Raw genomic sequence first — 72,089 nt, forward strand, 5'->3', positions numbered from 1 at the left:
TTTATATAGCTAAATTGATTTTTAAAACTTATAAGACAAAAATTATTAAAATTAATAAAATTTATCTTAATAACTAAAAATACACTTAATTATTTTAAAATTATTAAAATGTATGTGTTTTGATGAGCATATTTGATTCCAATCCAAATAGTCTGAACTTTAAATAAGGAAGTTTCTATTTATTCTATAAAACACAGGAACATTAATAGAAAAAATATTTGACTAGTAACATATGAGTGTTGACAGGAGTCCTAGGATATCAAGTCAATGGATATTAGGTTGAAAACAAAGCCGAATCTAAACCAAAACTTCTCAAAATTAAATTCAGTGGTTTATTAAAACCTATTCATAGTCATTCAGTGAAAAGAAAGTAAGTTGTTGAAAAGAATCAGAATATAAAGGCAGAAAAAGAGGAAGCAATGAAAATTAAAATCCTTGCTTTATGTTAACATTCATATGTTATATCAGTATAAACAGAAAGTGAAAACAAATAAATGTAAAAATGAAAACATATGCAAGCTTCTGATTAGGGTTTCATTGTTGAAAATAAAAATTAAAGTACGTTTTAACAGTTTTCGAGTTTTGGTATCCTCTTTTATGAAGACGTCTTTTATGAAAAAAACTCATAAGCTTAACTGTTGAAAATGTACAGCCCTACATAGTTTTCAACATGTTTGGAATACATAAAGCTTAATTTATTTTAACTTTTTATTTTGATATAATCCTAATAGAAAAGATACAGGAATAATGTAGGAAACCCCCAGGTACCGCTTATTAGAGTCACAATTTGTTGTCACATTTTGACCCATTTGCATATATATGCATTTGTATTTAGAGAGAGACAGATGATTTTTTCCTGAACATGTGAGAAAAGTTTGGAGATATTGTATCTTTTTGCTACTAAATATTTCAGTGTGTACTATTTTATGGAAAATGGCATGATATTTTCTTACATGTCCATGGCATAATAATCAAAATCAGAAAATTTTAGCATTATATATTTCCATAGTATACCCACATATCATAATCAAATTTATCAAGTGTCTCGATTACATATTTTATAGTAACTTTATTTTTCCTGGTCCAAGAACCAATCTAGGACTGCACTTGATTGTTATATTTGTTTAGCCTTCTTTAATCTGAAATAGTGTTTTAGCCTTTCCTAAGTTTCTTGGCCTTGCAATTTTTGAAGTGTAGAAACCAGGCATTTAAAAAAATATGTTTACTAAATTGGGCCTTTGTCCTATAATTAGATTCAAGTCAAGCATTTTTGGAAGGAGTGCCATTAAGTTAACGGCAGATCCTTCTCAGTATATTATATCTGAGGCACATGATGTTGAAATGTTTCAACATTGGTTAACTTTGATAACTTTGCTTAAGATTGTGTCTCTCAGGTTTTTTCAAAGTAAAGATACAGTTTTCTACTTTGTAATTAATCATAATAGTTGAGGTAATGTTTTGAGACTGTGAAACTATCCTGTTTCTCATTACATTTTTCCTCAGTTTTAGCTTCCATTGATGATTTCCTATTGTCATCATTCTTCCTATATTCATCAGGTGTCATTCAACTTCCATTATAATTTATCTCAAATTTCTTTATTCATGAAGTTTATTATAACCAATGAGTTAAGATCCTTTACTATATCATTAAGTGTTTTAGTGTGATCAAGTATTCTCATATTTGGTCAGTGTGAACCCCTTTAATCTATCTCATCATGTGTTCTTTTGATATTTCCCTTTGGTTACTTTCTGAACCATCTTGTACTTTCCATTTATTTTGAAAATTAGACTTTTCTCCAAGGAGCATACTTTCTGGAATGTATTTCTGGTTCCTTGTTCCAGGGACAAGAAAGACCAGGTGCCTTGCTGGAAAAACCTAGATCCTACTGACCATAGCATTATTTGGGTGAGCGAGTTGGCTATAGGATCTTTGTTATTTTGTTATGCATGTATCCCAAAACCCCTCTTCATCAGGGAAAAGATAAAAGGAAAAAAAAAAAAAAAAGGAAAAATGGAAATCCTGTCACGCCACTCTATCCTTTTATTGAAATTCCTTAGCTTTTACAAAGAAAAAAAATTCTCATTTTCTCTTAGAGAGGGAAAGAACTACGCTACCTTAAACACCACGAACCACACATGGGCTTACAGAGTTCAAACCAGTCTGTAAATGTACTGGAGCTTGCTCCTCAGTTTAATCTAAAATGGGGTGAACTTGTTCCTGTATGTCTTTGTCAAATACTCTAAAACAGAGGCCAAAGAGAAAATCATGCTCCCTCACAAACATAGAAATGGAAAGAAAACCAAGAACATTTTTTCTGCTTTATGCATGCAGCTTTATGTTTAACCTGTATGTTGCCTCTTACATTCTGGTCAGAGATATCTCAGCATATTGAATGAAGTTCAAATACCTTGGGCTGAGATAACAAGAATTCCTAGATTTTTAAATTTTTTTCATTATTTCCCACAGCAGTATACTCTCAAAATCTCTTCCTTGCTCAGAGTTGGAGCTAGGGGGTGGCAGTCATTTCTCTCACAGTATCTTTTTTAGCATTCAGGGCCCAAATAGGACGTGCCAGAGAGAAACAAGTAAAACGTTTCCTACAAAAACTAAAATAGTTTCATAAGCCGTCCAGAATTGAACTTGATGCACAAAAATAACATTATTTTTGGGGGTCTCAATCCGTTCTAAATAGGCTTTCGATGGTCAATGATTTCACTAAACAAAATTGAAACTGCATCACATTTTGTAATACCTGTTCCCTCTGCAAGTTTTGTGTCATCAGACATTGGTATCTAGTTTTATTTTTGAGGTTGTATTAATTTCATTCACAATCAATTAACTGTTCATGTTTTTCCTTCACTAGAGAATTTCTCACTTAACCCTGGAGCTCTGCCTTTTCCTTCACTACTGACTGTAGCTCTGAATTTTCCCACTAAACTCTATATCAATCTTCATTGGCCATTTGTTTCCACCATGCTGGATTCCTTCTGAGATGGTATTTCTAACTCCAGGATGGCCCTACTGGTTTTACTCACTCTGTGGACCATTTTTCCTGTAGTTTAGGGAACATGGTGTTATGTTCTTGACCTGGTATGGTTTGTCATGATTCATGCAAGGTCAGACATCACATCACATATTGACAAAATTTTCCTCACATTTAACTCTTAATATATGTTCTTGTACTGTCTAGCAAATGCACAGAAATAGATATTATTAGATGACTGTAAACTCACAATGAGTTAGAAGGGTACTGCAAAAATATTCCCTTAATGTCCCCACTGATTATCTATCTTACTACACTGAGGCCAGGCCAGATAGCGTGTCAAAATATTTTCTTTTAGATTCTAACCTCTTCCTTTGCCACTTCTTTTAACCATTCCGTTTATCTTTTGCTCTCTCTGCACCCCTCTTCAGGGTCCCAGCTGCAGCCTAGATGTTTTCATATTCTGGGCCTCCTCTTTAACTCTAGAATTAGCAGCAGTGGCTTCTCCATATTGAAGAATATATTAGATCTTCAGTTTGTTTTAATTATCCTCCAATAGGTTATTGAGGTACAGGTGGTATTTGGTTACATGAGTAAGTTCTTTAGTGGTGATTTGTGAGATTTTGGTGCACCCATCACTTGAGCAGTATTTGCTGCACTCTATTTGTAGTCTTTTATCCCTTGCCCCTTTCCCATCCTTCCCCCTAAGTCCCCAAAGTCCACTGCATCATTGCATCATTCTTATGCTTTTGTGTCCTCATAGTTTAGCTCCCAGATATCAGTGAGAACATACAATGTTTCATTTTCCATTCCTGAGTTGCTTCACTTAGAATAATAGTCTCCAATCTCATCCAGGTTGCTGCAAATGCCATTAATTCATCCATTTTTATAGTTGAGTAGTATTCCATTATATATATAAGATAAATATATGTAGATATATACGGTATGATATGGTATGTGTGTGTATACATATACACACCACAATTTCTTTATATACTTGTTGACCGATGGGCATGTGGATTGGTTCCACAATTTTGCAATTGCAAATTGTGCTGCAATAAATATGTATGTGCAAGTATCTTTCTTGTATAATGACTTCTTTTCCTCTGAGTGGATACCCAGTAGTGGGATTGCTGGATCAATTTTTCAGACTAAAAAAACCACGAGAAAAACAAAATTGACTGACCCTAACAAAATAATTTTGTGCTAGAATGAAAACCAAAGCCCATTCCATGATCTATAATGCTCTATGAAATCTGGACCCAACTTGACCCTCCTTCCTACCTTTTCTCTTTTTTATGCTGTCTGACCTTACTATTTCTCAAATGCACCAAAAATATCTTTGTCTCAGGAACTTTGTTTTTTTCCCTCCCTGATATGTACTTTCTTTTGGCTTTCTCTCTTGGTTCATTCATACCTCTGTTAAATATTATTTCAGCTCAAAGTCCTTCCCTGATTAATATATACAAAAGCTGCTGCCCCCAACCAGCTCCATTTTTAATACTGTACATGTGTTCTTTCTTTGAATGAATAAACATATATGCCATAATTTTTTTCTTTTCATTGTGTCATACTAAAGAATTGTTCCTTGCCTAGAAGAGAATAAAAGTAAGGAAGAACCAAATTCTCCTTTACATGCATATAAGAATATACCTCAGTAAGCAATAGCAAGATAAATAACAAGGTGTTTTGAGAGGAAGTTGGGGGGGTATGATGCGAGTTGGGTTGCTAGCAAAGGCTTTTAGAAGAAATTTAAAGTGAGACTTAAAAGTTGAGAAGAAGCCAATTATGTGAGGAACTGAATAATAAAGATTTTCAGGCAGAAGGAATAGCATGTATAAAAATGTCTTAGCCAAACACAAAATTGCTAGAAGAGAAAATACATATCAAAGCAGAAATAAATGAATTTGAAATGATGAAAGTAATACAAAAGATGAACTGAACAAAGAGGTATTTTTTTCAAAACATAAACAAAATTGACAAACCTTTAGCTAGACTAACTAAAAAACAAAGGAAGAATGCCCAAATAAATAAAATCAGAGATGAAAAAGGAAACATTAAAACTGATGCCACAGAAGTTCAGAAGGTCATTAGTTGCTAATATGAGCAATTATATGCCAATAAATTGGAAAATCTAGAAAACATGCATAAATTCCTAGACACAAACAAACTATCTACAAGACTGAGCCATGAATAAATCCATAACCTGAACAGGTCAATAACAAGTAATGAGATTGAAGTTATAATAAAAAGTCTCCCAACAAAGAAAAGACTGGGACCCAATGCCTTCACTGCTGAATTCTACCAAACAACTAAAGAAGAATAAATACCAATCCTACTCAAACTATCCCAAAAAATAGAATAGGAGGGAATACTTTCAAATTCATTCTTCAAGGCCAGTATTATCCTCATACCAAAATCAGATACATCAAAAAATAAAAGAAAACAATAGGCCAATATCACTTAGAAAACTGAAAATCCACATGCAAATCAAAAAAATGAAAGCAGACCCTGTCTCTTGTCATATAAAATATTAAATCAAAATGGGTTAAAGATTTAAATCCAAGATCTCAAGCTATTAAACTACTGCAAGAAAACATTGGGGAAACACTCCAGGATATTGGACTGGGCAAAGATTTCTTGAGTGATACCCCACAAGTACAAGCAACAAAAGGAAAAAAAATGGACAAATGGGATCACATCAAGTTAAAAGCTTCTGCATAGCAAAGAAAATAATCAACAATGTGAAAAGACAACCCATAGAATATAAGAAAATATTTGCAAACTACCCATCTGACAAGGGTTTAGCAACCAGAATATATAAGGAACTCAAACAACTGTGTAAAAAAAAAATAATCTAAAAATTTGATTTAAAAAAATGGGCAAAAGACCTAAATAGATATTTCTGAAAAGAAGACATACAAATGGCAAACAGGTATATGAGAAGGTGCTCAATATAATTGATCTTCAGAGACATGCAAATGAAAACTATAATCAGACATAATCTCACCCCAGTTAAAATGACTTTTATCCAAAAGACAAGCAATAACAAATGCTGAAGAGACTGTGGAAAAAAATGAAAACTCTTGTACAATGTTGGTGGGAATGTAAACTAGTAGAACCACTACGGAGAACAGTTTGGAGGTTCCTCAAAAATGCTAAACATAGAGCTACCATATGATCCAGGAGTCCCACCACTAGGTATATATCCAAAAGAAAGGAAATCTATATATTGAAGAGATACCTGCACGCCTGTGTTTGTTGTAGCACTGTTCACAGTAGCCAAGGTTTGGAAGCAACCTGTGGCCATCAACAGATGGATGGATAAAGAAAACGTTGTACACACAATGAAGTACTATTCAGTCATGAAATACAAGATCAAAAATCATTTGACAAAATTCAACATTTATAACAACATAGATGGAACTGAAGGTCATTATGTTAAGTGAAATAAGCCAGGAACAGAAAACAAATTTTACATGTTTTCACTTATTTATGGGAGCTAAAAATTAAAATAATTGCACTCATGGAGACAGAGAGTAGAGGGATGGTTACCAAAGGCTGGGAAGGGTAGTCAGAGAAGGTGGGGCAGGGGGAGTGGGGATTGTTAATGGGTACAAAACAATAGTTAGAAAGAATGAATAAGACCTAATATTTGCTACCACACAGGGTAACTCTAGTCAAAAATAATTTAATTGTACATTTAAAAATAACTAAAAGGGTATAATTGGTTTGTTTGGATTAATGTGTGGGGTAATGATTACCCCATGTGCTCTGATGTGATTATCATACATTGCACGCCTGTATAAATACATTTTATATAACCCATAAATATATACACTTACTATGTACCCACAAAAAATTAAAAAGAAAAAAATTTAAAGACCCAAGATCCTCTTGTGAATGATACACAATCAATATGGGGAGAGTGGCATAGGAAGATTTGGGAGAGGTAGGTTGGGTCTCAAACACAAGGTGTCTGGTGGGCCATGTGTGGAAGCATGGCTATTATTTTTAAGTGGAAAGGGAAGCCATTTGATGGTTTTAAGCAAGAGGGCAACAAAACATTTCGTGCTTTAAAATTATCATATTGGTTGCTGTGTGGAAAATGAAATTGATAGTGGTAAGATAGAGATGAAACCAGTTAAGAGGGTATTGCAGTACTCCAGATGAAAAGCGTTGGTAATATCCATCAGAAGCGAAAGACAGAAGTATATGGCACATGTTTTTGTGAAATAGAATAAAGACAACTGAGATTGGAGAGATTAGAGGTGGGGGTAAGGGAAAGAGTCACAGGTTCCTCAGGACAGACATGTGACTGAGTGCATGCTGGTGCTATTAAATAATTTAGAAATGTCTGTGGGGAAAAAAGGCTACTATGAAAGGGAATTGGGAAGGAGTGAAATTAGTAGCTCAGCATAGTGGTATTAGGTATGAAATATCTTAGAGATAGCCAAGTGAAGATTTGGAAAAGACAATTGATACACAAATATAGAGCTTGAAAGAGAGGTTTAAGCTTAATGAGAGAAAATTGGGAGTGTTTTTCCTGTTATACCTTTTCATCAAAACAATATGTCTTCTAAACATAATATAATAAAGCATAATATAAACATATATATTATTCTGTCTCTTTCCAATAAGGTGCCATACTTTGATTATAGTATAGAAGAAAAAGGCAAATAGTTATAGACCATTTTTAAAACACCATGACACATTATTTACTTTTTCTTTTTTTTTCTTTTGTCAACTATGTAATACATTTAATTATTTACATTTAACCCAGGGGAACTGAGGTTTAAAGAGGTTAATTAAATTGCCCCAAGATCAATCAGCTTATAAGAGAAAGAGCCAGGATTCAACCTTAGTTTTTGTTGTTAAGCCCATACTTTTTCTACACCAACTGTAACATAAGCACATATTTATTAGTTTTTTTACTTAAAGAGATCTAAAAAATGAAATCGGATAACTTGAGATCAGGAGTTTGAGACCAGCCTGGGCAACATTGTGAAACTCCGTCTCTACTAAAAATAGAAAAATTAACTGGGTGTGGTGGTGCACTTGTAATCTCAGCTACTCACGAGGCTGAGGCAGGAGAATTACTTAAGCCCAGGAGGCAGAGCTTGCAGTGAGCTGAGATAGCATCACTGCACTCCAGCCTGGGTGATAGAATAAGACTCTAACTCAAAAAAAAAAAAAAAAAAAAAAAAAAAAGAAATTGTGGTATGAGTTAAGCAGCATTTCTATTTACTTCAAATCATGACTATTTCTTAAAAGTTCTGGTTTACCTATAATTTCAAGTAGTCTGTTAATTCAGTCTCATTATCATGGGGAAAAACACAATGAAAGCTATATCTTGGTGGCCATCAGTTATTTCCAACAAAGAAACTTGGTATTTGGAGGGGGCTTAAGTTATTCCTTAAGGTAAGAATTATGCACTTGATAAAAATTCTGGCACGGTTTAGCCAGAATTACCTGGAGGGGCAGGGTCAGAGAGAAACTTTGGGTCCTAAGAGGATTTTTCCAAAAGGTGATTATGCATTTTTTACAACATGAGAAGTTTTATTTCATTAGCTTATATAATTATATAATGTTTGGAAATTAAAGCAATTTTCCTTCATTATCTTTTTCTGAGGATTTTGGATGAAACAGGATTATGGTATGGGCATACTAGAGATATTTGTCTTCTTGCTGACACATGGAAATATTTTTATTATCTTTCTGAAAATATTACAACAAAATCTAAACGTTCTCTTTGATATATTTTCTAATTTGTGTAACATAAAAAAGTTCTATTACATCTGAGTGTGTAATTCTGCCCTTTCATATGTCAATCAACATCCAGGTTAATAACAATCATAATGTTGGAGGCATTTTAAATACTGAAATTCTTTTTGAAATAAAATGAAATTATTTTATTCTTTCTCATTGCTCTATTCAGATATCAGTTTAGAATATTAAAATTTTAGAATTAAAATTATATAAAATGTAGTGGCTTCTACATTTTAAAAAAGGAGGAGGAAGATAAAAAAGAAGAGGGAGGAAAAGGAGAGAGAGGACAATAAAAAGAGCAGGTATTACTGAGAAATTAAGATAGTCCTTTAAGAGATTTTATGTGTGGTTTTCAACACACTGTAATTTAGGACTTTTTTTTCTATTTTAAAGATGATTAAAGTAAGACTCAGAAATATGAAATAATTAGTCCAAGCTAACACAATCAGAGTTGTGCAAGTTTCGCACTTTAATTTGGAATAAAACAATTGTCTAAACTTCCTGAATCACTGAGAAGGACTTGATATACAATTTGCTTTTACCAATTGCTCTTAGAGATCTGTGGAAATTCCCAAATTTGTAAGTGGAAGTGAAGAATATAATATCTGTGAAATAAAATAATTAGCATCAATGACATTTGAAAAACATAGGATCAACTATTATTAACCTGATTCTTCATTCAGAGACACTTCAACTTGACTAGTATTTTATTGCTCAATGAACCTCGTATAAACATAACACTATTCATTTATTTGTTCCTATCTATTGCCTTTTTACTTGGGCTTAAAATTGTTACAAAAGCATCTTTTTTGTTCATATTTGCTTGTTATATCTTTGTGCATTACTTCATTTCCAACCACTCTGTATCCATTTATTAAAATATTTCTTTACTACACAAAGTATTATTATTTATTTGTTAAGTCTGAGAGATGCAGTCTTTTGAGGAGTGGATGTCCTGGGCCAAGTTCTCTTGAAGCAGAGCTTGACATGAAATTCTGGTGAAAGTGATTACTGAAGGAAGGCTCTTAGGAGAAATCTATAAAAAAAACTTTGGAAAGCAGGTTAGAACTGGGGCAAAGACCTATTCAACTATGTACTTCTATTGATGTCCTACCTGTAGACAAATTAAGAGAGAAACTCAGAATCAGAGTTGTCCAAACTCCAGACCGAGTTAGCTTTTTGTACTATGTATCAGTAAGTTACTGTCTGCAAGCCACCTCTGGGTAAAGGGCATACGTTTTCATGCCTTTTCTGGTGAATTGATTCCCTTTGATAAGAGCACTTTTCCAGACTGAAGCTGTAAGTCATCAGAAGCTTACATTCACCGTAGCTGGGGATCCAGATACACTGGCAATGGATGGGATGTGGATATGACACCACAGCATCTACTATAGTCTAGTGCTTGCACTGCTGAACCCATCTTACTTCTCACATTAGTTCATTCAATCTGGGCACATTTTCTCTAGGATTCTTCAGACACACTACCTGGGGGAAGTTTCAAGAGGAGGGTTTTTGGAATATACGGTATTCTTGGTTCTTGATCTCAAGGCTGTTGTTAATGCTCAACCTCACCCTATTTTACCACCAATTCTAAATTCCTGTTCCTTCCAGGAAAACTTCTATTGGTGTGGGTGCCTTGTCTGGCGGGATAAAGCAGGCCATCATACCTAAGGTGATTGAATTCCCAATTATTATGTCTGTATCAAGCCATTGTTTTTATCCTGAACCATTTAAAGGTAAAACTGTTAAAGTGAGTATATAATTTATCATTTAAATATTCTATATTTTTGTTGCTGCCCCCATTATGTAATAAGAGACATACTTCTCATGATGATGAAAGTCAATAAACACTGGCAGTGTGTTAACTCTTTTCCTTGCCTGCTAATTAACAGTCACAGGAGCCCAAAGTGAAAAGGATGTTTTAAATTTAGTGGGGATGGTGCTGAGTCCCCCACTGGAAGTAGTGGCATTCTGAGAACCAAATCCTTTAGAAGCACAAAGTTTAACATTAAATGGAAAGAAAACAAAAACACCCCAAGTACCTTGCCAGGAGTGTCAGACATATGTAGTCTACACTTTGGGAAATAGAGCTGCATAATGAATATTGGTATGAAGTATTTATTGTACACAAATGGGTAGTATACCATAACCTCAGGTTCTCACGCTGAAGCTGATGTTCAGGTGCACTTTAAAAACACGGTTTCATTGCTATCAGACCAGAGGTGCTATCACACTGTCACTTTGATTTGCATTTTTTAATGACTAATGCTATTAGGAATCTTTGTCCATGCTTATTTTTCATCTGTTTTTCTCCTTTTGAGAAATTTCTATTCAAATTCATTACTGATTTGGGAATTTGGTTTACATGCCTTTTTATTATTGAGTTAAGGATATTCTTTTTGTAGGCTGGATATCCGTCTCTTATCAGATATGCAATTTATAAATATTTTCTCCTATTCTGTGGATTGTTTATCCATTTTATTATAGTATCATGCAATATAAAGGTTTTAATATTGAGGAAGTCCAATTTATCTATTATTTCTCTAGCCTCTTATGCTTTCAATATCATATCAAAGAAACAGCTGCCTAAGGCAAGTTCACAAAGATTCACTCTTATCTTTTTTTCTAAGAGTTTTACAGTTTTAGGTCTTACATTTAGTCTTTAATTCATTTCCCAGCACTGTATGTCGAAACAATTGTTCTTTTCTTACTCAGTTATCAAGGTATCTTTATTTAAAATCATAATAATTTTAAATACATAAGTTCACCAGAAATATGAGTTTAATTTTGTATGTTAAACTTTGTTCCATTGATCTATATTTATATTTGTGTCAGTACCACAATGCATTTATTACTGCAGCTATGTACTAAATTTTGAAATCCACAAATATGAGTCAGTCCTCCAACTGTGTTTTTTTTCAAGATTTGTTAGCCTATTTTAGTTTTCTTGCATTTTATATGCGTTTTAAGATCAGTTGTCAATTTCTGTTAAAAGGTAGACTGGTATTTACATAATAATCATATTGAATGTAGATAAATTTCAGGATCTTTACCATCTCAACAATATTAACTTATCAAAAAATATAAGACCAGAAGAGAGATCCCAGAAATAAAAGCAAACATGTATGGTCAGATGATCTTTGACAAGGGTGCTGAGAACACAAAGAAAAGAAAAGATAATCTGATCAATAAATAATGTTGGGAAAATTGTCTATCCCTATGCTGAAAAATAAATTAGACCTTTATCTCATACCACATGCAAAAATCAACTAAAAATGGATTAAAGGCTTAAACATAAAAATTGAAGCTATTTAAAGCTACTAGAAGAAAAGACGGGAAAAGCTCCTCGACATTGGTCTGGGCAATAATTTTTTTGGTAATCACATCAAAAACACAGGCAACAATAGCAAAAAAACAGATAAGTAATATCACATCAAACTAAAAAGTTTCTGCACAGCAAAGGAAACAATCAGAATAAAAGGGAAACTTACAGAATGGAAGAAAACATGTGTAAACCATATATCTAATGTGGAATTAGTGTTCAAAATATATAATCAACTTATATAACTCAACAACAAAAAATTCAAATAACCCAGCTTAAAAATGAGCAAAGAAGATCCTAAAGATATTTCACTAAGGAAAGCATACAAATGGCCAATAGGTATATGAAAAGGTGCTGAACATCACTAATCATTAGGGAAATGCAAATTGGAACCACAATGGTATATTGCTTCATACCTCTGTAATTCTCTATTATCAAAAAGACAAAAGATAAGTTGATGAAGATGTAGAGAAAAGGGAACACTTGCACACTGTTGGTGGGAATGTATTATAAATTAGTGCAACTATTACAAAAAACAGTATAGAAATTCCTCAACAAAATAAAAGCTAGAACATAGAATGGAAGTACAGAAAGATGGCCAAATAGAAGCAACTTACCAGTATTGAATCATGAGGAAATTCAAAACCTGAACCATAATAAAAAATATTCCAGCAAAGAAAAACCTGGAACCTGAAGCCTTTTCTATCAAACAATTAAAGAAGAACTAATACCAATACTACTCAGACTGTTCTGCAAAATAGAGGAGGAAATAATATCTCTACACTCATTCTACAAAGCCAATATTACCTTGATACCACACCCAGACAAACACACATCAAAAAAGAAAACTACGAACCAATATCCATGATGAATATGGATGCAACATCACTGACAAAATATTAGCAAACTGAATTCAATATCACATTAAAAAGATTACTAATGACTAAACTGGATCTATCCCAGGATGCAGGGATGGTTCAATGTATGCAAATCAATCAATGTGATACATCATATCAAAATAATGAAGGATTAAAAACCATACGATTATTTCAACTGATATTGAAAGAGGATTTGATAAAACTCAACATTTTTTCATAATAAAAAAGCACTAAAAAAACTGGGTATAGAAGGAATGTATATCAGGATAATAAAAGCCATATATGACACAACCATAGCTAATATCATATTGACTGGGGAAATACTGAAAGCCTTTCCTCCAGGATCTAGAATATAACAAGGATGTTCATTTTCACCACTGTTATTCAGAATAGTGCTGGAAGTCTTAGATTAACAATCAGACCAAAAAAAAAAAAAAAAGTAAAGCATATTCAAGTTGAAAAGAAAGAAGTCAAATTATCCTTGTTTGCAAATGATATAATCTTATATTTGGAAAATCCTTAAAACTCCAGCAAAAATATTTTAGAATTAATAAACAATTTCAGTAAAGCTGCAGGACACAAAATCAGCATAATAAAATAGTGACATTTCTATATGCCAACAGCAAAGAATCTGAAAATGAAATCAAGAAAGTAATCCTATTTACCAAAGTTACAAATAAAATTAAATACCTAGGAATTAACTTAAATAAACAAGTGAAAGTTCCCTACAATAAAACTATGAAATATTGATGAAAGAAACTAAAGAAAATACCAGAAATGGCAAGATATTCCATGTCCACGGATGGGAAGAATCAATATTGTTAAAATGTCCATACTACCTCTATTATTCCATTCTTGCACTGCTATAAGGAGAAACCTGAGATGTAATAATTTATAAAGAAAAGAGATTTAATTGTCTAATGATTCTGCAGGCTATATAGGAAGCATGACACTGGCATCTGCTTGGTTTTTGGAGAAGCCTCAGGAAAGTTACAATTATGGTGTAAGGTGAAGGGGAAGCAACCATGTCACCTGGCAAGAGCAGGAGCAAGAGAGAGCAACTGGGCAGGTGCTAACACTTTTAACTGACAAAATCTCATGAGAATTATTGTGAGAAGTGTACCAAGAGGTATGATTGTAATTATTCACGAGAAATCCATCCCCATGTTTCAATCACCTCCCACCAGGCCCTACCTCCAACACTGGGGATTATATTTCAATATGAGATTTAGGCAGGAACACACATCCAAACTATATCACTACCCAAAGCAATCTACAAATTCAATGCAATCCTTATCAAAATGCCAAGGACATTCTTCACAGAAATAGAAGAAATAATCCTAAAATTTGTATGGAACCACAAAAGACCCAGAATAGCCAAAGCTATCCTAAGCAAAAAGAACAAAACTGGGGGAATCACATTATGTGATTTCAAATTATACTACAGAGCCATAGTAATCAAAACAACATGGTACTGGCATAAAAATAGACACATAGAAAAGTAGAACAAGATTGAAAAAAACCCAGAAACACATCTTTACATCTATAATGAACTCATTTTTGCCAAAGTTGTCAAGAACATGCACTGGGGAAAGATAGTCTCTTCAATAGATGGTGCTGGAAAAACTAGATATCCATATGTAGAAGAAAGAAACTAGATCCCTCTCTCCATAGACAAAAATCATATCAAAGTGGGTTAAAGATTTAAATGTAACACCTCAAATTATGAAGCAACTGCAAAAAAACACATGGAGGAAAATCTCCAGGACATTGGACTGGGTGAATATTTCTTGGGTAATACCCCACAAGCACAGTCAATCAAAGCAAAAATGGACAAATGGGATCACATCAAGTTAAAAAGCTTCTGCACAACAAAGAAAATAATCAACAAAGTGAGGAGACAATCCACACAATGGGAGAAAATATTTACAAACTACCCGTCAGACAAGAGATTAATAATCAGAATATATAAGAAGCTCAAACAACTTTATAAGAAAAAAAAAAGGAATAACCCAATTACAAAATTGGCAAAAAACTTGAATAAGCATTTCTCAAAAGAAGACATACAAATTGCCAATAAGTGTATGAAAAGGTGCTCAACATCATGTTTGTCAGAGAAATGCAAACCAAAACTATAATGAGATATCATTTTACACTAGCTAGAATGGCTTTTATCCACAGGGCATGGTGGCTCATGCCTGTAATCCCAGCACTTTAGGAGGCTGAGGCGGGCAGATCATGAGGTCAGGAGTTTGAGACCAGCTTGACAAACATGGTGAAACCCCATCTCTACTAAAAGCACAAAAATTAGCCAGGCATGGTGGCACCCACCTGTAACCCCAGCTACTCAGGAGGGTGAGGCAGGAGAATCAACCACTGGGAGGCAGAGGTTGCAGTGAGCCAAGATCGCCCCACTGCACTCCAGCCTGGGCGACAGAGTGAAACTCCATCTCAAAAAAAAAGAATGGCTTTTATCTAAAAGACATGTGATTTAAAAAATGGTGGAGATGTGGAGAAAAGAGACCCCTCATACACTGTTGGGGGGAATGTAAATTAGTGCAACTACTATGGAGAACAGTATGAAGGTTCATCAAATAACTGAAGATAGAACTACTGTATGATCCAGCAATCCCACTACTGGATATTGATCCAAAGGAAATAAATTTAGTAGAGATATCTGCACTCCCATGATTATTGCAGCACTATTCACAATAGCCAAGATTTGGAGGCAACCTAAATGTTAAATGATAGATGAATGGATGAAGAAAATGTGGTACATATACATTATGGAGTGCATATTAGGTCTTTATATGTTATGAACTCAATAATACATTGTTATAGTTATTGCTTTATATAATCTTATGTCTCTTAAAAAACTTGAAAAAAGAAAGGAGAGTATGTGTTTGCAGAATTGTTACATGCACCTCTTATTTACTATTTTTTATTCTTTGTATTTCGTCCATTGAATCAGAGTTGCCATCTGTGTTATTTCTTACTCTATACAACTTTTCTCCAACCCATCTTCTCTGTGCTGTTATTGTCAAATACATTATTGTCTAATGTTTTAAACCCAACAGTCCAATTATATACATATATTTTATGCAATTATTCCTTAAATGAGTTAAGAAAAGGAATAGTAATAATTATACAATTATACTGTCTTTTATAAATACATAATTACCATTATTGGAAATATTTTATTTTTTAATTTTTTTATTACTACCTAATTTCATTAGTTTTAAGCCTGAAGAATACTTTTTAATATTTTCTTGTGAGTCTGCTAGCAATAAATTCCTCAAATTTTGTTTATCTGAGAATTTCTTTATTTTATCTTCATTTATTAAAACTTTAAATATATTATATATTTGCCTTTTGGCTACCATTGCTTCTCAGGAGAATTCAGTAGTTAAACTTCTTGGGATTCCCTTATATATCGTGAGTCATTTTTCTCTCTGACTGCCTTTAAGACTTTGTCTTTGGCATCAACATTTGATTATGTCTAAGTATGGATTTCTTTGTGCTTAAAATATTTAGAGTTCATCACAATTCTTAAATTATCTGATCAGTGTTTTTCAACAAATGTAGAAAGCTTTCAGACATCCTTGGAATATTTTTCTGCCCTTTTCTTTCTCCTTTATGGTTTTTCCATTATACCTTTGTTGGGGTACTTATTGGTGTCTTTTCTCTTTGGCTCACTTCATTTATTCTTATTCTTTTCTCTCTCTCTTCTTCAGATTACGTAACCTGTATTGCTCTATCTTCAAGTTTGCTGATTCTTTCCTTTGCCAACTCAAATCTTCTGTTGAGCCAATCTAGTGAATGTTTCATTTTGATTTTTGCATTTTCAACTATAAAATTTTCATGTGGTTCTCCAAAAAACAATTTATCTCTCTTTCTATTCATGGAACATTATTGCCATATTTTCTTTAAAATTTTTTTTAGACAGGGTGTCTTAGTTCTTTGAATATATTTATAGTGGCTGATTTAAAGTCTGATAACTGCAGCATGTAGACCATTTCCAAATAAGTTTCTATTATCTGCTTTCTTTTTCTATATGTGGTTATGATTTTCTCTGTTTCTGTGCATCTCAAAAGTTTTTGTTGCAAATGCAGCCTTTCAGATAATGTACGGTAGCACCCCATGTTGCTGATCCCATTCACCCCAGGTTATGTTGTAGTTTTTTGATTGGCCATGTATTTATTTGCTTAATAATATTCAGTTGCCATTAAACATTTAAATAATGTTTTATTTGTTTAATGGCTAGACTTCCGCAGAGTCATTTCTCAGTACAACCATGTGACTTTTGATGTACTCGCTCAGAATTTTTCTTATTTTAATATTTCAGCCTGGTTATGTAAGTGTTATCCCTGGATTAGCATAGATCATTTATTACTCAGGAGTTGTGCTTAATACTCCTTTACCTGTTAGATTTTTAATCTTTACCATTGAACATGCTTGTGGTGTGGAGGCTGCTGTTAGAGTCAAAGGAGTTTGTTTTTGCCACATCTTCACCCAAGTATGAGTATCTAGATTTTACTTTTCCATTCACTCCTGGAGGGCAACACCTTGGCCATATACACAATCTTCCAGGTTGCCATGGATACATGTAATTTCATTTTTAAGCTTAGTTTTCCAGGAGTTGCCCCTATGTCAAAATAGTTTATTGTTTAGCTATCAGAGGTTGTGCTTAAGCTCTTGTGCCACTGAGACTTCTGCCCTTTGTTGATGCCCATTGTTGTGGTTAAGGAATGCTTTCAAATATTCTCTACATTTGGCCCTGATTACTCCTGACAAGGTACAGCTTAGAGCATATAGACAGCCCTTCCAACCCTGTTAGCTGTCATCACAGGATAGACCTTCTTGGCTCACTCATTCTCCGGTTCTCTATGATAAAAGTCTGATGCTCAGCAGTTTTGCTTATTAATACTTGTATCATGGAGTTATAGATAAGTCTTCTTAGTTGCCCTTCACCAAAAACTCCATTGCTTTTAGCAGAATCCCTAGGCATGAAATCCTCCACAATTTGTTCCAAATAAAATTAGTTTCCTCATGTAGAGCTGTGGAGCTCTTCATCCTTAAGGACGACCTCTCCAGCCTGCCTCTCCCCATAGATAGAACCTCTGCACTACTACACAAGACCTGGGCACAGGGACAGTAGCCTACATTTCCTGGAGTGACAACTCTGCTTCAAGAGTGTAGGTTGTGCTGAATGGTATGCCTATGTCCTGAATGGTTGCAAGGACTTCATGTCTAAAACACCAAAAGCAGCGACAACAAAAGCCAAAATTGACAAATAGGATCTAATTAAACTAAAGAGCTTCTGCACAGCAAAAGAAACTACCATCAGCATGAACAGGCAACCTACAGAATGAGAGAAAATTTTTGCAATCTACTCATCTGACGAAGGGCTAATATCCAGAACCTACAAAGAACTCAAACAAATTTACAAGAAAAAAACAAACAACCCCATCAAAAAGTGGGCAAAGGATATGAACAGACATTTCTCAAAAGAAGACATTCATACAGCCAACAGACATATGAAAAAAATGCTTATCGTCACTGGCCATCAGAGAAATGCAAATCAAAACCACAATGAGATACCATCTCACACCAGTTAGAATGGCCATCATTAAAAAGTCAGGAAACAACAGGTGCTGGAGAGGATGTGGAGAAATAGGAACACTTTTACACTGTTGGTGGGATTGTAATTTGGTTCAACTATTGTGGAAAACAGTATGGCGATTCCTCAAGGATCTAGAACTAGAAATACCATATGACCCAGCCATCCCATTACTGGATATATACCCAAAGGATTATAAATCATGCTGCTATAAAGACACATGCATACGTGTGTTTATTGCAGCACTATTCACAATAGCAAAGACTTGGAATCAACTCAGATGTCCATCAGTGACAGACTGGATTAAGAAAATGTGGCACATATATACCATGGAATACTATGCAGCCATAAAAAAGGATGAGTTTGTGTCCTTTGTAGGGACATGGATGCAGCTGGAAACCATCATTCTCAGCAAACTATCGCAAGAATAGAAAACCAAACACCGCGTGTTCACACTCAGGTGGGAATTGAACAATGAGATCACTTGGACACGGGAAGGGGAACATCACACACTGGGGCCTATTGTGGGGAGTAGGGAGGGGGGAGGGATGGCATTGGGAGTTATACCTGATGTAAATGACGAGTTGATGGGTGTTGACCAGTTGACGGGTGGAGCACACCACCATGGCACATGTATACGTGTGTAATAAACCTGCATGTTATGCACATGTACCCTAGAACTTAAAGTATAATAATAATTTAAAAAAAAAAAGAGTGTAAGTTGGAAGGGGCTCTGGTCTTCTTGCCTTGCCTCTCCTGGTATGTAACCTATGCCCTGTGAGTGAGCTTGTAGCTATCGTATAAGAGAACAGGATACGGTATTCTTGGTCTGTTGCATCTATGATAAAGCTTCACCCTTGTGCGTAAAGGCTAGGTGAAGCAAGGGTCCTCTCAACCACACCTGCCTGAAATACAACTTACATGGACTTAACATGGCTGAAGGTAGAATGAGAAATTCTTAGTCTGTTCGCTCCACCTGCAAGTTGAGACCAAAGCCCCACCTGGAATCTGAAGGAGAGAGAGCACCCCATCTTCTTGGCTTCACCTTCCTATATTAGAGCTCCTGGAGTACTTTTTTTTTTTTTTTTTTCCATAAGAGGGAGCCTATGAGGGATGGGTGAGAGGCGGAGGTGGGAGTGAAGGTAGTTTGTGGTTCAAATGCCACAAATCCTTACTATTGTCGACAAATTTAGGAGATTTTCTTGAATAAATGTTACTCGTTTGTTCTCCATATGCCCATAAACAAAATTTTCAGCTACCTCAGAGTAGCTTCTCCAGAAATACAGAGTTAACACAAGGCAAAGGCAACATGAGACACCTCAATTTGAGGAAAGCTTGTCCAAAATATTCCCCATCCCCAGCTCTGAGCAAGTTGAATCTTTTCCCTGCAGCCTACTTGCTTCTCAAAATGTCCCTGATTTGGCCAGTGGTTGCTTGCTTGAGCTGGCTCCTGTATCTTTTTGATGTGTCTCTCCCATTGTTTGAATGTCTCTTTATTTTCAGGCACAAAAAAAAAAAAAAAAAAAAAAACCCACAATGTTTTCTGTTCACGTGAATCAGGCATTTCTCCAAGGAGTTCTAATTCCTTTCTAAAGCAGTTTTAAGAGTATTAAATATAATCTCTAAATGTTGGGAGCGCTAATGGGAATCTCTTTCCATTCTTTCTTATTAAAATATTTTGGTAAAGAAATTTCCTACCGCCCACTCCAAATTTATCTGAGCCCCTTTTGGCTCAGATAAATTTATCTTGAGTCTGACTACATATTATTTTCCCATTTAGCTTAGACTTGTCATCATGCATTTTAACCAAGTCCTCACTAAAATAACTCATTAGCTAGTACTTTTTCTGTGACGCAAGTTTCCAAACCTGTACAATATAATCTACTTATTTCAAAAAGTTATCAAACTTAAAAGAAAGAAAACTGAATCTAAAGTTTAAAAAATATAAGCTGTATTTACTTCAGGGAAAAAAATATCGAACTGTGTCTTGCAACTGCAGAAATTCCACCCATAATCCTATTTCATTTTCTATATTTTTCAGCTTTCTGAAAGTTGATCCATAAGTATAGTTACTTAAGTCATAACATCAGAAATAGACTTGGAATGAAAAAGAAATATGTCAATATGGTGTCTAAATTTTTTCTTAAGAATGAAAAAATAAAAGTCAAATTATTGAAATGGTAAGTAACATATAACATTTTTATAGTTTGTATAATGTAGGACTTTAAAAGTCATTTATTAAAAGAAATGAAATTACATGTTTATTGTTCTTCAAGCCTCTTCAAGGCCATTCTTTCAAACTAACTTTAGATATTCATTTATTCTACACTTGATTCATTACTGAATTTTATTCCAGCTCTTTGCCCTTGTGTTTGAGATCGTCATCTCAGATGGTCAGCTTTTTTTCCTCATGAAACATTTTTCTTTATGTTGTAATGACTTCATATTTTCTATTGTAAATTCTTTGGAAGTTAGCCCTAGTAAATAAAATTAAATATGATTTTCTAAAATATTTTTATAATTTCTACTCAGTTACACTTAATGGTAAGCAGTATTTACTGAACACAAAATTCTAAAGAAAATTGTCAGTTATCTGTTCTCTGAAATTCTCTCTGGTAAAATTCTGATCTATCAAGTTTTAATAAATTGATATCTCTCATTTACTACCACATTGCTGAAGATTTAGTCATTGTTTTTTTCCCCACAAATATAAAAACTAAAACGAACTTTATTTATTTATTTATTTCTATTTATTTATTTGTTTGTTTATTTTTGAGATGGAGTCTCACTCTGTCACCCAGGCTGGAGTGCAATGGCATGCTGTCTGGGCCACTGCAACCTCTGCTTCCCGGGTTCAAGCAATTCTCCTGCCTCAGCCTTCCGAGTAGCTGAGACTACAGGCTCGTGCCACCACATCCAGCTAAATTTGTATTTTTAGCAGAAATGGGGTTTCACTATGTTGGCCAGGCTGGTCTCCAACTCCTGACCTCTGCCTCCTGATCTGCCCACCTCAGCCTCCCAAAGTAATGGGATTACAGGCGTGAGCCACTGCACCCAGCCAAAAGAACATTTTTTTAAAATCACCTTTCTAGATGCAGCAGAGGATAGACATATGACTATTTTAAAACAAGTATTTAATATTAGTATTTTAGCTAAAATTTTTCTACCACTTTATATTACTTGATTTGTTCATAATTTAAAAGGTTGAAATTACAAGAACGTGGCTTTAGAATGTCCAAGACATGAACTCAGTATTTACATACTATGTGTGTGATGCTGGGAAATCCTTTAGCATGATGGATCCTTTTGTCACTAAAAAATAGGATAGGCCAGCACGGTGACTCACACCTGTAATCCCAGCACTTTGGGATGCAGAGGAGGGAGAATTACGAGGTCAAGAGAGTGAGACCATCCTGAACAATATGGTGAAACCCTATCTGTACTAAAAATACAAAATCAGCTGGGAGTGGGGTCACGCACCTGTGGTCCCATCTACCCGGGAGGCTGAGGCAGGGGAATCGCTTGAACCCAGGAGGCAGAGGTTGCAGTGAGCCGAGACTGCACCGCTGCACTCCAGCCTGGCAATAGAGCGAGACTCCATCTCAAAAAAAAAAAAAAAAAAAAAAAAAAAAGAAAAGAAAGAAAGAAAAAAAAAGGATAATGACATCTACTTTCTAGAGTTGTGTTAATTATGTCTTTATGATAACATAATGTGTGTGAAGCACACTACCAATATATGATTATATATGTAGGTTATTTATTATTTTTTGAAACAAGGTCTCGCTCTGTTGCCCCGGCTGGAGTTCAGTGACGCGATCTCGGGTCACTGCAACCTCTGACTACCAGATTCAAGGGATTCTCCCACTTCAGCATCCTCAGTAATTGGGACTACAGGCTAGCGCCACCATGCCCAGCAAATTTCTGTATTTTTTGGTAGAGAGGTGGTTTCACCACGTTGGCCAGGCTGATCTCTAACTCCTGATCTCATGTCATTCACCCACCTTGGCCTCCCAAAATGCTGGGATTACAGGAGTGAGCCCCCGCGCCTGGCCATTTAGATTATTGTCAATGAGTGCCCGTAATACACTGTTTCCTTATACAAGCATTTGTCTTCCTTCTAATATTTACTTATGTAACAAAATTAACCTGTAATTTTAATTAAAATGGTTCTACATCTTGTTTCAGCTCTAACTTTCAAACGCTATAAGGTAACACTAGCTTAAAATAAGTCATATTAAAAAATTCATAACCTTAACTGTATTTTTAAAGCTTAGCATTTTCAATTGCTTTCCACTTTTTATATCTTTTTTAAGATTCTCTGGGTTATATGTGCTTTCTAAAACAGTGCACACATAGCTGTCAGAACTAAACTATGCAAAGGAAAGGTCAGACTTCAACAGATAATTCCTGTTGCTGTGGAAACAAAGTCGGTTTAGGAAAAAGCTGCAAGTTCTAAATAATCACAGATTCAAAAACTTCATGGTCTTCCTTTGACAGGTGTAGTAATGTAAGTATTACCTTAAAAAGGGCCAATTCATAGGTCAGTCCTATCTAAGAATTTTGAATATTGGTACTAATTTATCTGTCTTTAAGAGGCACCTACACATCCTATTTGGGGTCACATTCTTCCAGATAAAAAGCCGCAAATAAAATGAATCAGATATTGTCACTGAGACAAATTACTTGCTTATTACACATTCTTTTTCATCAATTATCATAAACTTCAGTAAACTTCATTGCTTCTGCTTCATGGAAGAGTGAGCAAGATACTGAATGGCTTTAGCCTTATACCTTTTGGATATTTCTTTGTTTTGTTGGGAGAATTTACGTTATATATGCTAGTCCTTTATGCATTTGAAACAAGGGCATAGGAAAATAGGATTTACACTGATGCCATGTAGAGCCAAGAGGGGCCCCTTGAAAGAGATCAATAATGAATTAGAAAATATTTGGGGTTATACTTTTTTTTGGAGATCCATGCACTTCATAAAAAAAAAAGTGATTATTAGCAACCAAGGTTGAATTGTATTTGGACCACTTTCCACATGAACTGCATAAGATCTGGAATCAATTATTTATGTCTCAATTTGCCTATTTACATAGTGTATTTTTTAATTAGACCTACACTGATAATAAACATCTTGGAAAAAGTTGTGGGTAGAAATTCTAGTTACTTGATTACTACTTTTTCCCTCTCACTTTTTGAATTTTTTTCCTTATTTCTCATCTTATTTTCTTTCTTTCCTCCTTAAATTTGTCAAACTATTTTAATAATTCCACATCAATAAATACAATTAATGGGTGAAGTTCATGAGAATATCATTTAAAAATTCAGAAATTTTCAAGTACATATAATTTTGCTTTAATGGCATCACAAGTAATTTTATTTGATCTTTTTTCCCCAAACACCCATGAAAATACTTTTGAACTAAACTTAAAGCAAAGAACTTCAAAAATAAAAAATTTGTATCAATCATTTCTAAAAGACTAGGAGGAACATGTACTAAAAATAGTTGAGTTTGAAGCACGAATGAGAATCATAATTAGTTGTTTTACTACTGGAAAGTAGTTTAGAACAAACTACAATGTAGGTGACAATGTAGGTGATTGATGGTCACATAAGAGATGTAACCTGTTATAACAATTACTCCTCTCTGATAACTGCACATTGTCAACCCTCCAGCAGAACAGATACTAAAGTTGAAATTCACAAAACCAAGGCATGAGTTAAGATTTGTAATAGTGTAGCAGTATTCTAAATGATGAGCACTTTAACTAAGGGAGAAAATGTGGATTAAAAAATGTATGAGAGATGTTAGGGTAGAATTCTGTGACTCAATTCTCTTACTTACATGACCAAACACCAATTTATCCTTTTAGATGAACCTCAAAGTGAACACTTACCGAATTTGAAAAAAAATGTCTACTCTTTTTCATGCTTCCAGACACTATTCAAATTGCCAATATCCATATCTTATCAGAAGGTAGAGTTCTCAGAATGTAGAATACAGACTTTAAGCCTACCAAATTCAACTATATAGCCCTAATGTTTGCTGTTGTACCTGTCAAAAAGTCATCATTCAATACATATTTGCCAAATTCAACTGTACCTCTGTTACCTTCTCAATTGTTTTTTGTTTTTCTTTTTTTTTTTAATCAGCTTCAATGTTTTTTCCTTTTAAGTCCAGTATTTGGAGTATGCAAACAAAATCTATAAAGATGAAAGGAATTGAGGTTAGTCACGGTCTGACTTTACAATGGTCTTTCAAATAGATAGGATTCAGTATTAGAGAAGTGCATACCTCTTCTTTATATTTATAAGAGTCACAATAAAATAGGGTTAAGCTGTAAATAATAGCTTCAGACATTGAGGATGTGTCTTTGAAAAAGACTGTTGAGCCATATTTTGAGGGGTTTTCTTTAAAAATAAGTTAATTCTCATCTATGGGCACTATAGATAATCTTTATTCATTGTTATATACTATTTTAATACTATGCAATAACTAAGATATTAGGTTCAGCAGTAAAGTTTGTAAAGTAGTCTATAATAATGAATCTGTCTTGGCATCTATAATAAGTATTGGAGACATATTCAGTCTTAATGAAACATAAAATTTAGATTTACTAGCAATTACAGAATCCATAGAAATTATTTATTTTAATATTATAAGCAAAAACATCTGTGTTTCTTTTGCTATTTTAAGCATAAAATACAAAATCAAACAAATTTGATCTTTATAAAATAATTATGTTATGTCAATAGTATTCCAACTTGTTCTAGAAATTCCAAGTTAGTGAGATATACGGATGCATTCCATCATATTCCTATACCTATAAATTGGGCTACCTCTTTGTTATTTCATTTACAGAGAGAGCATATAATCAATTTAGGACCATCTATCAAACATTTTATCATTGCACTGTAGTTCAAGGTGATCATACACAGGAGCAACAATTTCTGTGATTCCCTGCCAGGATATCACACACACAATATAAATGGAGAGACCCAAACAGGAGACTTTTTCAGTAACTCCTTAGTAGGTATAGAGAACCTCATACCAGCATCCTAAAGTGAAATTGTTAATTACTAGGGGATAGGATGAAAGAAAGAAAAAGATAAACTGGGAAATATTCACATGAGAAGAAAATAGTATTTGGAACATTAAAAAAATTACCCAATTTTCTATTTTTATTTTTTTAGGAAGAAATACATTGGTACTAAAAACCTAACAATTAAATATATATGCATATTTATAAAATATATTTTTTTATATATAATTTTATTTATATTTATATATTTTTATATATAAATAAAATATATTTATAAAATATATATATATTTATAAACATATATATGTGTGTGTTTGTGTGTGTGTGTATGCACCAAATGAAAATATCTCTTCTACCCCTGTATATTATGTATGCAGAGCTCAATGTCCCATCTCCTCAACGTCTAATCAGTTTTGTATTTATTAATTTATTATGTAGGGAGAAACAAATATAACTCTCCAGAGAGAGAGAGTGCAAAAATAGGTTGGTGCAAAACTAATGTGTTTTTTGCTATTAAAAATAAGGGCCATTAAAAGATATATATGAGAGAGAGATATATATATGGAGAGGGAGAGAGAGAGAGAATTATATTTGACAAAAGTAACCTCTTTTATAGATAAAGTAACAAACTACTCACATGATTCCACACCTTACTTTTTTATTAAAGATATCGTTTGGGACACATTTTACATATCAGCTTCAATATATAAGGACCATGAAGTCATCACCCCAGTCCATCTACATAAAAATACACCTAGACTCAGACCTTACTATTACAATTGGAAAGGGATAATAGATATAAATATAAAATGAAATACTGTAACACTTCTACAAGAAAACATGGAAGAAGATCTATGTGGTAGATCTTTTGGTAATGAGTGTTTAGATAGAACACCAGGGCATGATCCTTGCAAGAAAAACGTTGACAACTTGGACTTTACTAAAATTAAAAACCTCTGTTCTCTGAAAGACATTGTGGAGAGAACAAAAAGACATGCCATAGACTTCAAGAAAATATATTTAAGCACATACCTTATCACATATACCCCCATTATATAAAAATCTCTTAAAATCAACAATAAGAAAAAAAGACACGAATGCACAAATGATGTGAACAGACACCCCACCAAACAAGATATACGAATGGCAGATAAGTATATGAAAAGATACTCACCACCACTGATAGTAAAGAATTGCAAATTAAAACAAGATGATACCACTATAAACCATTAGAATGATGAATTTATAAAACCTGATAAGACCAATTGCTGGGAGGATGCAAAGCATTAGGAGCTCTCCTTCACTACAAGTGCAAACAGAAATGGGTGCAACTACTTTAAAACATTTTCTTACAAAGCTAAACATAGTCTTACCACGCAATTCAACACTCACTGTCTTAGTATTTACCCAATATATTTAAAAACTTATGTCCATACAACACCTGAAAACAAACGTTTATAACAGCTTTATTGATCATCACTGACTTTGGAATCAACCAAATATTCTTCAATGAAAGAAAAGCTAAATTTTGGTACATCTGAACATTGGCATATTATTTATTAATGAAAATAAGTAAGCTATGAAGGCACAATAAAACAGGGAGATAATCTAAATGCATATTGTTATGTGAAAGAAGTCATTCTGAACAGGCTATATACTGCAGGTTTCCAATAATATAACATAATGAGATTGTCAAAATCAGAGAGATGATAAAAAGATGAGCCGTTGCCAGGGCATCAGAGGACTACAAGAGGATTGAATATTGACGTACAGGAGATTGTTTAGGAAAGTGGAACTATTCTGCATGATGTAATGGTAGACTCATGACACTAGGCATATGTCAAAGCACATAGAACTATAAGACAGGAAGAATTAATTTAATATATGTAAATTTAAAGAAATTATTTCATATGTCTGGTATTCCAGGATGGAATTCAGAATGTGATAAAATAATTTAACTGTGTAATAAATTTATGAAAGTACCTCACTGAAGGGAATGAGGAAAAGGCATAGTACTAAGTCACTTTGAATTAAGTAGGTAGGAAAACTAAAGGTAAAAGAAACTACATAATTACTGTACTCTGTGGGCTAAGCACTCTGATACTGCTCTACATGTAAACTGGGATTGAACAATTAAGCAAATGGATAAAAGATGGAATAAGCCAACTCCCTATTGAAGGAAGAAGTTACAGATAAGCAAGGGAGGAGGCTATAATAATAAATGTGGTAATAGATTACAGTTGAAGATGCCATATCAATTCACAATTATCTTAATATAGACACAGGTGGTTTCATAAAAATATTTATAGGTATCTGTATGGACACAGGTTAGCATACACACATATATTCTCCTGATCTGTCAACTGAGAGGTCCTAGAAGCCATGGCACAGCAATAGAAATGAGCACAACGAGCACACCTAGTACTGAAATCTTGGTTTCTAATGCTATTTTCTGATCAACGAAACCAAGGGAATATAGGTGAATCTTGAAATATCTTTACTGCCAGATAGTAACAGTGTTTAAAAACAAGGAGATAAAAGAAATAACCCACAACAAATGGTGGCGTTCATATCAAAGAGATATAGAATCTAACAGAAAGATCTCTCAACAATATGGAAGGCTAAGACAATTTGAGCAGGGTATTAAAAAATTAGTCCTGGGTCAGGCATGGGGACTCGCGCCTGTAATCACAGCACTTTGGGAGTCCGAGGCAGGCAGATCACGAGGTCAAGAGATCGAGACCATGCTGGCCAATATGGTGAAACCCCATCTCTACTAAAAGTACAAAAATTGGCTGGGTGCAGTGTTAAATGCCTGTAGTCCCAGCTACTTGGGAGGCTGAAGCAGGGGAATCACTTGAACCCAGGAAGCAGATGTTGCAGCGAGCAGAGATCACGCCACTGCACTCCAACCTGGTGACAGGGAGAGACTCCATCTCAAAAAAAAAAAAAAAAAAGGCCTGAATTACAATCTGCAGCATAAAGTAAGTACTGAATAAATACATAAAATGGCAAGAATATGAAAATCTGTGTGCAGAAGAAATCCAAATAATTTATATAAATTATTATTTCTCAATGACATGGAGCATAACTCCCCACTCTTTAATTGTGGCAGTTCATTATGAATTCTTTCCAAAGAGTACAGTGTGGAAAGGGAGAAAAGGGTAACTTTACAGTAAGATTAAGCTGGAAATCACAACCGTAGTCATGTGACCAAGGTCAATATTATTAAGTCAGGTTGGCAGTATGTGCCTTTGATATGATAAGATGAAAATGGCACTTTTGCTCTGTGGTCTTGCAACTCACAATGCACAACCTCAATCTAATTATGAAAAGAAGCATCATTAAAACCACATTTTAGAGATAATTTACAAAATACCTGACCAGTACACCTCAAAACCATGTAAGACATCAAAAGTGAGGAAATTCTAAAAAACCTCTCACAGCCAAGAGGAGCCTAAGGAGACATGGACACTAAATGTAATATCATGTTCTGGAATGGATCCTGGAACATTAGGTAAATAAAGGGGCATTAGGAAAAACTAAGAAAGTCTGAATGAAGTATGGAATTCATTAGCTAACAATGTATTAAAATTGGTGCGCTCATTGTAACAAACATACCATGCTAACAGTAGACATTAATAATAAAGAAAACTGTGTGGGGTAAGTAAGAAATATCTGTACTACCTTGGCAAGAAGGGACAGCTGGTGTGGGGAATAAGAGCCTGAGCTGGGTCAGGAAGGCTTCCCTCTTGGTGTGGCGTGGCCTGGTGTTGGGTGCTACACACGGTGAGGTGACAGAAAAGGGAGGGATGATTATTTTTAAAAAGTAAATAATTAAGGTGATGAGAGGTAGTTTCTCCCTGTCAAAAAGGAAGTTACACATATGGAAAGGAACAAAACTCAAATGAACCTTGAAGAGCCTCTCTGTCCTTCAATCTGTCTATGCAGCTCTCTGTATATGTGCTTGCGTGTGTAAACATACATGTATTCCCTAGCTCTGCCTACTGTGAGGACCTCAGAGTATGCACACATCTGGCACCTAGATACTGGATCCTTGGGGAAGTGGTTGATTCTAGGTCTGGGGCAGGGATATTATAATAAAAGGCTAGAATGCATTGTTGTGTCAGAAATAAAGGAGGCTCTCAAAGAAAGTTGGAAACACGAGAAAAAGACACAGAAGTCAGCTTGAACAGGGTCCCACTAGGAAATTACGACAATTTGAGCATCAAAATATGTAATAACAGTAATGAATTATAACCAATTGGATAAAATAGGAATCCACGAGACCATACTAATATAAAAATTTTCATGAACATATCGAAAGTTGCATAAGAAACAGTGTAAGTAAATAGTTTGAAAGTACCTCCCAACAAAATATTTATTAATTTAAAAGGGAAAAAAAGAGGAAACTGTTAGACACCAACTTGTTCAAGTGATCAAGCTAAATATAATCAGAAATGAAACAAATTGGCTGCTCTGTCTATGGAGTAGCCATTCTTTGTTCCTTTACTTTCACAATAAATTTGCTTTCACTTTAAAAAAACTAATGAAACAAATAAAAATTGTTCTTTATCTGATAGATGCAATGAGAACATAACATCTTTTCTGTGTTATTTCTGCCAAGGTATATAACCTGAATCTAACAATAAGGAAACATGAGGTAAGCTTTCCAAACTAAAGAAGGCTGAATACCTGACAACTAAAACAACCTGAATGCTAATATGTAATTTTTAACTGGATTATTTTGGTATAAAAGACATTTGCAAACAATTGGCAAAAATTTAATAGCCTCTAAGGATTATAAGTCAGTAACTGAAAAATGCTACATTTCTTATTGGGGTGGGTGTTTTATGATCACATTGAAAGATATCCTTCTTATAGAAATACACAGTAGAGAATTTGGGAGTGATGATCCATCAGAGTGACCACTTATTCTCAAAACAATTATTTGTACTGTACACTCAAAGACATGGTTCAATCTCACAAACACAACATTGTTTTAAGAACCACGAAAGAGCCCACAAAGCCAAAGCAAGACTAAGCAAAAAGGACAAATCTGGAGGCATCATATTACCTGATTTCAAACTATACTGTAAGTCCATAGTCACCAAAACAGCATGGCACTGGTATAGAAATAGGCACATAACAGAATAGAGAACCCAGAAATAAATCCAAATACTTACAGCAAACTGATCATCGACAAAGCAAACAAAAACATAAGTTGGGGAAAGGCACTCTATTCATCAAATGGTGCTGGATAATTGGCAAGCCACATGTAGGAGAATGAAACTGGATCCTCATCTCTCACCTTATACAAAAATCAACTCAAGATGGATCAAGGACTTAAATCTAAGACCTGAAACTATAAAAATTCTAGAAGATAACATCAGGAAAACCCTTCTAGACATTGTCTTAGGTAGGATTTCATGACCAAGAACCCAAAAGCAAATGCAATAAAAACGAAGATAAATAGTTGGGACTTAATTAAACTGAAGAGCTTTCGCATGGCAAAAGGAGCAATCAGCAGAGTAAACAGACAACCCACAGAATGAGAGAAAATCTTCACAATTTATACATCTGACAAAGGACTAATATCCAAAATATACAATGAACTCAAACAAATTAGCAAGAAGAAAATGAACAATCCCATCCAAAAGTGGGCTAAGGACATGAATAGACAATTCTCAAAAGAAGATATACAAATGACCAACAAACGTATGAATAAATGTTCAACATCACTAATTACCAGGGAAATGCAAATCAAAACCATGATGTGATACCATCTTACTCCTGTAAGAATGGCCATAAACAAAAAGTCAAAAAAAAATTAGATGTTGGCATGGATGCAGTGAACAGAGAACACTTCTACACTGCTGGTGGGAATATAAACTAATACAATCACTATGGAAAACGGTGTGGAGATTCCTTAAATAACTAAAAGTAGAACTCCCGTTTGATCCAGCAACCTCACTACTGGGTATTTACCCAAAGGAAAAGAAGTCATTATGCGAAAAAGAATCTTGCACACGCATGTTTAGAGAAGCACAATTTGTAATTGCAAAAACATGGAACTAACCCAAATGTCCATCAATCAATGAGTGGATAAAGAAACTATGGTTTATATATGTGTGATAGAATACTACTCAGCTATAAAAAGGAATGATTTAATGACATTTGCAGCCACCTGGATGAGGCTGCAGACTATTATTATAAATGAAGTAACTCAAGAATGGAAAACCAAGCATTGTATGATTTCACTTACAAGTGGGTGCTAAGCTATGAGGATGCAAAGGCATAAGAATGACACAATGGACTTTGGGGACCTAGAGGGAAAGGGTGGGAAAGGGGTGAGGGATAAAAGACTACAAATTGTGAGCAGTGTGTACTGCTCAGGTGATGGGTGCACCAAAATCTCACAAATCACCACTAAAGAACTTACTCATGTAGTCAAACACCACCTGTTCCCCAGTAAGGATATGGGAGGAATTATGGAAATAAATTTTTAATGAATAAAAAATACATAAGAAGCAGCAAGGATATGAATAAGAAGCAAATAAAAACAATACATTTAGTAGAATTTCATTTTCTAAAGTTTAAAAACAGGTAACACTAAGCCACATTTTCTAGAAAACATACATGATGAAAAAACAAAAAAACAAAAAAAGCAAAGAGGGTGCCATAGAAGTCAAAATAAGTGTTACACTTAGAAGAAATGGAAGGGATCACAACATTTTTTGAATTGGATTATTGTTACCTGGGTATATACTTTAAGTTATTTAGTGATTTGTACTTATTATATTTATGTATATTTTAAATGAGAATACTATAAGAAATCATGATACAATTAGTTTATACTCTTGAAGTCTAACCTCAGAGTGGAAACTACCTTACTAACTGCCATATTTTATCTAATCTATGACACTATCATTTTTCTGTGTCACCAGTATTTTATACTAGAAGAAAAGAAAAAATACCTACCAGTTATACTTATAAGACACATCCTAACATCAAGGATATTAACATGTGAAAAAATGTAGGTCTTTCTCTTAACCACAGCTATATAATACTGTCTCAATAGAGTGTATTTTATCTCAGCTTCTTATTCAAAATGGGTTGAATGCTTTTGCAAAATTAACTCAAATACTGTGAACTAAAGATCCTTACTCTAACAAATATATTCCAATTTACATTTTTATTTGCCATCCCAATTCATTTAACAAAGTAAAATGCTCAGATCATTTTTAAATAGAAAGTAAATACAACACTCCTCCTAAGACAGACCTTGAGGAAAAGTCTTTCTGATGACACTTAGATAGTTACACATTCTAATAAAACAAGTCCTTGTTATATATAAAATGTCAAAGTATATATAAATACATAATTTATATATAATTATGTATATAAATTATATATAGTATGTATGGCAATTATATATATTATACTTATAATGTATAAACATATAACGTATATAATTATATACGTTAATTTACATTAAAAAGTCAAATTATTTCATGTCACTTTTCTACATTTAAAATCTATTTCCCCTGCTTCCTTCTATCTTTCCCTCATTGAAGTTGTTTTCTCAAATATGCAAATACGGCATCCCTTTGGGACAGTTTAAAATCAAAATTAATTATACTAATTATCTTATTTGGGTTGACCTAATTAAATTCAGTTAGTTGGTCTTGTTAATTCTAAACATTATCCCCTGGGAAATTTTACCTTTTGAGTTAAAGTTGTAGAAAATTTAAGTACCCACTTACCCTAACATACTTAGAAAGCATAGCACATGTAGGTATTCCAATGTTGTGTGTTTAGTCATCTAGCAATTGATGATACTTCTAGCCATTGATTTTGTTAAAATGTAGATTTCTGGTGGAAATTTACTGAGGTAAATGTTAAGGTTTTAATTAGTAATTATATTCTTCCATTTAAAACAAAGTCACAAAAATATAAAATCATGATATTCAATGTGACTAATTAATAAACTGTTTTATATCGTTATTAATTTTTAATTATCTCTGGAATGTTGTTTTGTGTACTACTGACTCATTCTTAACTCTTGTGATACTTCCATTCCCTAATACCCTTCCTCTTTTTACTCTCACTGTTCCATTTTATGGAGCATCATTGCCTCAGTATAACAAAATTAACTTTTTTATTTCCAAACATTCTTCTCTGGTTTCACTTTTCTTCTCTCATTAATGCTCTCCCAGGTGCACTTCACTCACTGTATAAATGGCTTTAATTTCTATGTATGGGCTGGAAAGTGCTTAAATCTTCCTTTTTCAGTCTTGAACTTTACCTTGCAATTCATACATATATCCAAAAATCTGCTCAACATATCAACATTGGTTATCCACAGTCATCAAAAACAAAACAAAACAACACCACCACCAAAAACATTCAAATACTGTACTCATCATCTGTACCTATTCTCATTTTTCAGATCCTAATTATTTCTCACCTGCACTATTTCAGTAAACTTCTTGTGTCTCTTGTTAGCCTCCTATCCTCCATCACCTCCAAGTTCATTATGTCGTCTAATAGCTTCGAGTAAGGATCTGGTTTGCTTAATTTGAAAGAGTAAACTTGCTTGTGTCACTTTCTGCCCCTTTGCTTAAGATCAAGAAAATTGATCTTTTTCACCTACAAATAAAGTCTAAGTGACTCAGCAAGAGTCTGTAAGTGCAGTTTCCCATTTGGTGCCCATCTCCTATCAGGGCTTCATTTTGAAATGTATACTTTAAATGATAGCAAGGCTTTTGTATTTCCTGGCACAGAAATTTAAGTTTTGAACATCTATGAGTGTGTTGTTTATTGCTGTCTGTGCCTGATGTGCTATTCTTAATTTTTTAATGGTTTTTATATGCAGTTAATATGTTGTTATTTGCTAACAATAAGGCAAAAAGTGATTTAAACAATACAGGTATGTAGAGAGTTAAAACAAAATTATCCTAAGCCTGTCTCCTACCCTACTGCTCCAGTCAGTAATCACTGGTTTAAAAAAAATGATACATATCTTCCAGACTTTATGTAACTACCTATCCATCTACTTGTCTATCTTAAAATTTGGATTTTCGCTCACTCTGTGTCAGATATAGATATATCCTGATGTGTGTATATATATGCACATACATAGATATATCCTGATGTGTGTGTATATATATGCATACATGTATATACATACACATAAAAGATCAATATGTATATATGTATATATACACATACATGTTTATATATGAACTTTTTTCTTTTTATAGTTATAGGGTAAGGCATACAGTATAATTTGATCATTCTGCTGTTGGCAGATATTTGGTGGTTTTTCTTTTGGTTTATTATTGTTATTATTATTTTCTTTTGGTTTAATATTATTATTATTATTTTCTTTTGGTTTATTATTATTTTTAGTGCAATGAATGGTCTTGTATTTCCACTGGCCAAACTGGATTTTTTTATTCCAGTTTTTAAAAAAAGAATCCAGTCTGATAAATATGCCTCTCATAAATATCTACTGATTATATGATATATGTAGAGAAAGACAGCATTGTCTATTAAAAACTCTTTAAATATTATTTTGCAAATGACTATCTCATATTAGGAATAAACTATGACAGTAATTACTTAAGAGATTTGATAAACAATTGCATGCATTATTTTGCTACATGTATATTTTAAATTATTTTTAAAAGTTTCTGGCTAGGCATGGTGGCTCATACCTCTAATTCTAGCACTTTGAGAGGCTGAGGCCGGTGAATTGCTTGAGCTCAGGAGTTTGTGACGAGCCCAGGCAACATGGGAAGACCCAGTCTCTCATTTAAAAAAAAAAGTTTCGAGTTTAGTCTAATTTTGTAAAATAATTTGAATTAAACAGGAAGTGTGATCATTGTTTAATGCCATTTTGGCCAGGTTATTTATCAGAATACATAATAAATAAATGTTATGAGAGCTCTATTATAAATGAAATATATTTGAGAACCATTAGATGTTGAATGCAATAAGAAGAAAAAGAAAACTACATTTTTGTGTGAATGGAAAGAAATCCTCTTCCTTACTGGTTTTATTAGTTCTATTGGTCTATGTTAAAATGTTACAGGATTCTTTCAGTGCTGCTTCATCAGCCGGAAATCTTTGCAGCCAGTAGCACCTCTGCCTGGGCTTTGTTCAGCTCTGGGCTCGCCACTGGGCTCACTCCATTCACTTGGCCTGGCAGGGTGCACTCAGCTTGTGCTGCCAGCCTGGATTTGACACCCACCATGGCTCTGTGTTCAGTCTGCAGCTGGGCCAGGTATGCTGTGATCTGCTTCAGCCTCAGGCGCAGGTGTCTGGATGAGGGGAATATGGTGGTGCTCAAAAACTCAGAGATGCCAGCAACTGCAGAGACCCAAGGGGTGCTATGGCTCTCACCCAGTGAGTCCTGATATCTGACCCCCAAAGGACTGTTACAGTTATTTTTTCCCACTACCCACAGTGCAGCAAACGGAGGTGCATGTTACAGCTTACATTTAATCTTGCTGCCCACAGTGCGACAAATGAAGGGGTGGCATGTGGTACCCAGAAGCTTTTTCTCCCCATTGTTGGTGAGTGGGAGGGAGGATTACAGTGTTACAGCACCTTCATACTTGCCATTTGGTGGGCTCTGGGTTTTTGTCCCACAATCAAGAAGAATTAGGTTATGCAGACACTGGAGAGTGAATAAGGTGAAGAAGAATTTTGCTGAGTGATAGAAAAGCTTTTGACAGTGAGAGGGGACCCAATGTGAGCAACCCACTGTGTGAGAGGGAGCCCAAAAGTGGGTAACCTAAAATGTGTCTGAGGCCAGGGCTTTTATGGGCTCAGAATGGGGGATTTTGTGTTGATTGGTCCATGGGTAGGCCAGGAAAAAGCACCATTTGACTGGCTAATAGGCATTGAAGAAGTTCTCACTGCAATCGTGGACTCTACCCAGAACTGGCAGCTATGTTTTCAGGCTTTAAATTGTCTTTGGTTTTAAAGTCAGGTTTCACCGGGGACCAACCCCTGTCTGCCTAGGAATTTGTCTGTCTCCTGCCACTATCAAATAACCGTAAGTTTTAGAATATGTTTGTTATGTTCCATATTTATAACCCAGGCTTAATAAACTATATTTAAGCTAGATTCTTTATTTTCACACCCATTAGTTTTGTCTTTTTTTACTTCTCAAGCAAATAGAGCTGTGAATTTAACTCATTACATGAAAGGTTTATTCACTTTGATTGACGCTCTTTTTAAAACATCAATAATAATTGTATATTCTTACTAATGATAATAATAACATTTAAAACAAAAGTATACATTTTACCAGTTTTGTTTCCAAAATAAAATATGAGAGTAAATATCTGAAAAAAATATTCAAAGAAGGTTGGGTGCGATGGCTCACAGCTGTAATTCCAGAACTTTGGGAGGCCAAGGTGGGCGGATCACTTGAGGTCAGGAGTTTGAGATCAGCCTGACCAACATGGTGAAACCTTGTCTCTACTAAAAACACAAAAATTAGCTGGGCATGGTGGTGTGTGCCTGTAATCCTAGCTGCTCAGGAGGCTGAGGGCGGGAGAATCTCTTGAACCTAAGAGGCAGAGGTTGCAGTGAGCCAAGATTGTACCACTGCACTCCAGCCTGGACAACACAGCCAGACTCTGTCTCAAAAAAAAAAAAAAAAAAAACACCCAAAGAACAAAATAATTTAACATGAAAAATCACAAATTTTCAAATAAATCAAACCCTCCTAAGTTTACTAGAGATTTTGGTCAAGGATACAAAATTTCAGTTAGTTGTGAGGAATAATTTCTAAGAGATCTATTATACAACATGGTGACTACAGATAACAATGTATTGTATTCTTGAAACATGCTAAGAGAGTGGACATAAAGTGTTCTCACCATAAAAATACTCCTGTGAGGTAATGTATATGCTAATTACCTAAATATAATCATTCTGCAATTTATATATACTTCAAAACATCATGTTGTACATGGTGAAGACATACAATTTTTTATGTCAATTTGAAAAATAAAAGAAAATGAAAGTAGAATATGTAGTTTTGCCTGGAGTGAAGACAGGGCTTGGGTCGATTGAAGGCATTTTGCCTAGACACAGAGAAAATCACTTGTTCTTAAAGACCATAAGCTCCACAAAAGAAAAATCTAAACTAAACTAAAAATGAATAAACTTAGACTACACAAAACAACTTTTTAGTCTCATAAGGATGTGAAGATGTTTCAGCTTGTCCATATTAGCTCTTGATAACTGTGGAACTGATGGTTTGCATTTTGCTTTAGTGATATCTGAGAGCTGTTCCTTTGAAACTACTGATGTAGCAATACTTCACCTATGGAAACAGAAGAGTATGAGAAGCATCCGCCAATAATCAAGATTAGGCTTTCTGGTTCATGCTACTGAAAAAGATCAAATAGATTTTGTTCATTTTAGACTTTAAATTTCACAGAATGTAAAGAAACACGCCACATAATTTCTACGTGGCTTTTTCAAGGATTTTTTTCAGAAACAAAATATTGTATTAACAACTGAAATAAACACGTAAAAGTATTTTATGAATTATGTCAATAACAATCATAATATTTTCATAAAAATGGTAACAGACATGATGTGACTATGGAAACATAGACCACTTATGATTCAATTATTTTTTGTTTTCTCTGAAATCCTGACTGGTAATCATTAACTTCCCATTGCCTATGTCTTTTCCATAAAAAAAATTCTTCTGCTAGCCCAATGTAAGAGTCCCAAGTTTAAAATGCTTTATTGATATCATCTTATACAATATTTAGAAATATATTTTTAAAATCATCCTGATATCCGCTTTTAGATAGATGGAGTACTTCACAGGATAACAATTCTGCTGAGAACCACATGAAAAGTCAAATTATTTACTGTATATACAGATAGAGATCCACAGAAATCACTACAAGAAGTAAAATTTTAGAGTCTTTCAGAGTTAATCTGAATCTCTTCTGCTCTTTCTGGGTAAACTCCTGTACCTTGCCTAGAGGCTTGAATTCTGGGATTGACCTAGGAAGAAAAGTGCTACAGAGGGCCCGAGATGACACAATGGAGCTTTACATAGTTACAGGGGGCTGGATGGGGAAAACAAACAAGTGAACAAATAAAACCTTCTGTGCTACCTACTACTGCCTAGAAGAGACATCTGTTAAAGATAAGGTCAAAAAATGTTGAAAATGAGGGAATGAAAGATATACTGGTAAAATTGAGGCTAAGACAATAAATGTGCGGGTGGGTAGCTTTATTAATACTGAAAAAAAAATGTGCTTCATGTAAAGAAGAATTGCTGTAAATTATTAATTTTATTTATTTATTTATTTATTTATTTATTTATTTATTTATTTATTTTTGAGACACAGTCTCACTCTATCACCTAGGCTGGAGTGAAGTGGCGCGATCTCGGCTCACTGCAACCTCTGCCTCCCGGATTCAAGCAATTCTCCTGTCTCAGCCATTGGAATAGCTAGGATTACAGGCGCACACCACCACGGCGGGCTAATTTTTGTATTTTTAGTAGAGACGGGGTTTTACCATGTTGGTCAGGCTGGTCTCTTAACTCCTGACCTCAGGTTATCTGTCCGCCTTGGCCTCCCAAAGAGCTAGGATTACAGGTGTGAGCCACCGCGCCTGGCGAAAAAATTTTATATCAATGATAAATGTGTTAATAGAAAAAGACAATATGCCAATCTAAATCTGCTTGCATTAAATAAAGAAGCTTCAAAATACTTAAAACAAAAATCGTCAGAATTAGAAGGGATAGGCAATTAATAATAAAAGTGGAAGGCATAAACAAACGTCTCTAAATACCTGTTACAATTAGTAGACAAGAACTAATCTTCTATCCTATAGATTAGAAGATCTAACAAACATAATTAACAAATTCCCTAAGTAAAATACTGTCTTGAGCAACCTCAGAACTTACCTTAATATCAAATGCTAACGGATAATTTACCAAAAGTGGCCAGATGTTGAGACATGCAGAAACCCCAAAAATCTTTAAAACATTGAAGTTATTTAGATTATGTTCTCTTACCAGAGTGGAATTAAGTTAAAAGTCAATAACAAAATAACAAAAATATATCCTATCTATCAAAAAGTTATGCAACATGCTTACTCATAGGCAAAAGAAAATATCACAACAAAAATTCAAAAAGTAACGTTGGTTAAAAATATACTTAGATAAAAGAAATAAGTTATTATGTTGAGTAGTCCAGTAGGGCAACTACAGTTAACAAAAATTTACAGTGTATTTTTAAAATAGCTATGAGGAAAGGTTTGGAATGTTCCCAACACAAAGAAATTATAAATGTTTGAGATCACATTACCCAGTTACCCTAATGTGATTTTTACACATTGTATGCTTGTATCAAAATATAACATGTACCCCATAAATATATACAACTGTTATGTATCAATTAAAAATCACTTTTGTTTTAAAGAAGACAAGATATATCGAACTTGTGTAATGCAGTTAACATATGGTTCAGAACAAGTTTGTAGCTTTAAATGTATAAATTAGAAAAAATATATATAATTTTCTAACTCAAGAAGCTAGAGAAAGAATAGCAAATTAAAATGTATGGGATGTAAAGGAAAAAAGCTAAGAATATAAATTATTTTCAAAATGCACAATGAAAAAAATTTAAAAGTCAGGCTTTGGCTCTTTAAAAGAATAATAAAACAGATTAAATTTCTAGAACTGCTAATCAAGATATAAACTGATGCCAAAATCTGACAAGGATGTAACAAGAAGGATTAAATTAGAGTAATCCTCATGAATATAGACACAGAAAGCCTAAGCAAGAGTAGAAAATTGAATCCAGTGATATATGACAACACAATTATTTAAGCAGTAATCTCAAGGAGCTAGAGAAATAACAGAAAATAAAATTTAAAAGAATTGTAGAAGAATAGAAATACCATTCAAATGTAATTTTAATTCAGCAATTCAGGGAAGGATTTAATTTCTAAAATCAGCCAACATTATTCACAACATTAAGAGAAAAAAATATTCAAATGTCTCAATACATGTAATAAAAAGCATTTGGCAAAATTCCACGAATATTTACTAAAGGGAAAAAAAGAACAAAAACAAAACTAAACAAAAACTCTCAGAAAATGAGATGAATCTGAGCAATAACCTGACCAATAGTGTCTCCAAATTACCTCCAGCAATCATGTGTAATAGAAAAAAAATACATCACTAGTTATTGAGACCTATTATACTTCTATAGTAATTAAAACAGTGTGCTATTGATTCAACGATACAAAATAAAATAAGAGACTTGAGAGTCTAGAAGCTTACCCCCACAATATGGTCACATGATTTGTGACAAATTGCTACTATTCAGTGAGCAAATAATAGGATATATATGTAATTGTAACCCACTATTTATATTTGTATACATATTAATTTATAAAATATACATATATGTGTATTAATATGTTTTAGAACAGTTATACATTCACCACAAAATTGAGTAGAAAATACAGAGTTCCCATATACTTTCTGCCCCTTATACATGCACACCCTCTCCTACTGTCAACATCCCATGTCACAGTGGACACTTGTTACAATTGGTGAATCTTCATTGGCACATTGTTAAAGTTCACACTTGGTGTTGTACATTCTATGTGTTTAGACAAATTCATAATGATATATATGTACCATTATAGCATCCCACAGGGTAATTTCACCACCCTAAAATCCTCTGTGCTTGATCTATTCCTCCCTCGCTCTCCCCAACCCCTTGCAACCACTGATCTTTTTACTCTTCAAGGTTTTGCCTTTACCTGAATGTCATATAGTTGCAGTCATGCATTATATATCCTGAGGAAGATGTGAAAAAGAAGCAACTTTGCTGGTAAAAATAAAAAATGCTGCAGCGACTTTACTGATAAAAATAAAAAATGCTGCAGCAACTTTGCTGGTAAAAATTTAAAATGCTACAGCAACTTTGGAAGACAGTTTGGCAGTTCTTACAAAACTAAACTTATTCTTACTTTATGATCCATCAATTGTGCTCCTTGGTATTTATGGAAAATATTTGAAATCTTATTTCCCCACAGAACCTTGCACAAGAATGTGTATAGCAGCTTCATTCATAATTGCCAAAACTTGGCAGCAACCAAGATGTCCTCCAGTAGGTGAATGAACAAACAGACTGCAGTACAACTAGACAATGAAATATTATTCAGCACTAATAGAAAGTGAGCTATCATGTCCTGAAAAGATTTGGAGAAATCTTAAATGCATATTAGTAAGTGAAAGAACCTAAATGGGAAAAAAATTGTCTTTTAAACAAATGGTGTTGAGTAGGCAAAGAGTTTGTAAACAGGACCAAAAAAGTGCTAAACATAAAAGAAAATATTGATAAATTGAACTCTATTAAAAATGTAAAACTTCTATTAATCAAAAGACATTAAAAGTGTGAAAGTCAATACATACAATGGGAGAGATATTGGCTACACACGCATCTTAAAAGGAAGAGAAAGAGAGATCCAAATATGTACAGAACTCCAAATATATAAAAAACATCAAAATGAGAAGGACAAAAAATATAAAGAATAGGGAAAGGACAGTGTAATACAAACATACGCCCATCAGAATGGCTGAAATAAATATAAACCAATGACAATACCAGTCACCTCTTCCTTCAGTTGGGATAAGTCTAAGATATTCTACTCTATCTCCCTACTATATCTCCCAGAATTTCTCAACAGGATGGAAGAAACAGTAATTACTTGATAGTGTGTCTGCTATGGTCTGGATGTTCGTATTCCCTCCAAAATTCACATGTTGAAACCTAATCCCCAATATGATAATATTTGAAGGTAGAACTTTTGGGAAGTGATTAGAACACAGGAGCAAAGCCCTCATCAATCAGATTAGTGCCCTTTATAAAAGGCACAGAGAGTTTCCTTGCTCCTTCCAACATGTGAGAACACAGTGAGAAGGTGCCATCTATGAACCAGGAAGAGAGCCTTCACCAGACACTGAACCTATTATAAGACTTCACAGCCTCCAGAGATATGAGAAATAAATTTCTGTTGTTTTTAAGTCACCCAGATTATGGTATTTTGTTGTTGTTGACTATAAAGATATTTATTAAAGTTTATTTTGAATTTGGAAAAGAAGGAAACATTCTAGATGTTTTAGACTTAATATTAAATAAAATTGTGGTATATCCATTTTGCAGAACACCACGTAGCCACTGTGGAAATGAGACTTAATTAAATGGGCATGATGGCTGTTATTGGGGTGATGAAAATCTTCCAAAGTTGACTTACGGTGATGGTCGTCACACTTAGTAAAGTTACTGAAATCATTTAATTGTATACACAAAGCGGGTGAATTTTATATTTTATATATATATATTTTTTTACATTTGGAATTTTTTTAACCTTTAAGTTCAGGGGTACAAGTGCAGGTTTGTTACATAGGTAAACTTGTGTCATGGGGGTTTGTTGTACCAATTATTTCATCACCTAGGTATTAAGTTTACTACCCATTAGTTGTTTTTCCTGATCCTCTCCCTCCTCCTACCCTCTGCCTTCTGAAAGGCCCCAGTGTATATTGTTCCCATCTATGTGTTCATGTGTTCTCATCATTTAGCTTCCACTTATAAGTGAGAACATGCTGTTTCTGGTTTTCTGTTTCTGTGTTAGTTTGTTAAGGATAATGGCCTCCAGTGCCATACATGTCCCTGCAAAGGACATGATGTCATTCTTTGTCATGGCTGCACAGTATTCTGTGGTGTTTATGTACCACATTTTCTTTATCCAGTCTATCACTGATGGGCATTTGGGTTGATTCCATGTCTTTGTTATTGTGGATAGTGCTACAATGAACATATGTGTGCATGTGTCTTTACAATAGAGTGATTTATATTTCTTTGGGTAGATACCCAGTAATGGGATTGTTGGGTTGAATGGTGTTTCTGTCTTTAGGTCTTTGAGGAATCACCACACTGTCTTCCACAATGGCTGAACTAATTTACACTCCCATACACCCTTCCAAGACTGAACCAGAATAAATTGAATCCCTGAACAGACCAATAACAAGTTCTGAAATTGAGGCTGTAATTCACAGATGCCATCAAGCTGAATCCTCCCTTGGCCATTTTGTATGCCCACCAACCAAAAAAAGTTCAGGACCAGATGAATTCGCAGCTGAATTCTACCAGATGTACAAAGAAGGGCTGATACCAGTCCTACTGAAAATATTCCAAAACTGAAAAAGAAAGACTTCTCCCTAACTTATTCTATAAGGCCAGCATTATCCTTATAAGCAAAACCTGGCAGTTATATAACAAAAAATGATAATTCAGGCCAATATCCTTAATGAACATCAATGCAAAAGTCCTCCGCAAAATACTGGCAAACTGAATCCAGCAGCACAAGAAAAAGCTTATCCATCATGATCACGTAGGCATCATCCCTGGGATGCAAATATGCAAATCAATAAATGTGATTCGTCACGTAACAGAACCAAAGACAAAAAGACACATGATTATCTCAATAGATGCAGAGAAGGCTTTCGATAAAAATCAAAATCCATGCTAAAATCCATTAATAAACTGGGTATTGAAAGAACATACCTCAAAACAATAAGAGCCATCTGAGTCTGTTCTGACTCGCAGCAGCCGTCCCCTTCTGCACGGTCATGCCAAGCCAGCGCCTGGGCCTGGAACCTGGTCGCAGTCTCTCAGCTTCGCCCACCGCCTCCTGAACATGGAACCCTACAAAGTGAACAAGCTTCGGGCCTTTGTGAAAATGTGTAAGCAGGATCCGAGCGTTCTGCACACTGACGAAATGTGCTTCCTGAGGGAGTGGGTGGAGAGTATGGGAGGTAAAGTACCACCTGCTACTCAGAAAGCTAAATCAGAAGAAAATACCAAAGAAGAAAAACCTGATGGTAAGAAAGTGGAGGAAGACTTAAAGGCAGACAAAACATCAATTGAGTAAAGTGATCTAGAAATTGATAATGAAGGTGTGATTGAACCAGACACTGATGCCCCTCAAGAAATGGGAGATGAAAATGCAGAGATAACAGAGGATATGATGGATCAGGCAAATGATAAGAAAGTGGCTGCTATTGAAGCCCTAAATGATGGTGAACTGCAGAAAGCCACTGACTAATTCACTGATGCCATCAAGCTGAATCCTCCCTTGGCCATTTTGTATGCCAAGAGGGCCAGTGTCTTTGTCAAATTACAGAAGCCAAATGCTGCCATCCGAGACTGTGACAGAGCCATTGAAATAAATCCTGATTCAGCTCAGCCTTGCAAATGGCGAGGGAAAGCACACAGGCTTCTAGGCCACTGGGAAGAAGGAGCCCATCATCTTGCCCTTGGCTGTAAATTGGATTATGATGAAGATGCTGGTGCAATGCTGAAAGAAGTTCAACCTAGGGCAGAGAAAATTGCAGAGCATCGGAGAAAGTATAAGCAAAAATGTGAAGAGCGAGAGATCAAAGAAAGAATAGAAAGAGTTAAGAAGGCACGAGAAGAGCATGAGAGAGCCCAGAGGGAGGAAGAAGCCAGACGACAGTCCGGAGCCCAGTATGGTTCTTTTCCAGGTGGCTTTCCTAGGGGAATGTCTGGTAATTTTCCTGGAAGAATGCCTGGAATGGGAGGGGGCATGCCTGGAACGGCCGGATTGCCTGGACTCAATGAAATTCTTAGTGATCCAGAGGTTCTTTCAGCCATGCAGGATCCAGAAGTTATGGTGGCCTTCCAGGATGTGGCTCAGAACGTAGCAAATATGTCAAAATACTAGAGCAACCCAAAGGTTATGAATCTTATCAGTAAATTGTCAGCCAAATTTGGAGGTCAAGCATAATGCCCTTCTGATAAATAAAGCCCTTGCTGAAGGAAAAGCAACCTAGATCACCTTATGGATGTCGCAATAATACAAACCAGTGTACCTCTGACCTTCTCATCAAGAGAGCCGGGGTGCTTTGAAGATAATCCCTACCCCTCTCCTTGAAATGCAGCTGAAGCATTTTACAGTGGTTTACCATTAGGGTATTCATTCAGATAATGTTTTCCTACTAGGAATTACAAACTTCAAACACCTGTTAAACCTTAAAAATATTTAAAATAAATTTGAAGCATCTGTTAATTTTTATATTCTTTACTAATCATTTTGGATTTTTTCTTTGAATTACTGGGCAGGGAAGACACGTATGTATGAAATATTATTGCTCTAATTTGAGTGAAATAAAAGTGTTTTAGTACAAGGCAAACATAACTCATTTGAGGATAAAGTTTTTGTTGGATATGTGGTTCCTGAAGTATCTTGATTTGTCTTTTTAAATGCTTTATCTTTTTCTTTAAAGATTTATATCAATAAAACTAGTTGGGACCACCACCATTTCAGTAGGACCTGGGTAGGAACTGGAGGTACTTGGCAGGGCAGCAGCAATCTTGCTGTGTTTTAGATAACATGCATCATTGGGCAGGTTGCCCTTAAATCTTACACGGTGGTGAAGGGATGATTTTTTTGTAATCCTGCAGTAGAGTTGGAGTACTTAGTTCTGTTCTTGTCCAGTATATCTAATAAATGTCTCATATTATTTCCACATAGGGGAAATAAAGGATTATTTTGCTTTGTATATTTCATTGCTTAAAATTATCTTTCCTAGTCAAAAAAATTAAAATGCCCAACTCTGTGTCTGCTTCTGCTTGTTAAATATTTCTCCCTTACTTTTCTTGTGCTAAAGACAGGCTTTCTCAACCAGCATCATCACTGCTATCATCATTAATAGCATAATTTTAGAAGCATATTTAATGCTGAGTTTAATTCAATATGTAATATATATGGTAAATGTATTGTAATACCCACAATAACTGTATTTTCTTACTTGGCCATGAGAATGCTTTTTTAAGTGTTAGATTTCCACTCTGGCAAAATCTTGTCATATCGAAAGACGTTGGAAAGAGGGATTCCGTTTGGTGTTTGGTCTTCTACTTAGAAAATACCTAGTGCAGTTAGAGTTTATCTTGTAGTATTCATGTTTGTATTCTGAAGATAATAAGATTTGAGTTAAATTGATCTATACAGAGGGGAACCAATTTTTTGATCCAGTGTGAATTATAAATGAGATAATTCAGTTATTCATTGTGGCGTTGTTGAGACTGTAAAAGACTCATTGTCTTTGTATTCAGCTCATCCTTAAACAGTGTAACTATACCCCCACCTCTGTTTGATTTCTTTCCCTCCAATGATAAAGAAAATGACAAATTAAAAAAAAACAACCATCTCTGACAAACCCTCAGCAAACATCAACACTGAATGGGCAAAAGCTGGAAGCATTCCTCTTGAATACTTGCACAAGACAAGGATGCCCTCTCTCGCCACTCCTATTCAACATAGTATTGGAAGTTCTGGTCAGGGCAATCAGGCAAGTGAAAGAAATAAAGGGCATTCAAATAGGAAGAGAGGAAGTCAAAGTATCCCTGTTTGTAGATGACATGATTCTATATCTAGAAAACCCCATCTCAACTCAGCTGCAAAACTTTTTGTTTGTTTGTTTGTTTTGTTGTTGTTTTGGTTTTTTTGTTTTGTTTTGTGAGACAGAGTCTCGCTCTGTCACCCAGGCTGGAGTGCAATGGCTCAATCTGTGCTCACTGCAACCTCCACCTCTCGGGCTCAAGCAATTCTCCTGTCTCAGTCTCCCAAGTAGCTGGGATTACAGGCACCCACCACCACGCCTGGCTAATTTTTGTAGTTTCAGTACAGATGGAGTTTCACCATGTGAGTCAGGGTGGTTTCAAACTGACCTCAAATGATCTGCCCCCCCGCCATCCCCCGGCTTCCCAAAGTGCTGGGATTACAAGTGTGAGCCACTGTGCCTGGCCAGCCCCAAAGCTTCTTAAGCTTATAAACAACTTCAGGAAAGTCTCAAGATACAAAATTAATTTGCAAAAATCACTAGCATTCCAACCAACAATAGTCAAGACCAACATATACCAACAATAGTCAAGTTGAGTGCCAAATCATGAACGAATTCTCATTTACAATTGCCACAAAAAGAATAAAATACCTAAGAATATAGTTAACTAGGCAGTGAAAGATCTCTTTCATGAACTACAAAACATTGCTCAAAGAAATCAGAGATGACACAAATGGAAAAACATTCCATGCTCATAGACAAGAAAAATCAACATAGTTAAAACAGGCATACTGCCCAAAGCAATTTATAGATTCAATGCTATTCCCATTGAACTATCATTGACATTTTTCACAGAACTAGAAAAAACCTATTTTAAAGTTCATATGAAATCAAAAAGAGTCTGAATAGCCAAGGCAATTACAAAAAGGACAGAGCTGGAGGCATTGCTCTATCTGACTTCAAACTATACTACAGGGCTACAGTAATCAAAACAGCATGGTACTCATACAATAACCGATACATAATGGTACTGGTACATAACAGACCAATGGAACAGAATAGAGAACCCAGAAATAAGGCTTCACACCTACAATTATCTGATCTTCACAAAACCTGACAAAAACAAGCAATGGGGAAAGGATTCTCTATTCAGTAAATGGCATTGGGAGAACAGGCTAGCCATATAAGATTGAAAATGGACCCCTTCCTTACAACATATACAAAAATTAACTCAAGATGGATTAAAGACTTACATGTAAAACCCAAAAGTATAAAAATTCTGGAAGACAACTAAAGCAATACCATTCAGGACATAGGCATGGACAAAGATTTCATGACAAAGACACCAAAAGCATTTGCAATAAAAACAGAAATGGACAGTGGAATTTAATTAAACTAAAATGCTTCTGCACAGCAAAAGAAACTATCAGCAGAGTAAACAGACAATCTACAGAATGGGAGAAAATTTTTACAAACTATGCATCTGACACAGGTCTAATATTCAGAATCTATAAGGAACTTAAACAAATTTATAAGAAAAAACCTAACAGCCCCATAAAAATTAGGCAAAGGACGTGAACAGACACTTTCCAAAAGAATTAGATATTTTAAAAATAGCTCAATAAGTGTGTTAAAAACAAACAAAAAAAAGTTCCTATTACACATGCACATATACGTACATGATTACATCATGAATGCATACTTTTGATTATATATGCAAATACTTTTAATCTCAGTGTAAGCAAAATTTTAAATCTATATGAAATAGGACTTGATTATTAGATTTTTTTCGTGCCTGGATGGCTCTCTAGCCATCTGGTATTAATGTTTCTTAAATCTTCAGTGGTCTTCCATGCAAACAAATATATACTTTTTAAAATCTTTTTTATTTTTATGGATTTAGGAGTACAAGTGAAGTTGTGTTACATAGATATATTGTTTACTGGGCTTTTAGTGTGCATAACCATAAAAAAAGAAAAAATAATGTATCTTTTGCAGCAGCATGGTTGGAATGCGAGGCCATTATCCTTAGTGAAATCACTCAGAAAGAGAAAGGAAAAAATCTCATATTCTCACTTAAAAATGGGAGCTAAACAATGGGTACATACATACTTACAGAGTAGAATAATAGACTTTGGAAGCTGCAAAAGGTGGGACAATAGGAGGGGGGTGCGGTATGAAATATGCTATTTGGTTATAGCACCCCAATCAAAGACAGTGATTCCAATGGAGACCAAGGGAACTCTTTCTGAAGCTGATTATAGTCTCAAATTGTGTGCTCATTGCCTGAGGATGTTTGGTTTGTGAAAATATATGGGCCTACACACTTAAAATTTGTCAATTTTATATCTATGTCTACATGAATACTTCTATAGAAAGTTTTAAAAACAATATGGAAAAAAGATAAAAATTAGTAGATATGCGTATGGCAATCCTCAGTCTGCCTTGATTCACAGCCTTGAAATAATCATTGCAGTCTTCCAGAAATGAGAAACTTGACTGCCCTTTAGGTCTGAGAAAAAAAATAAAGGCAGTTTGACTTGCCTTTATTTTAATTTTTATTTATTTATTTATTTATTTATAGCTAAGAGATGGGATCTGGGAGCAAAGCCACATAAGCACTCAAGTAACTTCTAACATCAAATCAAAAACCACTTTTGCTGAGCCACAGATAGACAGATAGACAGGTAGAATCAAATAACACACAAAACTGAGGTAAAAGTCAAGGCAGCATGGACTGGAGTATGGCCAGAAAAGTTCTCATGTCCTCACTTCTGGGTAAGAGGTATAATCAGCTTGAAAAAATGGTGTCCTGCAACTGTTTCACGTCCTTCCTAGATATGGGAAGACAGCTGTGACCTCAAACAAGGCATTATCTGTAGAGAGTTTTGGGGTCTATTTAAATCTGTGCTTTCTTGGGCAATTTGCATAATCTCCTTCAGAAGGTGGAGGATGATGTGAACAGATGCTTTCACTTTTTAATTTTACCATTTTCTGAACTACTAAACCAATCTAATTATGTTTGAAAATTTACAGGCAAACTTTCATGTTTCACTGATTCACAATTTATTTCCCTTGATAATGCTAATTTTATAAAAATTTCACCTTTAGCAGTTGTGAAATTTTTGATGAATTAAAATTGGTGAGTTGGTGAATATTACAAATTTGCACTCTTCTAACAAAGAAAATTTAGCATGATTAAGATATTTTAATATAAATCAAAATCACAATGAGATACTATCTCACAAAAGTCAGAATGTTGATTATTAAAAAGGCAAATAACAGATGCTGGTGAGGCTGCAGAGAAAAGGGAATACTTATACATTGTCGGTGGGAATGCAAACTACTTCAGCCACTGTGGAAGGCAGTTTGGAGATTTCTCAAAGAACTAAAATAGAACTACCATTCAACCCAGCAAGCCCACTACTGAGAATACACCCAAAGGAAAATAACTCAGTCGATTAAAAGGACACATGCACCCGCATGCTCATTGCCAGTGGATTGGATGAAGAAAATGTGGTACGTATGTACTTTAGAATACTTTGCAGCCGTAAAATAAATGAAATTGTGTCCTTCACAGCAACAAGGATGCAGCTGGAGACCATTACCAATGGTCTAAGCAACCTAATGCAAAAACAGAAAACCAAATACCACATGTTCTCACTTGTACATAGGAGCTAAACATTGAATACACATGAACATCAAGATGTGAATGATAGACACTGCGGACCTCTAAACAAAGGAGGAGGGCGGGGGCGCTGAAGAACCACCTGTTGGCTGCTATGCTTACAGCCTAGGTGACAGGATCATTGAGACCCCAAGCCTCGGTGTCATGCAATTCACTCATGCAACAAACCTGCACATGCACCCTTTGACCTATAATAAAAGTTGAATAATTTTTAAAGATTTTAATATTCATCTGAGGAAAAATATTGACATAATTTAGCCTAACGTCTCTGCCGCCATATTGTAGGAATCAGAAAATCTGCCAGGCATTTTTGAACTTAAATTAAATGAGTTTGTATGGCTTTGGGCAACTTTTTTCCTTCTGAGTTAGCATTCGCTAACTTGTTTTCCTCAAAATCAAGGGGAAAAATGATCCGCTTAAATAAACTGGAGAAACAGTATGTTAAATAAAATAAGGATAAAGATTAATTGCTAGAAAACTTCAGAATCTTTGGCATGCTAGTTAGCAAAATGAACCTCTAGAATGCAACATGTCCCAAAATTATTTAAACACAGATTCCATTTTTATATAATACATATCACCATTTAGAGTTTTCTTTGTGGCGGAGGGAGGTAGTTTAAAAACATTGTTTTAGTACAAAACTTATGTTGATATATAAAGCTAACATAATAATTGTAAAACTATTTTCTAAGTATAGCTAAAAGCCCAAGCAAACCAGATTTCATTGGCAGATGAATCTACTAGATAAGGAATAAGAAGTGACTTTACGTTTTTTTTGCCATTGACTATTAACCTTTATACAGTAGGGCAACCACATCTAAAAAATAATTATTTGTCAGTGGCATTATTGCATCATGATAATCAATAACTAATTCTGAAAGAAATTACCAGTCAGTTGATCAACACTGAATTATTAATGAAGAAATTGACAAGGTACTTAATTGTATCAAGAGCTAAGGAAATTTGTCTACATTTCACATATGTGATTAATAGATGGATTATCAAAGTTAATATAGTTGCATTGATCACCTGTTTCAAGTTTTTTTTTGCTTTAATGATGATAAGTCGATTTTTATAATCATCTATTTATCTTGAAGCTTTTATTAGTGCATTTTGTTTTATTCTTCCAATAGATTCTTGCACTGAAGACTGTGATGGTGAATATATTTATGTTGTTAAATTCAATAATTGATGTTGATATTATTCCATATGATTGCACGACGGACTGCATAAGTTGTAATTAAAAATCGGCAGCCTGCAGAAGAAATACCTAATATAGGTGACGGGTTGATGGGTGCAGAAAACCACCACAGCACGTATATACCTATGTAACAAATCTGCATGTTCTGCATATGTATCTCAGCACTAAAAATATATATATATATATATATATATATATATATTTTTTTTTTTTTTTTTTTTTTTTGAGACGGAGTCTTGCTCTGTCACCCAGGCTGGAGTGCAGTGGCCGGATCTCAGCTCACTGCAAGCTCCGCCTCCCGAGTTTACGCCATTCTCCTGCCTCAGCCTCCCGAGTAGCTGGGACTACAGGCGCCCGCCACCTCGCCCGGCTAGTTTTTTTTGTATTTTTTAGTAGAGACGGGGTTTCACCGTGTTAGCCGGGATGGTCTCTCGATCTCCTGACCTCGTGATCCGCCCGTCTCGGCCTCCCAAAGTGCTGGGATTACAGGCTTGAGCCACCGCGCCCGGCCTACTTAAAATATATTTTTAAAAAAATCAGCAGCCTGCAGACCAAATCCATATCCCATATGGGTTTTGTCTGGCCTTCATCTTGCTCAATTGTTATTTCAAAGATAACTTTAAAAAATACACATTTGAGGCCAGGCACGGTGGCACACGCCTGTAATCCCAACACTTTGGGAGGCTGACGCAGGCGGATCACGAAGTCAGGAGATCAAGACCATCCTGGCTGATATGGTGAAACCCCATCTCTACTAAAAATACAAAAAATGAGCCAGGCATGGTGGCACACACCCGTAGTCCCAGCTGCCCAGGAGGCTGAGGCAGGAGAATCACTTGAACCCAGGAAGCGGAGGTTGCGGTGAGCCGAGATGGCGCCACTGCACTCCAGCCCAGGTGACACATTGATAATCTGTCTCAAACAAACAAACATTTGAATAACAGCAACAACAACAACACATCTGGTCACTTTGGGAATACACTACCAATGGCAGAAGCCAGCTGGAGCTGAGTAGAGGATTTCTCCTTAGGCAGAGAAATTGCTTTACAGTTTGCATGTCTGTTCACACAATACACACCTATGCATTTTCATTGCTTCTGTTCACTCATTTACATGACCTTACAGGTCCCTTCAGATCTGAATTGTAACAACTGGTACAAAGATAATTTGAACAATAACAACATGCAAAATATATGCTATACATCTGAAAATAAAACATACTACAGTAGAAATATCCCTGAAGGAAGCAATAGAATAATTTGGCTTTAATCCCAGATTGCCCCTAATTTACTATCTAGTAATTGTCAGAACATTGCAGTTTCACTGACCTCAGAAGCCTCTACTGTGAAATGAGAGTATTTGTGTCTCTTTGGTTTTAAGAAGTCCTTAAGCCTCTTATCTCTTATCAATGTTTTTAAAAATTAATAAATTAAGCCTAAATTTAGAGTGTTTTTTGTTTGTTTGTTTGTTTGTTTTTTGAGACAGAGTCTTGATCTGTCGCCCAGGCTGGAGTGCAGTGGCGCTATCTCAGCTCACTGCAAGCTCCATCCCCCCGGGTCACGCCATTCTCCTGCCTCAGCCTCCCGAGTAGCTGGGACTGCAGGCGCCAGGCACCACGCCTGGCTAATTTTTTGTATTTTTAGTAGAGACGAGGTTTCACCATGTTAGCCAGGCTGGTCTCCATCTCCTGACCTTGTGATCCACCCACCTTGGCCTCCCAAAGTGCTGGGATTACAGGGGTGAGCCACCACGCCCGGCCAATTTAGAGTAATTTTTAAAACTTTAACAGATACATGCTACCTTCATTAGAAGCTGTCAGCACATTAAAACAGTGCTGCAGATGTTTACATACAGAGTAATTGTGCATTTACACTCTCCATGAGCAAGGTTAAATTATTTTATTAACCTCAATTTGACGTGCTAAGTATAATTGAGTGAGGAAAAATTAAAGATGAGTGTCTCATGAAGGAATGGAATAATTATTACTTTGGTTGCTTAAGTACCAAATATTGTTTATGGAGTCCAATTAGGGGTTATGGTCAGGGTTCTGCAATCCTCTGCAATATATATGGGAGTTCACAAGGGATAGAAGTGGCTTAGTCACCTTAATACCGGGGTACATACACAACACAGAGGCCACTCTTCAGTGAGATTCTCAGGCAGAAGAGCCACTTATATATGCATATGTATATATAGTATGTACACTTATATACACATAGACTTGATGCAGGGAAGGTTCTTGGCTTCACCCAGAAATTAATTCAAGAGCGAGCTAGTGGTGGAAGAAAACAGCCTAATTGAGGTGGCGGCAGTCCTGCAGCTCTGTGACTGCTCCTCCGAAGCAGGGCCACCCCAAAGGCAGTATGTGGAGAGTGGCGACTCAGGAGCAGTTCTGTAGTCACATTTATACTCACTTTTAATGGCATGCTAAGTAAGGGGCAGATTATTTAGAATGAGCTAGAAAATGGGCAGTAATTTCTGGGTATTATCTTGGCAAGGATCGGTAACTTCTTGCTTGTGCCAAGGCAATGGTAAGCTGTCATGGCGCTGCTGGGCATGTTTTATGGAGAGGTGCCTATGGTGCCTCTTCTAGCCTTTGGCCAGTCTTCAATCTGGTCCAGAGTTGTGGCCTGCCTGCTGCTTACCTCAGATTTATCCATATTTATAGTATGTTTATAGATACAAAGCTTTTTTCCTTACACCATCATAAAACCCACTCCCATTCCGCTTCTCCAGTTTGCATCCACTGTAATGCATCTGTTATTTGTCTTTGAATAGCCATGAATCTGTGAAAACACACATAGTGTGGTTGCTGCTGCTGGTGGGAGTAGTGGTGTATATGTGTGTTTAATTTGAATAAATATGTTGCTAAAGCACTTATGTTGTACATACGTATTGTTATTTTAAAATTTCCTCTCTTCTACGTAAATTTACAGTTTCTAACTGCTGCATAACATGCCACATATACCTGTTCAATATTTTACTTTGTTCCCTTGTATGTATGAATCTCCAATTATACTCAACTTCTCATTCACATGAATAATGCTACTATAAATATCCTTATACATATACCTATTTTAAGTTTCTATGGGTGAATTTCCCTAGTATGTATCTGGCAAAAGTTTTCCATAGAAGACGTATACGCTGAATTTCACCAAGTATTGCCAATGCAATATTCTTGTTTCTCCCCATAATTCCATTCACTTGTTTTGACGGTACATACCCTTTAATTCTATTGATTCCAACAGAATGACTATGACAATAGCATCTTTCTCCCTCAATATTTTTTTCTGAATTTTTCCTCCGCTATCCACTCTGCATAAAATCTGTTATTTTCCCCTCATAATTCATTGTAGTATCTCACATACAAAAGAGTTCATAGGCTGTCTGATTTAATAATCTACATAAAAATATCTTCTCATTATGAGAAGTATGGCAGTGACTTTTTCATAAAGTTACCCTCTAATGAAACAAAAATTTGCTACCTCCAAATAGTATTCCTCTTTTCACATTATTTAGACCACTAAGGTATTTGTTTCTAAATAAAATCCTAAAAATTGATTTTGTATAATTTTATGCATTCTTGAAGAAACAAATATGATGACATTTGTTTTGTTTTTTCAATGGAAAAGCCATTTGTGCTTTCTCTTGAGGCAAAATTAAGTAAACTATTTTAGTGTCTATCAGTTTAAGATATATTTTTCTTTGACACCTAAATTATATCCAGGAAAGTTAATAGCATTCTAATAACTCCTCAACACTTGAAAGTTAATTGTTTGTGTTATTTTACTTCATTGCATTCTTCTCCTTGGTACATTTTGCTAATGTGACTCATTTTATCTGAGAAACTTGTTTTGTTTCTGAAATGTTTAGAGGTAAAAAAAATATGATAAAATAGCATATTATGCTTTGATTGTTAAACTTTGTGAAACCTAAACCCTACACTACTTGCCTAGAAATAATTAAAATAAATTATATTTTGATTAAATGGGACAATCCCCACACGTCTAATTATTTTTAAAAATAAATATCATAGATTAAATTTGTTAAATTATTCATTCATTTAACTAACAAAGCACCAGTCTATTAAAGAAAGAGCAAACGTCATATCTGCCCTATATCTTGGCATATTAATTGTTATATTAAAGGTTAAGTGTAATATTAAGCATTTGGAAAGTATTTAGGATTTTTCCTAACAGAGTTGAGTCTTACACATATTCTTCAATATAAATTTAATTTAGGACCACAACCAACACAATTATTTGAAAAAATTGATGTTTTATGTGCTAAAAATCTTAATTATAGTTACTGTTGGAAATATTTGTATTTTGGGGGAAAACTGTTAGAACATGTAACAATTATAAATTATTCATCTGACTTAAGAGATGAAGACAACTTTATTTGTTTGTTTTTGGTTTTTGTTGTTGTTGTTGTTGTTGTTGAGATAGAGTCTCACTCTGTCGCCAGGCTGGAATGCAGTGGCGAGATCTTGGCTCACTGTAATCTCCACCCTCCCGGGTTCAAGCGATTCTCCTGCTTTACCCTCCCAAGTAGCTGAGACTACAGGCACACACCACCACACGCAGCTAATTTTTGTAGTTTAGTAGAAACGGGGTTTCACCATGTTGGCCAAGATAGTCTCGGTCTCCTGACCTCATGATCCACCTGCCTTGGCCTCTCAAAGTGCTGGGATTACAGGCGTGAGCCACCGTACCCGGCCAACAACATTTTAAGAAGACTTCTAGTTTACAAAGAAAATAACAACAATGTATTTTAGCAGGGGATTTTTTAAAAATTAAACTAGTATCACCTGTGTTATAGGTATAAGGTATATAGATATACCCATTACTCCCCTTTTCCTTTTAAATGATACAATATTCTATATCTCTAGGATAGTGGAAGGTTGATTTGAAAAAAAGAAAGAGTAGATATGCACATTATTTTCTTGTTTAAATTCATTAATTACAAGGAAGTTGTATTTTATTTTATGTTGTCATATATTTTTAGTATTTTATTTTTAAATAAAGGATTCAAATAGTTAAATATTTTAGCTAATTTTGAAGATAGAGTTTTCTAAGAATGTAAAGAGACAAGGTAGACATGATTTTATAACACAACCAAGAGAATTTTAATATACAAGCTTCATATTTAAATCCTTGTAATAAATTTATATTTATAATGCAAATACACTACAAATATTTATGATACATTTATATAATGAATTTAAATTTAATTATGGAATTAGATTTTAAAGAATATTATAACCTTAGATCTTCAAACTAGTGAGCATACCCCTGAGGGTAAAAGGACATGAATAAATTAAAGAGAATACATTTTAAGATACTCAAGTTGAAGATACTCAATTGCTTTATATACTATGTTTCTTCCAAAAAATAATCTGCCAGAATAATTTTAAAAATAAATTAGTATAAATCTATATTGACATGAAGCATGGAAATATTATTTCAAAGAAGAATGCAAACAAAGTAGCATGTTTAACTATTCGAGAGGAACTTTTATTACATATTTTATGTAGATGTTGGTGAATGTCGGGTCACAGTTATAAATATATATAGCTATAACGATTAAATTTATATGTAAGTTAATAGACTTCGTGAGTGTAGATTTTAGGTATCTTATATAATGAACATTTATGTAAACTCAAATTAATATGTAACTTCCTATTATACTGCATATGTATATATATATAAAATAATTGGATTCATTTAAATATACCATAAAGTATCTATTTAAAATTTGTAGTGATGCAGGGAGCCGAGATCGCACCTCTACACTCTAGCCTGAGCAACAGAGTGAGACCCCGTCTCAAAAAAAAAAAAAAAAATTGTAGTGATAAAATATAGACATCTTCCTACAAGTATTTCAGTTAAAAATAAATCAAAATTATTTTAAGTATTACAAAAGGTAAAAAGTTCAAGGATAACACAAAGAGAATATGGACTTATACATTTAAAAATGTGTCAAGGCAAATACAGACACTCTTCCTAATATCTCATCTAGCTACCTTTCTAGTATCTTCTTTATCTACATTACTGATAGCTTATCTATTCCCCCAAAGGCATCAAATTTTTAGCACCTAAAGGCCAATCCTTGGTGATAATGAGAGAGAATGTGCATACATAGATGTGTGTACATATCTACACATCTACATAGAGAGAGAAAGAGTATGTGTGTGTGTGCAAATAGAGCCAGTAAGAATATTCAAATAGTTATTTCAGTCTGTATTTCAGTAAGTATCTAAATACATGGAAGTCCTTCTGTGCTTGTAATTGATATACTTATATAATAGATGTAGCCAACACTGTCAAATCTGTTGATTTTTACCACTTTTTTATGCCACTTCTGCTGCTGTGTGGCCCTTTTGCCTCCTATGGCCATGTCAGCATCTTGATTCTTTTTCTGAAGACTAGCCACAAGCTGATGGAGCTATTTTGCCCTCAAAGGGAGAAAGAGTGGCTGTGGCTAGGAGTTCTATGTTCAATCCGCAACATCCAACTTGGAAAGTCAGCTTCTTGCTTCAAATAGGGATAAGTTTGAGCACTAATTTATACTCCTAAACTCCCCTGCAAGATCAGATTGGAGCCACCCTCCCTGAAATTTTATCTGAAATTGAAGTCTTTCTTGGTTTCTTCTTCTTCCCCTTCCTCTTCCTACCTGCTTTTACCAAAAGCCCTTGGGAATAAATGTTTAAACTATGTATTTATTTATTGACAAATGAATATTGTATATCCTTATGGGAATAATTTTTAAATAAATCAGTTCCCCATAAAGCCACTCCTTAGAAGGTGCTTACTGGGCAACTCAATTTAAGACCATGGTCTCATGGAATAATTACAACATAGGTCCCTAACTTGCCATCATTAGGGAGGCTTTAAAAGTGTTACAGACACAGAATCCTACATATTTCTTAATAGTAGGGTCAGATTTAAGCAGGAACAGTACCAGAACTAAGTTACTGAAGCATATAACTCAGGACAAAGTTTAAAAGTCACTAAAAACTGAATAATTAACATAAATAATACTTTAATGTAACATTTAAAAATAAAACTTAACTATAAATATAGCATGATTAAGATTAATTCTAGGAATGCAAGGCTGATTTTACCATTCAAAAATTCAACATAATCTGTCATATTAACAAAATAAAGTGAACTTCATTGGAAATTCTTTGGCCAGATAAACTATTCTAACTTACTAAAATTGAAACAGTCAAAGATCTGAAATGACTGAGAAAAACTCTAAACTCTATGATGCAAGCAACATCTACATTTTAATTAAAGACAAGATCAATATTACTGATTTCTTTTTCTTTTGTCTCAGATTCCAATATGGTTTCATAGCTTTTGTGCTTTGACTTCCAAAAAATATATAAATCCACAAATCCATAAAATAAAATAAAGAAGATCAAAGGAAACCAAACCAAAGCAACAGAAGAAAATAAATAATACCAATAACAGCAACAATCAATGAAAACAGAAGAACAATAGAAAAAATAAGTGAAACAAAATGCTGGTTATTTGAAAACAATAGCATTCTAGCAAGACAGACAAAGAAGCAAGAGAATGACACCCATTGCCAATATCTAGGATGAAAAGAGAGATTACTACTACAGACCCTGTAGATATTAAAACGATAGTAAGGGAATACTATGAATAATTCTATACAAATGAATTTGACAGCTTAAGAGACATGAACCAATTCCTCAAAAAATGCAGACTCCCAAAACTCACCCAAAATGAAATAGTTAGAATAGTCTAGTAACTATTAAAGATATTGATTTGGCAATTGAAAAGTTTATCCAATAGAGAAAACTTCAAGTCTGGATGATTTCACTGGACAAATCTACCCAACATTTAAATAATTAACCCCAGTTTTACAAAGTCTTTTTACAGAGTTTCACTCTTGTTGCCCAGGCTGGAGTACAATGTGCGATCTTGGCTCACTGCAACCTCACCGCAACCTCTGCCTCCTGGGTTCAAGAGATTCTCCTGCCTCAGCCTCCCGAGTAGCTGGGATTACAGGAATGTGCCACCACGCCCAGCTAATTTTGTATTTTTAGTAGAGACAGGGTTTCTCCATGTCAGTCAGGCTGGTCTCGAACTCCCAACCTCAATTGATCCGCCCGCCTCGGCCTCCCAAAGGATTATAGGTGTGAGCTGCTGCACCCGGCCTACACAGTCTTTTTTAAAAAACAGAGAAGGAAGAAAAATGCCCAATTTATTATACAAGGCTAGCATTACCCAATACCAACACCAAAGGTGGCATAAACACACATGCTCACGTGCACACACACACACACACACACACACACACACACACACACACACGTAGAAGAAAATAAAATAAAATAAAAAAGAGCCCAGGTTCTCTCTTGGAAATAGACATAAAACTCCTAAACAAAATACTGTAATTCAAATCCAGTATAAATATAGCATGATTGAGTAAGATTAATTCTAGGAATGCAAGGCTGATTTTAGCATTCAAAAATTCATCAACATAATCTGTCATATTAACAAAATAAAGCAAACTTTGTTGGAAGTTTTTTGGCCAGATAAACTATTCTAACTTATTAAAATCGAAACAAAGATCTGAAATGATTGGGAAAATAATTAATTTGATTTATAGACTGGACAGATTTGGCAATTGTAATTTTTATGCTTTTGCTAACAGCTCAAGTAAGTGTGGGAAAAATGAGACATAATTTTAATATAGTCACTGAACACAGAATAAAACATATGAAAAAGCTTATTTTGTTCTTTTTCTTAATCCACTGCTTGTACATTGCATGGAAGAATTAAAGTATTATACATAATTTAGATACGCTTGTCTGCAGAATTATGATAGATTTTTACCTGGAATAATTTGCATAATAACAAAATAGGTCAATAGTTTTAGCTAATTAATGAATAAATATTAAGTCTATTTGGCATTTCACGAGAAATGCTTTCATTGACAACTATAATAACGTTTTGGCTGACTTTAGCACAGTCTAGTGAATCCCAGCAAAATATCTTCCCAATTCTAAATAGAAAGCACACTCCATACTTGTATGTTAGATATATAAGTTTGTAGAAATGTGGATTTTTTACATTTAGGATATTAATAAGTATTATAAACATTATTTGTAAGCGTAATTATTCTAAATTATCCTTATCATTAATTAATAAGCACTTCAAAATGTTTCTAAGATATTTTGTAATTTTTCCTTGTGTGATAAACTTCCTTTAGAGAAATATGGCTATAAGAGGAAACAAAATGTGACCACCAAAGACATTAAAACATTAAAGTTTCCATATAAGAAACTTAAATAATTGAACAAGCAAAAAACAAATAGCCCTATTGAAAAATGGGCAAAAGACATGAACTAACACTTCTCAAAAGTAGACATACAAGCAGCCATAGAAAAAATGCTCCATATCACTAATCATTAGAGAAATGAAATCAAAATTACAGTGACATATCATCTCACACGAGTCAGAATGCCAATTATTAAAAAATCTAAAAGCAACAGAAGCTGGTGAGTCTGTGGAGAAAAGGGAATGCTTATACACTGTTGATAGGAATGTAAATTAGTTTGGCCACTGTGGAAAGAAGTTTGGAGATTTCTCAAAGAACTTAGAACTATCATTTGACCCAGCAATAACATTACTGGATATACATCCAAAAGAAAACAAATTGTTCTACCAAAAAGATACATGCACTTATATATTCATTGCAGCACCATTCACAATAGCAAAGACATAGAATCAGCCTAGGTGTCCATCAACAGTGGATTGGTTAAAGGAAGTGTGGTTCATACACATCATGAAATTCTATGCAGCCATAAAAACGAATGAAATCATGTCCTATACAATATGGAATACTATGCAGCCATAAAAAATGAAATCATGTCCTTTGCAGAAACATGGATGCAGCTGGAGGCCATTATCCTAAGTGAATTAACACAAGAACAGAAGACCAAATACCGCATGTTCTAAGTGGGAGTTAAACAAAGGGTACTTGTGGACATGAAGATGTCATTAATAGATACTGCAGACTACTACTAATGAGCTCCGTGTGAGACAGGAAAAGGTAGAGGGATGTTATCTGTCACATAGCATTTCAAGGACACATTGGACAGGAGTTTGAATGGCCTGAATAACTGATGTACAGTGTGCAAAGGGAAGCCAGGAAGAATTCTGGAAGCAAAGCTTAAAGACGTATATGTTTATAAGTGGTTTAGTTGTTGATTTACATGAAGGTAAATGAAGACTTTTAGTATCGCCATCTAGAATCTCTTCAATCTTATTTTATAAGTTTGTGAAGAATGAGAACATGATGAAAACTGATAGAAAAGTCATGCCCTGGCCCATGATTTTGCATCAATGAAGGCAAGATAGGAGAAAAGTCTTCTGAGTCTTATGATTCGTTTATATCCAAATGGCTTTGTATGCTGTTTTAATATAAGTGAAAATGAATTGGAGACAACAATAAAAAATATATATCAATTTCTAAATGTCTCAGGAAGTCCATGTGGAGGACTGAGCCACAAGAAAGTTGTCACGGAGTCTGGAAGGGAGGGGAATTTAATTTTCCATCAGGCACTCAGAGAGGGAAATGAACATGAATTACTGTAAGACTAGACAGTCCCTGACATGAAGGAATTCATGTATTTCTAAGTGGGCAACTTTTAGTAAGAATTTTTTTCTAAGCTGACAAGAAATACAATAAAATCCAGGTTCTCATTTTTTAAAAATTGGCTTATGCAGACATTGTGGGAAAAGCTAGTGTACCTTCTTATACAAGGGCTGTGCTGACCCCTTCTGGATAAAGGAAAAGGAAAATTCCACTGAGAAATTTACATTCCTCCACTTCAGATACACATAAAAATGAAAAGCATCCTCATCTTATTTGGTAGAAAAAATATGTATGTGTGTATACATAGGTCAATATATATTTATTATATATGTAATATTTTATATTGGGAGTATTAAGTGATCAAAACCAAGTAGTGACCAAGTTAAAAGACTAGAACGCATGAATGGACTGCTAACTGGCCCTTAGAGCATAGGCTCTATGTTTTATCCCAGCACCTGGAAGTGTCTGCAATATAGTAGACACACAAATCACTTCTCTAAGAACCCATATCCCATTTTATAATTCTTTAGTGGCTTCACTTTATGGTTGAGCTAAGTTCCAACTCTTTGACATGGCATTAAAATATTTCAAAATCAGATCCTAACTTGTCTTTTAATCCATAAAGTCTGGTCATTTACATCATCCAGGCTTTACTTTTGTCTAGCTGCAAATATTGTTTCAACCACATGTTTTCTGCCCTACATCTTTTCACAAATTGTTCTCATTTCTCAGAATGCCTTTTATCTCTCCCCTCTGTATCACCACTAATGAAAATCCTTACCATTTAAAAAAATCAAAACGAATTACTAATTTATCTGTGAAGTCTTTACCAGTATTTCATATCAAGGTACTTTCTTTTTCTGTTACTTCACACTATTTTGATTTTCTTTACATTGCAACAATCTACATTATCTGCCTCACAGTTTCTTCTTATTCATCTTGGACAGACATCACTTTTTATTCATCTTTGTATCTATATTCCTTACCAAATGCCGAACATACAATGTAGTCATCCAACTGAATAAATGCTGAGTACATTGATGTGCAAAATCATAGTAATATTTTACATTCAAAATGAGTTAGCTGAGTTGAATTTTTTAGCAACACAGATGGATTAAAGTCAGGTTGAATAAGGTTTATAACACCATGAGAAGAATTAACAATTTCCACTAATTACAATCCAGACAGCTAATGACAGTCATTAATCATAAACCATTCTATAAGAAAATTAAATTCTGAAGCATATCACCATGTTCTCTCATATGGATGTGGGGTACACTGAATAATGGCTCCAATATAGCCACATCTTAGTCTTCAAAACCTGTGAATATGCTGCTTTACATACTAAAAAAGGATTCTGAAGATGTGATTAAATTAAGAATTTTGAGATTGTGGAGTTATCCTGGGTTATCCAGGTCTAATATAACCACAAAGGTTCTTATATAAGGGAGGCAAGAGGAGCATACTAGAAAAAGAAGATGTCCTTATGGAACCAGACGTTGGGGTGATGCACATTGAAGATGGAGGAAAGGACCATGATGCAAGGAATACAGACAGCTTCTGAAGCTGGAAAACACAAGGAAACTAATTCTCTCCCGGAGCCTTGGGAAGTAGTGCAGCTCTGTGTACTTCTTGATTTTAGCTATATAAGACTCATCTCAGACTTCTGAACTCCACAACTGCAAGATAATAAATATTTGTTGTTTTAAGGCATAAAGTTCGTCGTAGTGTAGGAGAGTAGAAATTGGAAACTAATATTCCTCCAGTATTATGAGAATAGCTCTTTTATGTATATGAAGCCTTTGAATATAACTAAAGTTGGATAAACACATAAATTGTGACACATGAATGATACATCATTTAAAAATAATTATAATTGAAATATAGTATTTAACCTCTGCAGTCATGATACTGACTTTTCAAAATAGGTTTGTAGAACAGCAAAGTTTTGTCTCTATATCTATCCATGGCAAATAACGGGTCCTCATGTATTTTATTCATTGTTGGGGCCAAAGAGGCCTAGATATTTACATATAAATTAAAAATAACTGCATAAAAATGTAGCCATTAACTGGGTTAAATTGTTCATTAGTGCATTTGCAATCAGGTATATGTATCATAGACATCAACTGGTCAATTGGAATAAACAACTAGAGTTGTATAAAGAAATGACTCAATGGTGTTTTTGAAAAGCTTACAGGCTTAGGAGCTTATAGCAAATATGTTAATGGACCACTTTCATGGCTATTTTTCTACTTACACTTCAGTTTATGTGTGTTGTATGTGCATGTGTGGTATTTCATATAGTATCAGAAATTTGTAAATGATTTTTTTTCTCAATATATACCTTAAAATTTTAATGTATTCCATGCTTTTATTGTTGTAGGGTAGAACAATAATTTTTTGTTTTAAGCTTATATACTTGAAGATATTTTACTTATTTCTTACTTTAGTAAGCAAAATATCTTCAAGTGTGTAAGTTGAGTCATGCAAAAATGGCATTATATGTATACACTTTTGCTTTAATAAATTGGGGGGATTCTATTTTAGAAATGTAACCTGGAGCACTAACTTACATGTAATATGCCATTAAAAATAGTCTACATAATTAATATTTTCATTTAATAAATGTCTTTCATTCAAGCCAGATGTGAAGAACGAATCATGGCTAGCTATTGTCAAGGCATATTTCCAATAAAGCAGACTACTATATTCTTTCTTCAAAGAAGTTCAGAGACTTTCTTGGGGAGGAGTGAGGACTGATTTTCAGAAAATCTTTTTTTTTTTTTTTTTTTTTTTGAAGTAGGGGGGCAGTGTCTTGTGCTGTCACCCAGGCTGGAGTGCAGTGGCGTGATCACAGCTCACTGTAAACTCAAACTCCCAGGCTCAAGGGATCCTCTCACCTCAACCTCCCAAGTAGCTAGAACTACAGGCACATGCTACTCTGCCCAGCTGATATTTTTAAGTTTTGTAGGGACGGTGTCTCACACACTGGCCAAGTTGGTCTCCTACTCTTGTGCTCAAGCAGTCCTCTTGCCTCAGTCTCCCAAAGTGCTGGGATTACAGGCGTGAGTCACCAAACTAGGCAAAGGAAATCTTAAAACAGAAATGAAGAAAGGAAACCCAACAGATAATATGGCCGGACCCTGCCTTAGAGGATTTGAGAATGATAGCATAGAGGATGGAAACTTTACATTAAGTAACTGTCAGTTCTGCCTTGTGAAAGCACTTAATTTCTCAGAAATAAATTTAATCACTTGTTATATTTGCCATTTCCAGAATCATATCTTTTTGTATCTAGCTTTTCAACTATGATTTGCTATCATTTCAACTTATCTACTCAAAAATATTCTGAAGAAATGTTTCTTTCACTTCACTGAAACTTCCAGACAGTATATTTCACCAACTTTTCACTAATCAAGAGATCCATCTTGGAATTATTTATCTTCCTTTCCATGTTATGTTCCATTATCTCTATTTTCCATTTGATTTGCTTGCTCATCTCTCTCATTACTGATCTGTAAAAAACAAACTCTGCATATGTGTTTACATCACCTTCACTGTTTCTGCACACAGGTGAGAATTAAGAAAATCACATAACCAGGCAGACTGGCATTTTTGTGAAATTATAATCCCCAAACTCAGTGATGTCCTTCAATTCTGTTATCTTTTTTGCTCATGCCATTGGAAAATTAAAGTAATCAGGTGGGAAATCCCTCAACTTCTTACAGTTAATTCCAAAAATAAACCTCTGTCTTTACCCACCTATTCCTTTTTTTTTTTTCCTGTCTCCATGGAGAAGGTATTCTTCCTCTTCCCAGATGCAAATGCTTCTACATTTACTTGCAATTCATTCATCTCATGTTTGAGGGTTTTGTCCTTTACAATTACAATGATCTCCCCTCTACTTTGTACTATCAATTCCTCTTTATCTAGTTCATCATTCAAAAACAAAAATCTTCTAGTTCACCTATTTTAAACAAATAAAATTGGACCCTGTGTAGGACATGAGTCAAATCCAATGAAACCAAACAGCAAAACTTTCCTAAAGGCTCTCACTTTACTTTGGCTACAATTTGGACATCTTATCTTGATCTACAGGTACTGAATGTTCTTGGTCCCTGCTTATACTCCCAACCTCATCTGACACCATTCTGCTCCTAGCTCACTACATGTTTGCCACACAAGCTTTACATTTTTCAGACATTGAAGTGTTTCAAATAATGAGCAATCCTAGGAGCTTCAGTTGCTATGGGTGTCATGGCCATTCCTGGGCAATGTGGAAAGCCATACATTGCCTATGTTAGGGTCCTTCTTCTGCCATTACCTTATTACCCGCTACAGCAAGATTACTCTGCTACTTAAGTTGCCAGCAGTAGCAAATTTCACCTTTGGACCATGGCTTGGCAGAGAGTCCCTCAGACACCACCACCAGTATGCTAAGAAAACCAGGAAGATCAGATTATTTATTAATCATTGTTGTAATCCAAGAGCCATTGTGCTTAGAGATACCAATCAAACCTTTGGTTACAGACACCTGGACTATTTATAATCTAATTTCCAATCTAGTTAGTCATAAATAGAACATAGGATTCTGAGAGGATAACTAGAACTCTCTTTTGGTACAGGAGATTTGGAAAGAAAAGAATATAATAAGCTCAGTCAGCGAAAAAGAAGAGGGGAAGTCCTGAGCTGCCAGGGTGGGGAGAGATGGCCATATACCAGCACAAAGGATACAGAAGCCGGAGCAATACGAGGTCAACCTGCACCATCCCTTCTGCTCGAGTTGCTTTCTCTTGTCTTGTGAGCATAATAAGCACCAAGAGGGATGGGCTTATTGCACTCAGATGCGGATGGCTTTTAACATCAGTTAAAAGGACAAAGTATGCCACTGTTAATGAGGAAGGATATTTAAGCAGTTTCTGAATAGGATATCAGATAATTTCCCTTCAAATTGACCTCTGTCTCTTCTGGAGCCAATTCTACAAATGAGCGAACAGTTTGGAAAACATCAAGAAATCAAAGGCAAGTGACCAAGAACACACAAAAGAGGACTAGAGGAGTAATACTGATTAGGAGAAACTCACAGGGAAGCAACAGTATTAAGTATGTGAGTCTTCTGTTGTTCATTGCATTTCCAGTGAGCACACAGGAAACTAACAAGCTGGACATCAGAGTGCCAAAAGAAAGCCTAATTCTTAAGCTTGAGCTGCATAATTAGTGAGCACCAGCCATTCCCTTGTTGTGATCGGTTACTGGGTTACTGGCATCTGAAACCAGTAAGACATGGCAAACACTTAGCAACAGCCCTACTCTACCATTCAGCTTTTATGGATGGGGAACACCAGTCGATCCTCTGATGTGATCATGGAGATTCTGTATAAGCCTTTTTGTTGACCAAAATTGACTGCCTTAAGCTCTTAACTATAAATGGTTTCCATGGAGTTCTACGGAGGCGAATCTCTTTTGTAAGGAGGCCAGACTGCAGGACAATTACTCTTAAGTACAATAACCTTTACCTTCCCATAAATCATCTCATCCCTAAGGGCCTATAAAACTTAAAAAGTCAGGAGAAGGAGAACCAGATATTTGGGGATAGAAATGTCACAAACCAGTCAAAATAAACTGTGAGAGTATGGACCTGCCAGGAAGTGGAAGAGAGGGAAAGCAATGAGTTTGCAGGGTGAATGACAAGGCAGCAGCCTGTTAATGGAAATGACCCACCAAAAGAAAGCTCTATCAGCAGAGTTGATAGCTTCAACCTGTTATGTGAAGTGGCCAGTGAAAATGGAAATCATAGCAGCTCTAGCTAAGCAGGTTTCTCAGGTGCTAATACAGAAGGCAGAGTAATTGTTTACCTAAAACACGGAGGGGTCAATTATAAAGAAAATTCACTTATGAAGTAGGAGTTATAGCAAAACCTCAAAGAACTAACCAGCGCTCTAAAGTTGTAAGTAGGTCAAATTTGTGTTCACCAAAATTACATTAAGTTAGCCTTCTGGGATTATCAGACAGACTTTTCCTTATCCAACAGGTTAAAATGGCTTTCTTGGTTTCAAAGTGATGAGAATATGTGTCCCCAGCATTGGAACACTTGATTCTAATATTGAAACACAAAATCTCTAATTGACAAGTGCTTAACAGGAAGAGAAATTATTTTTGTTATTATCATTATTACTATTATTATTATCTCATGTAACAAGAAGTCTAGAAGCAACAAAGTTACAGGATTGGGCCACTGATTTCTGGAAAAGCTCTAGTTTCTTCATCTTTTTACTCTGGTCTCCTCAGTATGTTGTTTTTATCCTCAAGTTTGTAACCTCATATGAATAATATGAATAACACCTGACATAAATTTCCAGGCATCTTAGTTTCACAAATTAAATGCCCAAAAGTGAGAAGGAGAAAATCATATAAAAAAACTCAACATCACTGATCATTAGTCGAATTCAAATCAAAACCACAATGAAATAATATCTCACACCAGTCAGAACTGATATTACTAAAAAGTCAAAAAATAACAGATGCTGATAAGGTTGTGGAGAAAAAGGAATGCTTATACACTGTTGTTGGTGGGAGTGTAAATTAGTTCAACCATTGTAGAAGACAGTCTGGTGATTCCTCAAAGACCTAAAGACATAAATACCATTCAACCCAGCAATTCTATCACTGGGTATATACCCAAAGGAATAGAAATAATTCTATTGTAAAGACACATGCAGACGTAACTTCATTGCAGCAGTATTCACAATAGCAAAGGCATGCAATCGACCCAAATGTCCATCAATGATAGACTGGATAAAGAAAATGTGGTAAATATACACCAGGGAATACTATGCAGCCATAAAAAAGAATGAGATCATGTCCTTTGCAGGGATATGTATAGAGCTGGAGCCCATTATCCTTAGGAAACAAACACAGGAACAGAAAACTAAATAACACATGTTCTCATTTATAAGCATGAGCAAAATGATGAGAACACATGGACACATAGAAGGGAACAACAAACACTGGGACCTTTTCAAGGGTGGAGGGTGGGAGGAGGGAGAGGACCAGGAAAAATAACTAACAGGTACTAGGCTTTATACTTGGGTGATGATATAATTTGTACAACAAAGCCCCATGACACAAGCTTACCTAGTTGTATTTTTTTAACTTTTATTTTAAGTTTGTTACTTGCACTTGTATCCGTAAACTTAAAACAAAAGTTAGAAGATCAAATAAAATAAGGTGCATCCCTTCATTGTGAATTTTTCTTAAATGAAGAACATCCTTCAGAATCTACCAGTACACTTTCCCTCAAACATTGTTGCTCAGAATTAAGTCACATACTTGTTCTTAAAGCAAACACTAACAAGCAGAGAAAATTACCATGATTTAATTTTAATTTTGTTATACAGGGAGCTCTCCTAGCTGTCGGACACTTTAATGCAATTGAGGATCTATCAAAGAAAAAAAAAAGAGGGGCAGAGGGTTGAAGCAGAGGGGAGCCAGGAACTGTTATTAGGCCAGCAATCAAATGTGTGTGCCACAGACTGTTTCCATAAGGGTAAATCATCAGCATTTTCTACATTCTTTAGAGTATTTTAAAAAAATTTTTGCCTTGTTTTGTTTTCATATTCTACATATAATATGGTTATTTTATTTTTGGTTCTTTACTGAACTATAACCATCTGCGTAGTGAGGCTGTCTTTCTACTTTTGAATCACCATGACATATAATATAGTATTATGCAAAGAGTAGTCTCTCAATGAATTAGTATTTAACATTTATCTTAAAGTAGTATACAGGTATGCCTCTTTTTATATAAGACAATGTTCTTCAAAGCTGTGAGTAAATTAATATTTGTAAATCAAATTCAGTTTCCCACGTGTTTTTATTGTAATTAATGAATCCTGTTCTGCATTAATATTAAATTGGCAATATCTAATATTTAAAAAAGTAAATCTCACCTTTCCTCAAGTATCTCTGTCAAGCAATTAATTATCTAAAAATAAACACTTGGGTACATGAGGAAAGCTCATTAATTAAGGGATCATTGAATCTTTTTTTTTTTTTTTTTTTTTTTTTTTTTGAGACGGAGTCTCGCTCTGTAGCCCAGGCTGGAGTGCAGTGGCCGGATCTCAGCTCACTGCAAGCTCCGCCTCCCGAGTTTACGCCATTCTCCGGCCTCAGCCTCCCGAGTAGCTGGGACTACAGGCGCCCGCCACCTCGCCCGGCTAGTTTTTTGTATTTCTTAGTAGAGACGGGGTTTCACCGTGTTATCCAGGATGGTCTCGATCTCCTGACCTCGTGATCCACCCGTCTCGGCCTCCCAAAGTGCTGGGATTACAGGCTTGAATCTTATCACAAAATAAAAAAAATCCTTTTTGCGTCACGAGCTATTGCACCAAAACTGCATATTTAAAAGGAGAGTTTTAAATTTGCTTTTATGTTGACGCAACTACATTAAAATACAAGAATTACATTTTCAAATATCCATCTAATTTGGTTTTGATGTAAGAACTTACAAATCCAAACCCAGAAAGACAGAATTACTACACTGTTGAGTAATGCTTAAAATCTACATAATGGGTAGGAAAACGTAACACTTTTTCCATCCATCTTCCTGAGTGTTGTTATACTCACACCACTTCAGTGTTCTACTGGGCTACTCAATTTTAGAACTGAAATACACTTTTGCAATTCCGTAGTCAAACTCAACATATCATCACAATGTCTAAACGTGCCACATATATAGGTACCATATTATAGGAAAAAATAAAATTCACCATAGTAAAAAAAGTATAATTATTATATATAAAAATATTTAACATTTCATAAATGTAATATTATGTACTTGAGGTTATACAGTTTCAACAGTGGCAAGTCATAGTTTGTAGATTTTAAATATGAATAAGAGACTTTCCTGAATAATACCTTAGGGTAGAAATATGGATGTGCACTTATAATTCAAGATGGAAATGTTTTAAAATATATAAATATTACAGAAATCCTGTGTAAGAGTAAAAGTTTTAGGAAAAAGAATGCATTTTTCTGAAAACGTTGGTACGGAGTTATCATGTTGTGACAGTTTTGGTTTCATTTACTGAAATCCCTTGCTGTCTTTTTCCTGTTTGTAAAAAGTAATTTTAAAAGTTCACATAAGACTGGCCAGCGGCCAGTCAAGCTGTTCTATTTGAAGAGGTTATTTAAGGAAGTTGCCAACAAAAGTTTAGTTTTTATTTGTGGTCAATAGTTAAATAAAATACACATATCTTCCAAAGTTAGATTTTATTACCCAGAGCTGACAGAATTTCTGCCCAAACAGATGCTATGATTTTAGAATCCAGCCAAATGAGCAGATCACACGGTCCTACACTCCACCCCTGTAGGGGAATGAGGAGAGTGAGGGGAAGCGTGTCAGCGGTGTTAGGGTGAGAGCATATAAGGACACGCTACATTTGAAAAACAAATGTACTGCTCTACCCAACCTCATATTCCATGGAGGAAAATCACAC

The 72,089-nt window shown here is 34.9% G+C and overlaps 1 pseudogene; it reads left to right on the top strand.

Annotated features, from left to right (window-relative positions):
- The first annotated feature begins 44,397 nt into the window (after positions 1-44,397).
- LOC105468249 (hsc70-interacting protein pseudogene) lies at positions 44,398-45,644 on the top strand (annotated as a pseudogene).
- Positions 45,645-72,089: the final 26,445 nt, after the last annotated feature.

The sequence above is a fragment of the Macaca nemestrina genome, chromosome 11, assembly GCF_043159975.1.
Source record: "Macaca nemestrina isolate mMacNem1 chromosome 11, mMacNem.hap1, whole genome shotgun sequence".
In the NCBI taxonomy this organism is placed as follows: Eukaryota; Metazoa; Chordata; class Mammalia; order Primates; family Cercopithecidae; genus Macaca; species Macaca nemestrina.